The 72,089-nt window shown below is 40.9% G+C and overlaps 1 protein-coding gene across 2 annotated transcripts; it reads right to left on the bottom strand.

Annotated features, from left to right (window-relative positions):
* Positions 1-8,415: 8,415 nt before the first annotated feature.
* LOC148021548 (uncharacterized) lies at positions 8,416-52,812 on the bottom strand. 2 transcript variants are annotated; one of them, XM_087696957.1, is made up of 13 exons: positions 52,068-52,809; positions 51,351-51,525; positions 25,113-25,196; positions 24,521-24,762; positions 23,612-23,843; positions 21,369-21,448; positions 21,132-21,216; positions 20,915-21,046; positions 20,707-20,820; positions 20,420-20,467; positions 9,066-9,150; positions 8,934-8,987; positions 8,416-8,848 (listed from the first exon to the last, which is right to left on the bottom strand). In XM_087696957.1, the coding sequence occupies exons 1-13, from the start codon at positions 52,283-52,285 to the stop codon at positions 8,661-8,663; spliced, it is 1,737 nt and encodes a 578-aa protein (XP_087553083.1). In that variant the 5' UTR covers positions 52,286-52,809; the 3' UTR covers positions 8,416-8,660. The 2 variants fall into 2 exon arrangements, 1 of the variants encoding a protein (XP_087553083.1); XR_015694338.1 differs by lacking the exon at positions 8,416-8,848 and adding an exon at positions 20,276-20,319 and having other exon boundaries at positions 52,068-52,812.
* Positions 52,813-72,089: the final 19,277 nt, after the last annotated feature.

Here is a 72,089-nt window from a genome sequence, read left to right on the forward strand (position 1 = left end):
TGGCCTGGTCAACATGGACATATTTGATGCATCAACACCACAAGAGGATTGCAAGAATACCATCCCTTTGTGGATGAGGTGTATGCTTGAAAGTGATGAAAGTCAACATCCTTTTTTTCAAAACTATTTTTTGTGAATTATAATTCTTAATTATTTTACTCTAAGAATAAAACTTTGTAACAGGTCCTAGTTTACGATGTCAACTTCCTTAAGTGAGCAAGAGGCTTAATGACATCTAGTGCTGCCAACACCTCTAAGTCAACATGTCACAAAAAAGATGCGATTCTCTCTTAGTACATTGATCAATTGAATCATCGAAAGGAGATAAATAAACAAATTTCTTATATGTTGTTGATGCAAAACCTACACTCATATGAAAATGCAATTTTTGCGAGGAAAAGAAGGGAGAGTCCCTACAGAATCACTACCTCCAATATGCCATCATTAGTCATATATATTCTAATATAAGGAGACAAAGGTGATGAAGATGATGAAATGCCAAAAAAGAAGATGAAGCCACTTTTTTTTAGCACCGTATAGACAAGGAAAATAAATCTTTGATCCTAGAATAAATAATTCAACAATTCTTGACTTTCTATGAAGGATTCCCCTTGGCCAACAAAAAAGTTTTATTTTGTTTAATATAATTAGTTTTGGTCCATTTTTTGACTTGCCCCAAAGGCCAACCACCACTGTAAACATTTCCACTTGCTGCATCTAAATGGCTAGCCAGAAAGGCAAAAGTAAGGCCTATGAAGAGTTCCAGAGGGAGCTTATGGACTCCAAAACTTCAATGAATGATGAACCTAACTTGGCACAAGATTATCATGGTGATATGCATAAGGAAGTGTCCGATATGGATCCTTACAACTTGCTCAACCGCCCTTTATGTCGGTATGAGCTACGTCACATGGAGAGGCATAATGACATGGTTGCTAGCTATCACCAAATGATGTCAAATTTTGATGAATCAATCGAGAAAATGGCCCTCTCAAACTCTAAGACTCAACAAACCCTAAAGTAGCTCGCCACTCTTGTAGCTCGGTTAGCTACCACTCCGTCCCAAGAAAATGCAAATGAATCCAAGCGCAAGTCTCAATGGCCTCCACCACTGGAGCCACTACATGGTCTACATGTCATTCTTGGATCCAAGGATATTCCCCCTTCTACCTATGAAGTTAGTGAACCCTCTCATACTCATGATGAGCCTCTGTTGAGCTCCCCCATCACCCATGTAGCCAACCCTCCAATGATACCCTCACCTACCATTAGTAGAAGCTCCCCTACTCTCCCTCGAAGCCCTAATGGAACTCATATGGCTCAGCCTCATCATGGACAATATGGTATTAATGGCCAACATGCCAATCATAGGCAATATGGCTATAATGGGCAACATGGGATAAATGCACAACATGGTATGTATGGATAGCAAGGTATGTACGGCCATCATGGTATGTACGGACAACAAGGTTTCCATGGCCAGCAAGACCCTTATAAGCTCCATGACAAGATTATTCTCACTAAGTACAATGGGCAATCTCCCTCACCATTAGACTTGGAAAAATGGACATCCAAATTAGAGTCCTACTTCAATATCTACCCCCACACAGATGACCAAAAATTTATCTTTGCTTCTCTCCACTGGGAAGGATTTGTCCACACATGGTGATGCTATATCAATCAAAAGAATCATCAGTTCATTGATTGAGAAGACTTTAAAATGCATATGGCTCAAGTATTTGCATCCCCCATGAAAAAAGAGCGATTAGTTTATGAACTTGACCATGTATGTGGAGAGGATTAGTGATGATTCCAAATTGTATAAGTAGATCTATGGGTTGGAACCAAGTCTATCGGTGGATGCCATGGCTCAAAAGCTTACTACACTATTTAATACAATTGAATTAGCTAAAAGATATGCAAGAAAGTACCATAAGAATGAGAGTTTTCAGCAAAGTCATGGATAGCCCCACACCCCATTGAGGTTAGCCTCATATGGAGATGGTTTTAGAGGCAATTCTGTGCCTAATAGCAACCCCAAAATACCCACTTACCCCCCCCCCCCCCCCTTTCCATGCTGAAAGAAAATAGGGCACTTTTGGGACAACACTTGGCTCTAATGCTTAGAGTAAATATGTTGAAAATAGACACTCCATTGCGTCACCCTCCAATGGCTCAAGTGGACAAAGGTTCATTTCCCTGGATGTTGTGAAGGAACAGAAGGAAAAATGCCTATGTTTTAAATGTGGGGACAAGTACACTACTAACCATGCCTCCAAGTGCCCTTACAAGACAACCAAGGTCAAAGTTCATAGCATGTATGAAATTGTTGAAAATGAGAAGCATGCTAAGGATGTGAACCACGAGCAGTTCTATGACCCGGAGGATGGGTTCCCCTTTGACCCAGGCGATTGCCCATCCCATGCGCTTGATTTGACATCCCACCTGACTACCACCTCCCTTTGCTCCATCTCCTTGGATGCTTGGACGGGTTCTAGAAGCCCCAACACCCTACATATTCAAGGTAGTATTCATGGGAAGCATGTATTTATCCTTGTGGATAGTGGTAGTACTCATACTTTTGTCAATAAATTAGCCATTGACTAGTTGAAATGCACCCCTACTAAATTACAACACCCCCTGAAAGTTCAAGTAGCAAATGCTGAGAATCAGCACACATGTATGTTTCACGGTTCCCCTATTCTTGGCTAAGAATTATGTGGCATTGGTTGACCTAATTGCATTAGACATGGGCCACATTGATGTTGTCTTGGGTTATGATTGGCTGAAACAATTGGAAAAATTACTTCTCTTGGCTCTACATGGAGTTTATGATGCATGGACAGCTCCTTCGCTTAGAGGGAGTTCATAATAATGCTAGTTTTTAACTCATTACAGTTAACAACTCAAACGACAGTTTAAAAAATACTCATAGATCTTTGTCATGCACTTAAATGAGGAAAATTCAGATCAACCCTCTAGAGTATCTAAGGATTCAGCCTTGTAGGCCTTACTTGAGATATAGTGCTTTATTTCAAACACCTACAACCCTTCCCCCTAAGAGGCAAGTGGACCACCCACTTGATTTAGAGTCCCATTCCAAGCAAGTGAACAAGACACCTTATAGACTCTCCAAGTGCGAATGTGAAGAGGTTGCAAAGCAAGTTAAGGAGTTACTTAACATGGATTTCATTGAACCGAGTTCTTCCTCTTATGCATTCCTCATCCTGTTAGTCAACAAGAAAGATGGCTCTTTCCACATGTGCATCGACTACAAAGACTTGATCAAAATCACTGTAAAGAACCATTATCGCATCCCACAAATTAATGACTTGTTGGATGAGTTGAAAGAGGCACACTTTTTCACTAAGATTAATCTGGACTCTAGCATTGGGATTTTCCCTTTTGAGACATTATATGGGTATAAGGTTCCCCTTCCTATAGTCTTATTCAATGATAAGATCAACCCTCAAAGCAAAGCTGAGTTGGATTACATACGGGTCTTCAGTAATACAAGGTGAATCTTTAAATGGTAAAAACTTATAAAACTCTATGCTGATGAGAAAAGAAGGCATTTGAAATTCCAAGAGGGAAAGCTGGTCCTTTTGAAAGTGCCTAAGTCCCGTTATTCCAGTCTCAAAGAGGCGACAGTAACAAGTTGGCCCACCATGTCTATGGCCCCTACCCTGCCAAATCCTTAAGAGAGTTGGTGATTTGACCCACCAATTAGAGCTTTCCACTACCACCAAGATTCACAATGTGTTTCATGTCAACCAACTAAAGCTTTTCATTGGCACCTCAATGGTCTATGTAGAAGAACTCCCTCCCATAGACAAGAAGGTATCTTTCAGTACATCCCTAAGGCAATCATTGGGCAACGAGATAAACACTTAAGAGCTCGATCCATCAAGGAATACCTCATCAAATGGCAAGGCCTACCCCTGGAACAAGCCTCTTGGCGCCCAACCACAATTTTCAATGAATTTTCTCACCTTCAAGATGCCCAACATGCTGAAGACTAGCAAGCTATGTCTCCTTTTGACCACACCCTACCTGTAGAGACTGCACACTATTTTAGAATAGTTTTACACTTGCTCAAATCTCAACAATGTGCTTCCTACATGGCTAAAAGTACAAGTCATAAGCTCCATTCGGACATGTGACACGCCCCATTTGGAGTAGCCTATCAAAAGTTATGGCAATTTTACCTCAATAAGCCTGTAATGGACAACATGTTGCCCATAGTCTTTACCCGCCCATTTTCATCGTAATGTGACTTAGAATAGTACTCTGCACCCTACTCCTTAGCCCATATATCAATCCCCTCCAATTGTCTTTTGTTTTTTAGGACAAAAACTTTCACTGTGAGGATGGATTGTAATGAGCACGATACATGGAAACTAGGGGGTAGATGCCCAATCACACTGATCAAGGTATATAAGGTGTAAGAGTCCCAATTTAAAGCATCTAGTTATTAACAACATACTCTTTACCTTCATCTTTAACTTCCATGGCTTCCCCCCTCCTTTCTCCCCTCTTTCCTACCTTTCTCTCTCCTCTTCTAGTCCTTTCTCTTCTTCCTTCTCTCATTCTCCTCTCTCCTCTCAACTTCATTCATAACACTTTGATCTTGGGACCTTTGCGAAATGATGCAATCTCTTGTTTGGAAATTTTGAACATTTTTCCCCCAATGAACCGTGATGACATGCTAATTGTTTTTCATGTATGTATTGATCGAGAGTATTCTTATAGGCTAGCTTCTTGCACTAGAAATTTCTTGTGTTTGAGTTTTAGTACCATAATCTTTTTTTTTTGTTTTCATAGCCAACGTTAGAGTTTAATTCTTTAGGATATGCAAGAAAATGTACGTTATTTTGTTGGCATTGCCTATAAGGGCTCCCATGGACATGCCTAGCAATAAATAGATACATGCCCAGTTAGTTTATTTTCTTTCAAGCATTTGGTCAAAGAGTTTGTGCCTTTAGGGCCACTCACAAATGCCCAGTTAGTTTATTTTCTTTCAAGCATTTGGTCAAAGAGTATGTGCCTTTAGGGCCACTCGCAAATTTGTGTGCTAGATGGAGCACCCCACACTAGAGACAACCCTTGTAGAGAACATGACCACACAAAACATGAAAAGGCAAATTTAAATGTAGTGTACTTAAGCAAAACACCTTGCCCACTTAGCATACCATAGTATTCCAAAGGTATCTTTGCCGACTGTCGAGTTGCATACCATGCCCAATGAATCGGCAGACATGCAATTTTCTGATTGCATCAAGACCCTCAAGTGTATACACAATCAGTGTACCACTGGTCTCTCACCAAATCCTGTTGCATCTGCTGTACTGAACATTTATTTCCACACAGACACACACACAGAACTTGTCAGTACGTGGCGATCCCAAGACTCCCGCCATTAATGTAGCCGACAGGTCAATCATTCCTCCTATCGTGTCATTGGAAGCACACACTGCCTCGATCTACATGTCGGAGCGTAAATGTTTTGCGGCCATGCATTTTTAATCCACGGCAGGCTGGTAACGGGCCGACCTACTTTTAAAGGACGGTCCTTTGCACAATATGCTGAATTCTATTTCCCTCGTCAATGTGCAAGTTGTTAAATCTGCATGCGTAAAGACTTAGATTATGGAAGTCGCTAAATCAGGGAAGTGGAAGCTCCAATCCTAAGTCTCCTGGTAGCATGGTCATAACGAGTTATGACGGGCACAAGTCATGTGAGAAAGTCCAGCATGTGAAGGAGCAAAAATGCATGTAGGGTCCCCAGTATGCAAACTGTTGTAAGCATGATGAGAGATGTTGCTAATTATTTGCACGTATGTCTGCACAGACATGTTTGGCTAAAATGGCAGCTTTAGAAGCAGCTCAAATAGTTTGATTAAAGGAGGATAAAGTTAAACAATCCAAACCGAAGCTGTAGGCCAGTAAGAAGTTTTATCAGGAACAAGTGCAAGAAGGGAGATTGCACGTGTGGCTCAGCACCAACTCATAAAGGATAATTATGTTTGCTAAAATGTAGCAAGACTTGTAGGTTTCAGTGTCTACCTAAAATATCTTAAGGGAGAGTTGTTTGTGCAAGAGCAAGAGAATTTGAAGGACCATGAGGCAATTGAGGTACATGCTTCTCAGACTGTAGAGAGAAAAAGCTCAAGAAAATGATCATATGGCTTCTAGTGCTCAAAGTTATATGTAGGGAGGAGATGGCAGCTTTATGTTGCCGTTTTCCCTCCAAAAGCCGTTCAGTTTTCTCAGCAATCAGTTATTCACAGGAGTCTTTTGTATCGTCCCATTGCTTTTCAACTATTACCTCTTTCCTTATGCAAAGCATTGGTTGGACAACCATGCCAAAGGTTTTCTGGCATTATAGTACTACACTAGGCTCTACCCACAGCAGCTAAACGGGGCTCATTTCGAGGCTAAATGCTTGGTGGGGGTTCAATTAATAGCTCTTGTGTTCCTTCTGCATCACCAAAACATAAGGATGAGCAAATTCAGATCATGGCTAACCATCCACTAAGATGTGCCAAGTGTTATGGCTCAAAACACCATGCATTACCTTAGTCTGAGCATATACATGGACTAAGGTCTAAATATGTTCTTAAAAGTCATAAAACAAGTTCCTTGGTATTTCCTGAAATACGAATGTAACAAGCAGATGACTAGTAATAAGTATAATGTTTCGGCAAAGATTTCTGTATTCTTATCTTTCAATGATATTTTCAGTATGATGGTATTCGTGTGCTCCCTGCCTCATAAACATTTTGGGTTCAAGTTTATCTCCTGCTGAATGTGTCTAACACGAACAATTCCTTAGTGCTTGCTGGATTTAAGAACTGATTTGGACAAATGACAAGGTGTTTAGAAAGCCCCATATCCTAGAACACAAAAACAAGGAGATGCTTAAAAAGCTAACTATGCTTGCTTCTATCATACTCACGTCCATCTGCAGATCATAATCTAATCACCTTATCCTAGAACGCAAAACAACAAAGTGCTTAAAAAGCTAATTATGTTTGCTTCTACATGCTTGCATCCATCTCAAGATCATAAGTCCTTTGCCAAGGTAAAGCCTTTACTTGTAGGTTCTTAAAACCGGACTCCCTATTGGCAACATGCCATGATGTGATAAAAAAAAGTTCTGCTCATCTTCCATTTCATGTATAATGTCTACATAGGTATGGGGATCTATTTTACAAGTCTAAACTGTGACATTAATGCACAACCAAACTGTGTGGATTTAGGAAGAATGCCATTTGCTACAAATATGTAGTCGCAACATTCCCAGTCGTTTCAATTATGATTTGGGCCACGCGCTGGGCATTTCAAAAAACTACGAATGCGTTTACATCAGAATTATTTCAAGCATTAACAATCATATCAGTTGAGTTGGTGGAAAGAGAGATCAGATTTCTAATATTCACCAATGGCATCATTCAAGGGGTGGCTTTTCACTGATGACATTATTCGCTCAACTCCCTTAGCAATTGCATGACTTTTTATCATTTACCACGGTTACATCAATTCTACTATCTAGTGACTTGAAAGGCTTTCTCATCTAGTCCACAAGTTTTCTGTGCCTTAAAGTGGTTCGCACAATCATCTATAAACTTTTTTTAATATAGCATCCATTACAAGCACGCATGTACACATACAACATAGACATTAGAAATGTTGCATAAAATATCTACATTTAGACATTGAGACAATAGACAATAAACTAGTTAATGATATTGATGGGAGTATTCCTCAAAATTTGAGGTTTGCACTGGATCAGAAAGTCCAAATCTTCACAAATTTGTAGGTAATGGAACCATGGCAAATCAACAAGGCCAGCGTGCCAAAAATTACATACAAGACAATGCAAGTGCAATGGTGGGGTACAAGATACAATTTGCTTAATCTGTCAATGCCCTCATCCACTACTGGAAATCGTAATATATCACTATGTACGGGGCTGAACCAAGGTATTACTGGTTCTTCATATTTTGTTCAAAGGAACCCCTCTACTACCAAGTGAATCAAAGAGTGCATCCAAACAGAATTGCTTAAGTTTTCAATTCCTGTAGACAATCGATGAATTTCTGCACATACCCTAACCTGCTGATTACTATTTCTGTACATAGACAAACCTGCTGATCACGGAGTTACTATCATTTTTGGTTAGCATGCAGAGATTTTGTCTGCTTCAAATTATCATTTACATTAGCAAGTGGGACTTGTGCTAGTTTGGAGGCTTCAGTCTTCACACACTTTAATCAATTTACATGCACAATCCTACAAATAACAAAGTTGCATGTGCTCAGCACTCAGCCATCTGAGATCTCAAAAAGGCCAAACCGGTTTGCAACCAATGTAAAGACTAGAAGAGAGACTATAGGACGTGAAATACAAAAGAATGGAAATAATATGGCATTTCCCGAATGAGTGACAGAAATTTTTAGCAGAAGAGAGTTACATTATTGCATAATGCTCAAGAAATCTTGAGAAAAATGATTTTCAAGCAATATGACGTATACACATACCTATTGCACAAACTAGCACGAGGCTTTCCTTGCAGACCAGACCTAATGCAACAAATATTACACATATGGACACGGGGCATTGGTGTTTAACAGAAATTCAAGTAGCCAATATGATCATCATCTAGGATCAACTGTTTGCTGTTGAAAGAGACTGGGGCGAGAAGGTGATGAAATACTCCCGGGGCGAGAAGGTGATGATATACTGCCAGGTGGTGATGATTCTAGACTTTCTGATACTTCATATTGGGTAGGTAAGAGGTTCAAGAAGCTTCCCTGCACTCGTTGATGCCCATTGAGATTTGCATCTGCAAAGTTTTAAGAGGGTGAAAATGTCAAACTTATTTTTATATATCAATTAAGACAAAAAGCCTGCTTTTAGAAGTCACATACCAAAAATAGTCTTTATAGATGGCCTCCTGGGTTTTGCTTTCTTCCTCAGTTCAGCTAACAAAGAAAACCCACAAGTCTCAAAAGTTTGCTTTAAGGGAAGTGCCCAAAATCAAAAGATTGATGAAGACCTACCAATGCCAGGTATTTGGGCATCTTGTACAATCTCAAAGTTCTTGTATGTGTAGCCAACAAAGTTTACATCTTTGGATGGCAGCATCTGCATGGCAAAACAACTCTTTTAGGTCACCAATAGACCATCATCAGACTTTTTCTCAGGGTATACCATCAACTCACAAACCCATAGAATTTGTGATAGAAAGAAAAGCCCCCTAATTTACAAAGTTCTTTGGGAAGCCACTGTTCACTCCTCCCTGATAAACACTCATGTGTTTTGGAATCCCCTCAGATACAATGCATGGAGTACAGTGTGCAGGGGCGAGCACAAGGCAGCAGGCCACAGGCTGGAATGAAGAAATGACCTGCAGAGATGGGAGTCCTCCAAGGTGAATATCAGGAAGAGATACGGATAACCTGCCTGCTCTTCCAAGTAACTGGTTGGCAGCTGCAACATCATTACCAATGCTGCTAAACGGTTCCCCCATAAGTGAGCAGTCTAAATTGTGATAACTCCAGCACCCTCCATGCCTGAGTAGGAGCACCTTAGCTCTAAAAGGCTGCACCTGCACATCAGGTGATCAACGCCTCCCCCACCTAGCCTTCTTGTGAATTTAAGACCTCACAAAATCTCCATGACAAACTGGCACAGCATCAAATGGGATAACAATGAGCTGTACTGCCAGTCCACCTGTTCTGGAACCAAAACTACCTGAATACCATTCTCATCCACAAGCTTTTGCTCCTGATCCGGTGTCAACAATAGAATAGGTTCATAGTACTCGACCAAACTGTTGATGTTAAACATTGTGCGCACCTTCCATTTGGTCAAATTGTTGGTGACAGCTTTCAATGCTCTTGAATGTGTTTTTCTTCCCTCCTGATAACTATGAAAAGGACCCAAATGGCTTCAGCACTGCTGGATCTTGAGATAGTGCCAATGCCTACCCCTACAATTGCCCCCCTTTCATGCCTACCCCTTACCATTTAAGTCCAAAGACAATGTCAAAAAGCCTCCTCTCCAGTTTTTCATCAAAATATGGATCGCAGCTTGTATTTAATGCAGCAGGGGAATTGGAAGTACTTAATGGTACAAAGCAATACTAAAACTGGCCTCAATGAACCAAAGGGCAGTAAAATTTAACTTGCAAGCACTTAAAAACAAAAATTCAGCAACCGAAAAACAAATCAAAACAGTGAAGTTAGAATGCTCCTGCACCAGAACACACAGAAAGATTGGCTCCAAAGCCTCTAGAGGTGAACCAGTCCCATAGAGCAGCCTGATTGGCCACGGATCCAATGCGGGGATCCACAATGGGTCAGACTATAGGGATGGTGATGAATTCCCCTAGATCAAAGGTCTCAAGTATGCACTCTACCTTGCAAGACCACACGGAGTAGTTGGAGCCATCCAACTTTTCCTTCTCAAGAAGCAAAGGTAGGATGGGCACTTGAAAAAAGAGTGCCATAATAGCAATGTGTGGACCATTGATGAAATGCCAAGAGAAAGTGGGTGGGAGGGAGCCTGATCATTGTTCATATCATGATCCACTCTCTGTAACTCTTCAGTCTTCACAATGATCCTCTCGATCTTCATCATCAACCGATCTTTGGACGAATCCTCTCAATCTTGACGGTTGTAACATTGGTCTTCATAATTCCAATTGTTTCTATGTCAGCCAGCTTCCCTCTGCAAGGTTGTAGTTGGCAGCAATAGACCACATAACATTGCAAGTGACACAAATGAAGAGAAAGGACTTGGAGACCTGTGGAGCATCATAGTGTTGAGCTAAAATAGTGACTCCTCCTATTAGAAAGAGCGGACTCTGAATAAATCGCAAGCTCTTTCCAAGTCATTTAGTGGGTCCATTAGGGCGTCGAAATTTTAAAGTGCATCATTGCTCGAACCGTCCTAGCTAATCCACAACGAGCTTGTGAACAATTCCTACACGGGAAAATATATGAAATGTAAGAAATTCTCTAATATTTCCTAGGAATGTACAAATGCATTCCCTACATATACCTAGGGAATTATATTCCCCACATCTCATGGTAAGAAATACTAGATATGCCATATGAATTCCTCATATATAACTAGGAAAGTCCATTCCCTACGTCCAATATTAGAATACTACATGTCATATAGCTAGGGAATTCAATTCCCCACATATCATAGCAGGGAATTATATGCCACACAACTCAGGAATCGCATTCCTCACATCTCACAATATGAAATAACACATGGCCATATGAAGATATATTTTGTTTGTTTGTTTTTCTATTACTACCCATGGGAAATGATTAGCATACAAATTAAGCCTTAAAGTAAGTAGTATCTCAATGGCATGCTAGTGACATGGATCTCTTTTATTCATTTCGTGCACACCTGGTACAACATTGCTTCTCATCCTTTTGATTAATCTTTTGCAAAATTGTTCTCCTTACTCTTCTAAAGATTATTTTGGTGGTGCACCCAAACCTATGAATGTAGATTGTAATTTACCCATAATTCAATGTTGACTATATGCACCTTCTTCCTCATCTTTCTCGAGATGAAAATGATCCTCTTTTCCAACCTTGTGCAAAGGGCAATATCGTGAAAGAGGCATCAACTTACTAAGTCTATCTCTATGGGAAACTTAAACATAATTAGCCTCCAAAGAAACATACTAAACTTACCAAAATATTTTTTCTTCCATATTGTTAAAATTAGACTACTGTGTTCACTCACATTAAGTTAATGTGCTTACATCAAAATGCATGTGCCTTTGAGAAACCTATTTGCCTTGGGGCTTTGATTTTTATCACATTCTCTAATGGGGGCAATGGCGGCCTGCTTCCCACTGCAAGGTCATAATTGGCAGCGATGGAGTGCGTAACATTGCAAGTGGCATAGATGAAGAGAGAGAACTCACAAAATCTCCATGACAAACTGGCACAGCATCAAATTGGATAACAATGAACTGTACTGCCAGTCCACCTGTTCTGGAACCAAAACTACCTGAATACCATTCTCATCCACGAGCTTTTGCTCCTGATCCCATGTCAACAATAGAATAGGTCCATAGTAGTCAACCAAGCTGTTGATGTTAAACATTGTGTGCACCTTCCATTTGGTCAAATTTTTGGTGACACGCCAGCTTTCGATACTCTTGAATGTGCTTTTCTTCCCTCGTGACAACTATGAAAAAGACCCAAATTGCTCCAGCACTGCTGGATCTTGAGATAGTGCCAATGCCTACACCTACAATTGCTCCCCTTTCATGCCTACCCCTTCCAAGCCTTGAAGGTACCATTTAAGTCCAAAGACAATGTCAAAAAGCTTCTTCTCCAGTTTTTCATCAAAATACGGATGGCAGCTTGTATTTAATGCAGCAGGGGCGATGGAAGTACTTAGTGGTGCAAAGCAATACTAAAACTGGCCTTCAGTGAACCAAAGGGCAGTGAGATTTAACTTGCAAGCACTTAAAAACAAAAATTCAGCAACCGAAAAACAAATCAAAACAGTGAAGTTAGAATGCTCCTGCACCAGAACACACGGAAAGATTGGCTCCAAAGCCTCTAGAGGTGAACCAGTCCCATAGAGCAGCCTGATTGGCCATGGATCCAATGTGGGGGTTCACAATGGGTCAGAGTATAGGGATGGTGATGACTTCCCCTAGATCAAAGGTCTCAAGTACGCACTCTACCTTGCATGACCACAAGGAGTAGTTGGAGCCATCCAGCTTTTCCTTATCAAGAAGCAAAGGTAGGATGGGCACTTGAAAAAGGAGTTCCATAATAGCAATGTGTGGACCATTGATGCCAGGAAGGGTAGAAATGCCAAGAGAAAGTGGGTCGGAGGGAGCCTGATCATTGTTCATATCATGATCCAATCTCTGAACTCTTCCATCTTTGCGATGATCCTCTCGATCTTCATCCTCAACCGATCTTCGCATCAATCCTCTTGATCTCAACAGTTGTAACATGGGTCTTCATAATTCTAACCGTTTCTATGTTGGTCATTATGGTCATCAACAAACTGATGGTCCAACCCATCTTGCCAATTGTACCTATCAACCATTGTCCTTCAAGATACCTGCAAAAACACAAGGAAAACACCAAAGACTACTGCATGTCAACGGCTCTGAAAAGTGGATAGGCCTCGTACAAAGGCTGAGAATAAAGGGAGAAAAGAGAACAGCCTGCTGTATAATTTCATGCAGTTGACTGCATCCCTAGTCCAGAGTACCTGGTGAGCTGACAATACGGATGATTTCAGTTTTGGATTCAGCTCCAAAGGCTATGATTCATCCCAGCCAGATTCAAGTATATAACATGTGATGCCTCCATGCAGGCATCCAATTCATCAACATCCCTTCCCCTAGCATTGCTAGATGCTCAGAGATGAGGAGCATGGCATGCTTCTACGGCAAAACATCCCGTTTAACACTGTAGCACTACTTGAGGTCCAGAAATTCCAATGAAATGCACATGTATCTGCAACAACCTGCAGGCGTGTTTAAATTCGCAAAACTTGTGTTTTGATAGTCACCACCAATAGGAGGGCCATGCAGGGCAATAAATGCAGAAAATCTGGTGCAATTACAGCAACTCTGTAAAGTCACCTCTTCAGGGGCTGCTCCTATTCCTCTCGTTTGGTGATAAACCATGTGAGAGTGCACAACAAAAAAAAGCTCATGAAGACAAAAAGAGAAGGGAAGAAAGAGATGGAGTGAACATAGAGAAAGAAGGAACAAAACTGCACTGAGCAGAAAATGAAAGCTGAATGCAAGGCTACATCAAACAGTCTCTGCATTGATTTGCGTCAATGAGGGTGTCAGAAGGAGGCAAAGGATGGCTGAGAAGTAAGTGATGATGAAGAATAGTGAAGTGCAAGAAAACCAAATCACTCTCAGCAAACTTCACCTGCCAAATCACTCTCAGCAAACTTCACCTGTCTGATTTTTCATCATCCAGAGATTGTGGCCAGGCAGTACACTGCTGTGTTTACCTTCTCCAACCTCAAAGACCTATAGTGTTTTGGCCCTGCTGTTCACAGCCTTTTACATCAGTCCACTGCATTGACTGGCCCATGGTTGCTGTTTTCATCACCCTCAGCTCCAGTCTACTGCATCCTCATCATCTCCTACCTCAACATAGTGGTTGTTGCACTCCGTTTCTGTCATCAGAGGCTGACATCTTCTGAAACTTCTTTCTCAGCTTGCTCCCACTGGAGCCATCAGCTTCTCCCTTTGAGCATTGTGTACATACATTCATTCATTATTCAACATTCATCATTCATCATTCAACATTCATCATTCATTCAATTTCATGTTCATTCTTCAGTTTTGATTTTTGTTGCCGGTGTCTTTGTTTCCTATGTTCAATCACATCTGTACACACTATCTTTTTCTTTTGCAAACCATATTTACATATGAATAAGAGATTGCTAGCAAAAAATAGGCTGATCTGATCATCATGAGTCCGACAAGCAGATGTGACTGCCCAGATGCTAAAAATAGAGCACCCCTACCACGATGCAGAAGTAACAAATGCACCCACTAATCATAAGTCCGCAGTGCGAACAAACAAGTGAACCAGTGCAAATGCACACTTATATCCACCTAATGTGCCTCAAAAGAAGAGGACCGACACATGAGAATGACTACCAGATTTTGAGAATGAAAGAGCTCCCAAATTCCTCATCTAACTCAAAGAGGCTCACAAGCAAGAGATGTACTCTTTTCTCCCCAACCCACCCCTTGTGATCCTACAGTCTCCTTCCAAAATTAGCTTTGTAGGGCCAAAAATAACTTCTTTAATATTTTTCCCCACGTGACATTCAGGTATGCATGTTTCTTCTTCTCCAAGTCAAGTTTCATTCAACAATTAAGTATATTTCAATGAAGGTTAAGTCTTTGTCCATCCTTTTCCACGATTTCTTTTCACCACACTTACATCCACAAAGCATAATCCAAACCCTTTACATCCATTGGATCATGCATGAAGATTCAAAAGCATGTACTTATTAGTCGAACAATACCACCCATTTCATCATCAAAAGAATAGAACCCTTCGTGATTCTTTTGAACCCCTTGCCTAAGCTTCATGACATGCTCTTTTGGCATCTCTGAGCTCTTCTCCTTATGCAACAATTGCTTGAATCCCAAGGTTTTCGGGACCTAGTGGTTGGTCTAGAGGCTATGGCAGATTCTGGATTGGTCAATGGAAGGCTCGTAATGCCAACAAATGTCAAGTTATGCAAGGGTTGCTTCTTGAGTTTCACTCAAAACTGTAGTACTTTCCCTTGATATATCAATCTCAATCATGAGATCCAAGACTTCTCCATTGAGGAAGGGGATGATTTGAAAGTCAAGATGGCTGAATATAGGTGTTTACTCCCAAGCTCGCCACCATTGGCTCATTGAAGTTGGAGGACGACCAAGGCACAATATTTCTAAACAAGCTCCTATTAAAATTCTTTTACTTTATGTAGCAACTCGTCTTGTTGCTCTGATTGCTAACCTTGTGTGAGTTCAAATGTCATCTCTTGCATTACATTCTACTACATGACCTAGTCCAACAAAAGTCTTTCTCCCCATTGTCTATTTTAGAGGAGCCTATGGTCTCTTCTTCTTTGAGGGGGAAGTTTGAAGGTGGCAAGAACTCTCAAGACAAGAAAGCAAGTCCTGAAAAGTTTGACACCCCTTCTTCCAATGAAACAAAGACACAACACTTACTTACAATGAATAGAAATTTTACTCACTATGAGTGCCAAGGTCATGTGGATAAGGAGTGTTGTAACAACCCAAGGTCATCCACCAAATCTCCTCCTCACTAGAAGAATAGAACCTAATGTAGATGATACAAGTGTACACTACGCATTGAAGGAATAGAACTTAATGTATAGATTATGCAAGTGCATAGTGAAGATACACTTCTACCTTTAGAGTCTCCTCTATTAAAATTAACATAATAATGTCAGCCATGGTCTCCATGGTGAATACAACCAAATCCTACACAATAGAAGGAGAAATAGATAGGGTTTTGGTTCATACAAAGCAAAAGGTTTATACAAGCTTGACATGAGGCTTGGCTAAAATGAAGACAACCAATCACCTAGCATCATGAAAGTGGTATGTCCTTCGTGAGTAGACAAGTAGCCATCCTCACCAGTTGAATGCTCTAACTAATGTGGAGCTCGTGTCAAAGTATAGAGGGAAGATTGATTTGTGTAGTCAAACCACCTTCACCTCCATTGTGTGAATTCTACATCTGCATCTAGTAAAGTGAAGAAAGAGGAGGAGGAGCATGTGTTGTCCTCCTCATTAAAAGCATATTTCTACCTCAAGGCCTCCAATGAAGCAAAAGCTTCAAAAGACAGCCAAGGCTCCCAACAAAGAGGTGTCTCAAACATTACAAATTAGATACACGTCACTCGTGCAACTCATAAGATGAGGTTGTTCCTAACAATCAACTTGTGTCTACTACATTGAATGGTTTGCCCGAATCTTATCAAGGTTTTTCTATCACATTAAGGTTAGTGACCACAAGAAACCAAGTTCACTCATTCTTTTGACATGAGATTCACATTTGTAGATGAGTTTAAGGTACACAAGAATGCTAGAAAAGGAGAGCTCACAAATATGCTTAGAAAATGGAATCCATATATCAAACACAAGACAGTTGTGTACAACAATGGGTCATTGGCTACGTGGGCACTTGCACCGGCTCTCCCTCTCCAACAAGGCATGCACTGGATCTACAAGCGATGAATGACTAAATGTGGAGGAGCCTGAATAAATAGGACAAAATCATGCCAAGAAGGTCAGCCAACATTTGGTGGTCGGCCAACATAAAATGCTAAAATAATCACCACAATGACCACTAAAAAATACCTAAATACTCTAAAATATCCAATCCACTAGAACACGTGCCAAACTCACTTATGAGCTGACTATACTACTAATACCCTCTCTCAAATCATGGATGATTTGATACAATACAATGATACATCATACAATGATAATGGCAATCATAGTCATACAATAAAGACCACCAAAATAGGACCATGGATACCCAAGGAGAGGGTGATCAAGCCACCACCAAGGTACCTTAGAGAGAATATGATTGTCAATGTCGATCGTAACAAAACCTGAATATAGAGAAAAATCAAAAACCCTCTCTGTGTTTATCACATCAATGCCTCATAGTAGTATAAACGATCATCCTATCAAAAATGCCTCTAAGCGTACATGAACATGGATTCCCTGCCTTTGGCCAGAACTGCCAAAGTGTCTCCTCATGTGAGCTTGGACTAGGAGCTAATCCCGCAAATAAAGCACATCATGAACCCGGAAGTCAATCCCAACTTCAGGATTTCAAAAACTGCCAGAAATTAGTCAATGTATCAAGGAAGTCCCTCTCTAGAACCTGTGCACATGTATACTTGTATAGATGAGACTCACATGCTCCACCTCACCACCCTCTCATACTCTCTCTCTAACACTAGAGAATCATGAGGGATGACCGCATCACCTACACTACTAGAAAGCAGCAAAAGGAGGGGCAACCAAGCCCTTTCATCGATCTGAAGAAGATGACCCTTTTTGTGCCTTGGCTTGGCGGGCCTTGGCCGGAGAATACGAGTCAAAGTTGGAGGAGGCAAATGGCTAGGTGGAGAAATCCATATCCCACTGCTCCTTCTTCTTCCTCAAAGCCGCTAGCTCTTTGCAATCCTTGCACAAATATCCCTTTTTACCACAGTGACAACATTAGGTCTTCAACTTATGCTTCCTCTCATCCCCCTCTAAAGCGTTAAATGCCTCATTGGAGCCACCATACTAAGATGAAAGCCTCCCCTATAACCACAAAGGTGCCTCATGCTCAAGCAGCATCAAGAACATATGGATAAAGCTCACTAGTGTCCATGATATTTGGGCCCGCAAAGCATTGGCTACTCCATCAAACTCTGGAGGAAGACTGTAGAGCAAAATCGCTACAAGATGGGCCTCCAGAAGGATAGATTGCATGTGACAAAGTTAATCTTGCACCTATGGAACATGAAGCAATAATGACTTAATAGTATCCTTTAGCACAAATTTTATCTGCGGGAGCTGTCCATAAAAGGTAATTGCATGCATGGTCGAGAAAACCTCGAACAACATCTGAAGCTTCACCCATATCGTAGAAGAGGTCCCAGGAGGTGACCGCCAGAAAAACTTCTTTAGAGATACAACGAAGCAGAGCAAAGTATGAACAGGCATCATCAAAGTCCCATGTAAGTATAACTTCCTCGTAGTTGTCCTGGTCCCAATCAATAGGAAGAGAAGCGAGAGGCTCAAAACGCTCGAGAGCTCCAGAAACAATGTACCGTAACCGCTTCTACACAAACCATGCTTTCATAACAGCACTCCATTTTAGGCAATCAAGGCTATGAAGTTTGTCATTAGTAGAACAGCAAGGGGAAGCCATCTGGAGAGGATAGTAAGAGAAAATAATAGGAAATAAGAGGAGAGAGAGAGAGAGAGAGAGAGAGAAAATACAACCAAAGCACAGCACAGACTGTAGTAAACGAAGTTCACAAGCAATGTTGGACCACAAAATTTGCAAATGGAAAGAATCAACCAAGAGAAGAGGAACAAAGATTGGAAACCCTATCGCCTAGCCTTCAGGAATCCAAGACACTGAAAATGCAAATGCTGTAAATGAAAATCAATAAACACAAGAAGCAATAGCATTAAATATAGTCAACAATGGTTGAAGTATGTAGCAAATTTTAGTTCTTATGATGCATTGTCTACTCAAGGTTAATCTTAACTGGCAGGAACACGTGTACTACCCAATAAAGTATACCTTGGGGACGGTACAAACGTACCTAGAAGGATCTTAAAAGAGGCAAAGGGATCAAAAACATGAAGGGATTTAGTCAACTACAAGAGTCTAGTTAGCTACAAAGATAGCTAGAAGAGGCGATGGGATCAAAAACATAAGAAAGAAGAATGTTACAACCAATGATTCAAGAATTGAACATATGTTTGACTACCATAAACAAAGTGTAGCAATGCCATAAACAGAGAAAGGCTCTATGCATAGTAGGAACAAGCGGTAACCCACTATTTGAATTGCCAAATAGGCCAGTTTGCAAACAAGAAAAAGTGCTGGTGGGAAGGCACAAAGGCAAAAGCAGGCCAAATATTTTGCAAATACTATCTTAATTGGTAGGTACATGAGTAGTGCCCTATAAAGCATACCTAGGAAGGGCCTTGCTCTAATAAAGCACCACACCATAAGAAGTATTTACAATTTGGCCAACAACATGACTGACCTACATTTGCATAAGGTGCCCCACATCCTTACTTCTAGGGCATCTCACCCTGCATAAAGGTACCCTTAAGCACTTCTATATTTTCCATTCTGTTATGTAATCTTTTGGGCCCATGTCAAGGTGCGTTCCAACATCTCACCCTGCATAAAGGTACCCTTAAGCACTTCTATATTTTCCATTCTGTTATGTATTCTTTTGGGCCCATGTCAAGGTGCGTTCCAGCTTCGTGGCAATTACTTGATGGCTCCCTTTGGGCAGACCCTTGCATCTTCAGATTCATAGTAGAGTTACTTCATTGTTGTCCTCATTTGTATCATTTATGCTCTCCATTGTCTTGTTATTGACATTGTACGCATCTTTGGTGATACTTTGCCTTCCCTTCCCCAACCCCCCCTTCCTCTTTTTTCAAGAAAGAGTTGTACCTTAAAGATGCCTTGTACATGGATGCAAGTGTAGCAAGGGTTTTAAGGAGCTATATCTTAGTTTGGAGACTACAAATAGGTTGAAAAAAAGGTTGCTTTGGGTGTTTGTTATACCCGTCTCGTTTCTCAATAAGCAAGTCAAAGCATAGAAGAGTTCAATCAGTCGCCATATTATTTTTCTGATTATCGAAGTTTTTGTAAATCTTGCATCTTTTTTCCTAAATTAGGATAAATTTTGCTATTGATTATAACTGAAGAGACAAAAACAAGAGTAGTTGACTACTGGTATTGCTTTTCACAAGCTGCTGTTTACAAATGGGCAAAGCATATGGTTATTACCAAGATGAGAGACTCATGTATCCTAAAGAAATTTTCATTTAGTGGGATTAAACTACTCGAAAAAGATTATATGCTTAGGAAGCTACTCTTTGATTCGCACAAGAATCGTCACAGTAACACTTCGATACATGAGAGTTTGTACTTCGAATATGTCATACATTTATTGCTCCACTATACCAGCCTCATCAGAGGTGGTGTACATCTGTAACAAAAGCTAGGCACATGTTTAAAATCCATCATTGAATTCATTTTCTTTAATATTAATCCCAGAACAATCCTTTAAGAAAAGTAAAATGATCTACCTTTCTCCACGGTCCAGATTTTGGAGTTGATGGTGCCTGTGATATTGACTGCAAGGAAGACAAACCCAGCAAAGGGCATTGTGATATTTAAAACCTACAGATTTTTCTTTAAAGGCAAGCGGTAACCTAGACAATACATACAAAATGTCAAGTTATCTTCTTAATGGCAGTACTATCATTGTTAAAGAGATCTGCATAATCTCTCTATGACAATGATAGTACCTATTGCACGAAATGTGCAAATCACAGCGACAATCGCATTAAAAGGTTAAGGTTCAAGCAGATACCTCTTCAAATTTTTCAAAATTCTGTGTGTCAAGTTCACTTGTCACCTCTGGCTTATAAGCTGCCTCCATCTCATACAATTTATCCCATTTCACATCCTTGAACCAAGGGTGTGCCTATATACATAATTAATCAAGTTCATTGATTTATAAACTCATTTCCTGACAGGCTTCCAAGTATAGGCAAAATAAGTCCAGCTCAAGAAGCTACCTTGATTTCACGAGCCCCTTTAGTGCCCAATCTGTGCTCGACATCACAAAGAAGCCGACTTATCAAATCTTTGGCTTCTTCCGATAGCTTCACCTCATCAGGAAATTTCAACGTATTTTTCCAATTGACAATCTGTAAGGTGGTAGTAATAAGAAATTATGAGTGAATTAGCAAAAGGAAGTATATTATATATCAACTAGGATTACATTTCATTCACCTTCCTGCACGTAGCCATTGGCTCATCTGAATAGAATGGGGGATAACCTATAAGCATTTCATACATGATAGCTCCAAGTGACCACCTAGAAGGAAATGGAAGATAGACATTTAATATCATCACAGTTCCTCAGCTTATGCCACAGAAAGCAAGATCATACCATGCATCTACAGACTACCATAATTACCCTGCCAAATAAACATTTGAACAGAAATATAGAGTTTTATGAAATCTTACCAATCACACTCCATACTGTATCCTTTTTTCAGTAACACTTCAGGAGCAATGTAATCTGGTGTGCCAACAGTTGAATATGCCTACAGACCAAGGATACAAAGTTTACAACAGCACTAAAAATCCAATAAAATTGTAAGGTAAATTTCCAGCGCATTAAAGTGAAGGAGTAAATTTCTAGCACATCAAAGTGAAGAAATAAATGAAATCCCTTCCTCTCCCTCTTTAAATGCCAAGCCTTATCCCACTTACTGTTACAAACCATTTCAAAAGTTTGATGAAGATTGTAATAGAAGAAAACTCAATAACAGCCATGACATGTATAATTGCCAAGATTAAACTATTTCCAGAAAAAGAATAAGAATGCAGTGATCATGAACCTGTTTTGTGTCTTTCAGAAAAATGTTTTCCATTGATCACTAAAAGCATTATACAAACATGAGATAGAAGCAAAAAGGACTAGACCACCAACTTGGCAATGGATGTTAACCGGTGTCTCAATTGAATGGCAAACGAAGGGTCAGCAAGGCTCCAACACAACAACAGTGGGATCTAGTAAATGCAATGCAAAAGTACGCTACTTGAGCTAGCTAAAGATGCAATTAGAGCTCAAAAAAACCAGTAAAACTACAAATGTATACAGTAGGTAGAAATGACTGACCTGACACAATTTACTGCAAAGACCAAAGTTCCGGATAGGTGGATTAAGCAATTGGAACATATCATGTTTTTGCAAAGCAGGTGGCAAAGGAGGAGAAGCTGCTTGTGGTGGTGGTGGCAGGAATGGCAGAGGAGGAGGGCACACACAAAGACACCACAGAAAAGGACGATAACAATACAAAGCAATAATTGACACTTCAAGCAAGGCTAACATTTGAAATCATCAAAGGAGGGAAGTGATTTGATATTCATGGAAGGGACACATTTCTCCAAGCAACCTAAAAGACCACAAAGTAAGAAGAATCTACTAGTCCTCAAGCTGGCACATCTTTTGGTGCTCAGATTGGAATTTTGCCACCCTTGGACACGAAATTGTGAGGGTGGGGGAAGATAAGACTACTGATTTTCTTTTGCTTGTCGGGGATTTATAATGGTATCCATTCAAATGCCATGGCACATGCAATTACAGATACCACCAGAAGACCTTGTGTATGCTTGTTTTAAAGGAATACAAGCCTCCGGCCTTCCATGTAAAGAAACAGTCTGGCAAAACACACAGAAATGCAAATTGCACAAAAAACGCATCAAACACTATCTGTAAATTGCTGAATGAGAATGAGGAATGAGAATATGAATGATTGCAATCAAGGACGACAAGGGCAGAGGTGACTGAGAATGGTATCTGAGTGCCTCTACTCGCACTGGACCTCAAAACACACCCGCAGTTGTCCTCCCAAATCTAACACATGTCCAGCTAAAAGGTGGCAGCAAAATGCAGGTCTGGCTGCCCAAAAAGCAGATGTAGATGAGTTTGGACCTCAAAACACACCCGCAGTTGTCCTCCCAAGTCTAACACATGTCCAGCTAAAAGGTGGCAGCAAAATGCAGGTCTGGCTGCCCAAAAAGCAGATGTAGATGAGGTTGGCAATGTCAGCAGCAGGTCATACAGCACCAATGATGACATCAGCAGCCAGGCACCCGGCTAGAGGTCACCTAATGTCCTGATGGGCAGCAGTTTGCTGATGAAGTCCTCCACTGATCAACGATGTCCTCCAAAAGGGCGACCGGCTGAGATGGGCCATCAGCAGGCAGCTATCAGAGGGTAGAAGGCTGATGGCGGAGGCTGCAGTGAGATAATAACAAGGGGATCAACAGATGCCCACAATCGACTCTATTTATAGAGGATTCTGGTGCATTTCCTACTGTTCAAAAATAAAACCATTTATTTTTTGTACTAAGCAATAAATACTTTTAGGGGCTGCAGAAAGGACAATTAAATAGGGATTAATGCACTGTAATTTATAATTGGTGCAAAGCCTAGTTTTAAGTGGCTCAACATTCCAACCATTGGAGACTCATCATCTCAATTTAAGCAACCATTAGAGACTCGTGAACACAAATGAAGCAACCCCTGATAATGCACTTGATGGCAAAGCTGTCAGTTATCACATATGCAGCGAGCAGAACATAGTCAATTAGATAAACGAATACTAAAAACCCATCATTCTATGTGAAACCTCCTGACACCAAGGGGGTCTTATCTATTCCCAATTATAATGTTGCACATGCATCTGATGAAAAATTACCAGCATCCGTCTATTTCTTTGCCAGTGTTGTAATTGCTCCTGTTGGGTACGCTTAGGAGTAACAGACTGCTTAAATTGCTCTGGGTTTTTAGCAGCTTTCAGCCTCTCCTCTACTAGATCACTTTCTTGTAATGTTGGCAAGTGACTATAGTCTAGAGGTTTGCAGAGTCCAAAATCTGAAAGCTTCATATGCCCATTTCTATCAAGAAGTAGATTATCAGGCTTTATATCCCTGTCAACAGACATTTGAAGTCATATATGTCAGACTTCATGAAAAGTTTGAACTTTTTCCAATGGTAAAACAAGACAATGCTTCAGAAAGCATCAAACAAGAAAGCTAAACACAAACTATATCAACCATGCAAGCTGACTCAACCGAGCTTTATTAGGAATTGCATAGAACATATGGCTACATCTGGATCTATTGAAGTTTCAAAGTGAACACATTAAAAACATGGAGCAGCAGTCTGTCCAAACAGCAAGTCTTCAAACTGTCTTCAGACCACAATAATAAAATTCAACTATTTAGAAATTAAAGCACTCCACAGTTCAATGTAGATACATATGCATTAGATCATCTGATTCTTAAATGCCCATGTTCAGGGATCAGCAAAATTAGAAACAACTCGAAGCTCTTTAATTGACTGAACATATACTGTCCAACCTCTATTCAGTACTAATCCCGGGAAATAAAATAGTGGCAAGAAGATTTGAGAAAGGGATCAAAACAAAAATAGACGCGAAAATTAAAAACGGTGATACTAGATTAGAGTAAAAGCAACCAATTATTGCCACTCATATACACCCTTACCTACACTTAGACGTTTCTGTTCTACCAAATTGATACACTGACAGATCAAAAATTTGATCAATGGACCACTACCAAGAGACATCATTCTCTTATTTAACCTGTGGATATAGTTGTGCTTATGTATTGACTCGATAGCAAGCACTGCTTCTCCAACATAGAATCTGGCTTCATCTTCTGTAAGACTGTCCTTACGCATAAGTAATGTCATCATATCTCCTCCAGGTAAGTACTCCATTATGAGATATAGATACTCTTCATCTTGAAAGGAGCAAAAAAGCTTGACAATGCAATTACTCTCCACCTCAGCAAGAAGATTTCTTTCAGCTTTCACATGCTCCACCTGTTTATATTACCCAAAAAAAGGACCACTTTCTTCAGATCCAAGTGTTGACTATTAACATCATTTCCATGTTAGCATACAAGGATAATCCAAGCTCATTGAACGAATCATGTGTACTAAAGAACAGATGTCATAGCATCACACTACTGGTCATGCCAGAATAGTATTCTTGAAGGCAGCTTTGCCACACAGAGACTAGATAAGTATGATAAACCCCTCAGATGAAAGATTTACATGGTTCACAACTCACGACACTCATTTTTGAAAAAAGAAGGTCAATATTAGTGTTCCAAGATTAGAAAGTGCAATTTAGACATTTTCAGCCTTAAGCTGGACTGTAGACTTTGTACCTGTCCTCTTCTGAGCATCTCTGATTTCTTAAGCTTCTTCATAGCATAAACATGCCCGCTTGTCTTCTCTTTACACAGCCGCACCTGCATAAAAAGGATTGGTTATGGTTTCATTGTGAGTGAGATGATAAGTAGACTAGAATATCTTTCTGTTATCTAGCAAACACCTTCAACAACGTAGAAACTTTGCAGCTAGTAGGAGCACCAACTTTGCATAGAAACCCATTTCATACAATTTGAAGCATACATAACGTTTTTCACAAAAACGTTTTGTAGATGCAAAATACATCTCTAAAAATCCAATTGTCTGAGAAGGAAAAGAAACTTGACTTTTCAAAGACCAAAAACTTGAATGCCTAGAGAGGAGAAAAAACATGAGCTTTTTTTTTGTTCATGTTCTATGGTGGATTTCCTTAGTAGGTATTCTTGCCATTTTTTATTAACTTACATGAAACCACCCATACATATGAAACGTTGTGTTTCTGAAACTCCTAGCTTCACTGGAGCACCAACAAAAACCTGCTAACAATGATAAGACTAATAAACACAACAAAACATCATTTGAGCTGTTCTTCCACTTTTTCATGATCAGCGTATCGTAATTCTGGAGAGCCATCACAATAAGGTGTCAATGCAGTTGTAAAATAATGATCACTCAAAGATACACCATTCCACAAACATATCTAACAGGATGTATGATGGAGACACCTCCAAATAACTGCACAATAAAAGTATATTCGCATGTTGAACATACCAGTGTCTCACTGTGAAGAAACCTATCAGCTAGGGAAACCTATTATGCCTGATCTCTTTCCAGCGACAACAGGATGCATTGGACAAGGGACTTAGATGCCCATGTGATCACAAGCAGCCAGTAAAGGACTGGTTTAACCAAGCATTGAGCCACCTTTGCAGAAAAGGGGCAATTCATTTAAGAATGATTGATCCACCTGTTTTCATGAAAGTGTTTAGGGCGTAATGGTTGCCAGAATTTTCTTCCTCTTTTTTGGGTTTTTCTTTTTGGGGGGGGGCTTATTGCAGGAACTCATTTTTAGTTTCAACAATGACTTGCTAACTTGTTATGCAAAAGGTACGTTGAAAAGATAGGGGGTGCAGGGCGGTGTCAAAAATAACAAGTATACTCTGATACCATATCAAAATAAGCAACAATGCAAAGAGACAAAAGGGTTTGTGGGGAGTAACACAATGTACGGCAAACACTGAGAGAAGAGAAACTCAGAAACACAAGAAGAACACTATGATGATGCACTGAATCATGCTATGAGTTGATACAACGGAGCCAAAGCTCAAAAGATAACTGCACTATCCTGTTTGAATCAGGTTAACACCTATGGGAAATCTGCACAATGAAGGGAGCAAAACATAGTCCTCCGGGTAGTGGGCTATCGAAGTAATCATTGGAAAATCAAGGGCACCTGTCGAGGGAGCAAACTACAAAACTGCAGTCCTCTAATGCCGAGAAGTGACCTAGGCAACAAAATGCAAATCCCAAAGTGTTGGATGCATCCAATTCTCATGAGCTCAACTTATCTGGCAAAAACTAAATCATAGTATAGCATAAACCATGGCTGAAACATCAATGGCATCGTAACACATGCCGTTGTCCATAAAATTAGCTGAATACCACTGAAAAACTAATGACCATTTACTACACATCAATATAAGATAAACTATCTATAATGATCAAAAACCAATGATCCAATGTTGATCATAATTGATGCTACACTAAGCATAAAGTGACGCAAATGTATAGTTCCAAAGCTACAGATAATAAACCATACCATATGCATACCAAACATAGTGACCGGTACACTGAATAGTGATCCCTTAGCAAGTATAATCTCAACTACATTACCCTGAATGTATAATTAATACATTCGAGATCCACTACATGTAGAGCTGTCCATCACTGAGGAGAGGAGGTGCTAGCTCCCTCACGAGCATTAGGCAATACTTTGGACCCCTGCTCTACTCGACCTAACTAAGCCTCCAAAGTTGACTCTAACTAGAAAGCATCAAGGTAAAGCTACAACAACTGAGGATTGGTCTACAAGTCATCCTCCCCCATCCATTTAGCATCCATTGATAAATAGTTCTGAAACTTCACCAAATACCACTTGGAAACCTTACCCTTGATCTTTTGCTCTCTATGTGCCAATATTTGCTCAGATATCAATATCTCATTTAGCTCCTCAACCTCGAGCCGAACTTCAATAAATACATTCTTTGGCACATCACCATGAAAAGGCCTTAATAAGCTCACGTGAAAGGCATTGTGTATCTGCCTATGTGAAAGAAATTTCAGCTTAAAACATACATCACCGATCCTCTCCAACACTTTGAACAGCCCACAATATCTCATCTTGAGCTAAAAATGCATTAACTTCACTTAAATAGTCCAAAAACATGCTTAATTAAGGAAGAAACCTTGTTTATTTAAAAAGAAATGCATTCCTAGAGAGTGTCTGTATCCCATAAGCACAAACCCACTTGGGAGGGCCCAAACTTTCTATAAATAGATATGTTGCCCTCCATCCAGCCTTAATCTCATTTATGCAGATTTTAGGTATTTCAGCTTGCTGCCCACACCCCGAACACAAAAGGACATCGCAGTCCAAGCTGGCCATTGTTGTCTACAACAATCTGACGCCTGTTTCCAGCCTACCACACACTATTCGAAGCAGATTTCAGCATGCTGCTGCTGCTGCTGGTTTTTCCTGCGTTTTTAGTCTTTCTCTCTCCTACCGCCTGCGTTTGCTGTTTTCTCTCTCTTGCAGCCAACGTTTTTAGTATTTCTCTCCTCGCCTGCGTTTTTAGTCTTTTTCTCTCCTGCACTGCCGTCTACATTAGATCCAACCTTCCTTGGCTGCATCTGCTAGTGTTAGACATTCGAAGGCTACCTTGCTGCGATTCGGGATCCGCTCGGAGTACAACACACTCTCTAGCTCATTACCCCTGCCCTAATCCTTGAGATACACGAGTTCGAGGTACAATATTCATTCACTACATAGTGTGTTTGTTGCATAAGCATTGTATATTCAATAGTCATATCACTTCATTCATTCTCTATGTTCATTGTCTCTAAGTTACCCTAACCCTAACTATGTTCTATCAATCTATGCTTTGTCATATGGTGTTATTTGTGTTTCTATGCTAGGGTATTTCTTCACATCTCATACTCAACTTTGGGTACAATCTCTCTTTGCCCTTCATCTTTTTCAGCCTTGCCTTTTCAAAATGCGGCAATACATAATCGCCCTCTACAAACTGCAAAGCACATCAGTGACAATCAACTGCCCTTATCATAGTCTTTTGCCAGACCTATGGGAGTCAAATTGTCATAAATAAGCTACTGCAAAAAGGGTGCACTTGCTGCATTTCCATGATAACCAGCACTACCAAATGCATTTACATGACCAGCACTAAGTCCTTGTGATCCAACAGCCCCAAGGGGTGCAAATACATTTCTGTATGGCCCACTTTTCAAAATGCGGCAATACATAATCGCCCTCTGCAAACTGCAAAGCACATCAGTGACGATCAGCTACCCTTATCATAGTCTTTTGCCAAACCTATGGGAGTCAAATTGTCATAAATAAGCTACTGCAAAAAGGGTGCACTTGCTGCATTTCCATGATAACCAGCACTACCAAATGCATTTACATTACCAGCACTAAGTCCTTGTGATCCAACAGCCCCAAGGGGTGCAAATACATTTCTGTATGGCCCACTTTGTGCCCTAGGCATCATGCCTATGCTGCCATACATGGAATTGTGCATTCCATCTAACATACCCAAATACATTGGGTGTTGAGAACCATGCATTGGCTGTTGCATACCATAGGGATTCGTGCCAAACATTCCCGTATGCGGTCCTTGGCCAACCATTGCATGAAAAATGGTGCCACTACCTAAGTATCCTTGCTATCCCATGTTTGCATTTGCATGAATACCCTGCTATCTATATTCCCATGGATTACCGTGTTGGCCATGCATTTGCACTTGTTGTCCCATGGGTACCAACAATTTGTGCTCATCAATAACTTTGGGCTCTTCCAGCTTAGATATTTCCTTTTGTTCTTCTGGCTGTCCCGAAGCTCTAGAAAATGTCTTTTCTTTGCCTTTGTCATCTTGCTTTGGGGAATTCAAGAATCGAGTAAACTAAGAGATTTGTTGCTGTCCTCATCCAATCTTTGAACCTATCATCAAATTCTTCACCCTCATGCTGGTCATCAGCATCTTGAGGTATGGAAGTCCCTGCACTTAGGGTCATTTCCCACATGTTCAACTTGCTCTCCACGCCGAGAACCTTATCCAAGATCATGCATTGCATTTCCCCCTTCACCATGTGAATGACCAAATTGAGATGCATCATTACCACTTGATCCCATATCACCGTGTGAAGACATACTTGCTGTAATCAACATCTGAGCACAATTTCAGCAATAATGCAAACCTTCTGACTTATAATCAGGTGTCTCACGCCCACCCATTCAAAGGATTTGATGGTATCTAGACGATGGAACTATGGAACCAGCCTTTTGTTGGAGCTCAGCTGGAGGGGTGAGCAGCAGTTCGAGAAATGAGAGTGACGGAGAGAGAGGGAGAGAGAGTACAATTAGATTTGAATGTACCAACAATGTGTTGGTACACAAAGAATAAAATGTATTTATACTTAGGGCACATAAGGATACATTCACATGTACAACTGAATAATGTACATGTACTATACACGGAGGTGAAAAAGGGCCTTTATCCCAACAACCTCCCACTTAAAGGTCCGAAGCAAACCTTTAACCAACTCCCACTAGTCATATGCAATGCTCATACTGAGCTTTGCTTAGACTTTTAGTGAGAACATCTGTAGGGTTATCCTGTGTTTTGATTTTGATCAATGTGATTAGACCATCTTCCAAAATCTGTCTGATAAAGTGATATCACACATCTATATGCTTTTTGCGTGAATGATACGTGGCATTCTTAGCCAGATACACAACACTCTGGCTATCACATCCCAATACTGCAGTACCCACAAACATGCCGAGATCCTCTGCAAGTTTAGTCAACCATATTGCTTCCTTAGAAGCTTTAGTAGCTGATATGTATTCATCTTTAGTAGTACTCAGTGTTGCGATGTTCTGCAACCTAAACACCAAGAGACAGCCCCACCAGCGACATACCCGCTAGTGGACCTACGAGTGTCCAAGTCACCTACCATGTCTGCATCACAATAACCTTCAAACTAAGTGTACCCTGCCCATAGCAAATACACTTTCTTTGTGTACCCTTTAGGTATCAAAGAATACACTCGACAGCTTCCCGATGTGTTTTGCCAAGATTTGACATAAACTTGCTAACAACTCCCATTGCATGAGCAATGTCTGGACGAGTAGCAACCATAGCATACATAAGAGAGCCACAAGCTAATGCAGAAGGGACTCCCTTCATAGCATTGGCTTCCACGTCATCTTTTGGGCTGTTGGCTTTACCAAGCTTAAGATAAGGAGGTAAAGGTATCCCAAAAGGCTTAGCTTCAGCCATGTTAAATCTGTCCATTACCTTTTCAATGTACTTTTCTTGAGATAAAAACAGCAATTTCTGCATTTTATCTTTGCGAATCCTCATGTCCAAAATATGCTTTGCATTCCCAAAATCTTTCATGGAGAAGGCTAATTTCAGTTGATTTTTGAGAGCATCCAAGCTAGTCTTTCTTTTCCCAACTAGCAACATATCATCCACATACAAAACAAGTATGACGGGGCTGCCATCTGTATCCTTTTTCATGTACAAACAATGATCTGCATGGCTACGTGTAAACCTATGAGATAGCATAAAAGTGTCAAACGTTTTGTACCACTACCGTGGTGCTTGCTTCAGCCCATACAAGCTATGTTTTAGTTTACACACCATCTGCTCTTTTCCAAGAACTATAAGGCCCTCAGGCTGTTTCATGTAGATTTCCTCATCAAAGTCACCATGCAAAAAAGTTGTTTTCACATCCATTTGGTACAGCTCTAAGTCCAATACAACAGAGCAAAAACCACATGTAGAGTGGTCATCTTCACAACAGGTGAGAAGACCTCTTGGAAGTCAAACCCTTCCTTCTATGCATACCCTTTAGCAACCAGTCTTGCCTTGTACTTGGTTTTCCCATCAACTATCTTTACTTTGTAAACCCATTTGTTAAAAGAGGCTTCCTTTTTTTGGGCAACGACACAAGATCCCAAGTATCATTAGCATATAGAGATTTAATTTCTTATTGCATAGCTAGCTCCCACTTACTGCTGAATTGGTATGACTTGGCCTCTTTGTATGTAAGAGGCTCACCCTCATTTGTAAGTATCACATAATGCAAGGAGGGGTCAAACCTGTGTGGTTGCCTTCTTACGCGTGTAGACCTACGTACCCAATGATCTACATTTTCAAGAATTGGGTCTACATCTGGAGGTATATCATTTTCAGCGTTTATTGGCTGCTGTAAGCTAATTTCAGCATGTTGTTCATGCTGTACAACACCTTCATTTTCATTATCAGTGCATGCATTTTCATAATCAGTAAGTCTATCTTGTTGTCCATGACCTCCTTCTGCTTCTATCTGCTGTCCATCATCATCTGGCTCAAAAATAACCGGCTGATCATCAGTTTCAGCCTGTGGTACAGCACCATGAGGCTCATCATCTTAAGTAATAGGTGGCTGCAAATTCTGAAATTTGACATTTTTCATATCTTCATTAAAGACTAAAGTACCTTTCAACAATTTTGCCTCATTAAACACAACATTACGGCTACAAATAATTTTCGTGGACTAATGTAACCACACACTGGAAAAATTCACTATCATCACCATAGCCCATGAAAATGCCTTTGGTGGATTTTAGGTCAAGTTTGTTCCTAAGCTCATCTCGAACATGCACAAAAGCATCGCAGCCAAATATGCGTAAATGATCATATGAGGCCGATTTGCTAGACCAAACCTCCTCAAGGATACCATTATTTAAGGACTTGTTTGGAGAACGGTTGCAAATGTGAACCACGGTTGTGAGTGCCTCTCCCCAAAATTCATGAGGGAGATTAGCAATGGACAACATGCACCACACTCTTTCACATAAAGTCCTATTATATCTTTCAACCACCCCATTTGAAGAAGGGTTGTAATGAGTTGTAAGCTCCCTCTTAATTCCATGCAAGTCACAAAAGGACTTAAATTCAATAGAGGTGAACTCACCCCCATTATCAGTTCTCAAGCATTTCAACTTTCTACCCGTCTAAGTCTAAGTGGTCACAAATGCATGAAAAGTTTTAAAAACACCAAACACTTCACTTTTCTTTTTCAACAGGTAAACCCAAATCTTTCTGGAACAATCATCAATAAAGGAGACAAAATATGCAACACCACCCAACGATTTCACGAGCATACTACATACATTAGAATGCACTAAGTCCAAGACATTGAACTTACGAGAGACACCATAGTAAAGGAATTTTTTATTTGCTTTCCAAACTAACACTCATTACAAAAGTCAAGTTTAGAGCCTTTTCCATCAACCCTCTTCAAAGAGGTAAGGACATCAAGTCCTTTCTGGCTCATATGGCCCAATCTCTTATGCCATAACTCCAAATGACAGCCAATTTCAGCAACTGCAATAAACTTGCCATTCAAAGCTTTACAGTGCAAACAATACAAAGTGCCCTTCTTGGTTCCTTTTGCAATCAGCATGAAACCCTTTTTCACTTTCCACAAACCACCACCAAACAATGTAGTGTAACCATGCAAGTCAAGCTAACCAACAGATAGTAAACTTTTTTTTATGCCAAGCATATATCTAACATCTTTCAACACAAGCTCTTGCCCATTATCTAAAGACAAGCATACAGTGCCAATCCCATCAATGCTGCAAGCATGGTTATTTCCAAGATACACATTTCCATAGCTACCTGCATTGAACATAGCAAAACACTCCAAGCAAAGAGTTACATGGAAAGAGGCACTAGAGTCTACAATCCAAGTCTGAGTGACACCATCATCAACTAACAAAAGTGCATCAATCACATCAGCCTTGGTAATCTGCATATCCTGCATGTGACATACAAGGGCATCATAATCAACTGCACATAATACATCAACCTCTGTATCCGAAAGCTCCCCTATGACTACACTGGAGGCCACATTGGCCTTTTCCTTGCCTTTGGCTGCCTTAGATACATTTGTCTTATCCTATTTCTTCTTTTTGTCTCCTACGTTCTTCTTTCTCTCTTGTTCCTTCTTGTAATACCCGCAATCAGGCTTCTTATGGCCCTTCCAACCCGTAATGTCACTCTTTTCCTTTCCTTTGCTCTTGCTTTTGTTTCTCTGTCCACCAACATTTGCATTTTTCTTTTCAGTCTTGCCTCTTACATTATAAGTTGAGTTACTACCTTCTCCACTAGACATACGTTTAATTTCTTCATTCAAGATTAAACCCCTAACCCCATCATATGAGAGATCGAAGTTATTGTTGAGAGAAACCACCAAGGTCTCCCAAGAATCAGGTAGTATCATAATCAAAAAGATCGCCCTCAACTTATCATCAAAATCCAAATTTGCATCCTTGAGTTGATTTAAAATGCTAGTACATGAACTCAAGTGCTCAGCTGCAGGCTTTAACTCATCCAGTCGCATATTCACCAACTTGTGCAATAAATGCACCTGATTAACAAGTGTGGTGATCTCATAGTTAGTTTTCACCTTCTCCCATATTGCATGTCCTGTATCTAAACCCGTAATGCTTGTTAGAATATCATCAGTGACACCCATCTTAATGTAAACCACAGCCTTTTTGTTAACTCTAGCCCAATCTGCATCAAACATTTGTGCGGGTTTATCTTCCTGCAAAGCATCCTCACAATCCTTTAGGAACAATATGCCCTACATACGGTCTTTCCAAAGGTCAAAGCCAATGACCATCAAACTGTTGATGTCTAAACTGGAAGAAGTTGCAGCCATTTTATCACGAACACGAGTAAATGCCTTGGACTGCAAAAGCACAAGCTGAACCAACAAATACACTGCTATTCTTCCTCAAACAATAATAAATCTTTGTTGTTTGTACATGAACCAGTCACCACAGGCAAAAAACTGCAGAAATTTACCAAATTCTGCACAAAGCCCCAAAATTTCAGGTTCAATAGTGCATAAATGTCAATGGATCTGACCCAGCTGAGAAAAATTTTACCAATGCATGAAAAGCCCCAATTTTTTGGGGTCCAATGTGTGGAAATATTACTCAAAAGAGCGAAATTCTGACAAATTTGGCAAAATCTCCAATTTGATTGAGGTCAACACGCACAATGTCTGTAATTTCTGACCTGAATGTCACTGCCAAGCATAGATGGGATTAAATCTGGGAAAAGCCCCAAATTTTTGGGCTCAAATTTGCACAAAATTGACAACTGTGCTTTCACTCACAAACTCTTGTCAATGGAAGGGAAGGAGAGACTTTTAGAAATTTCAATCTTTTAAAAAAATGATTTCTATTAAAAAAAAGAAACAAGAAAGGGGTCTGTTCACCCGGCGTCTGAGCCCGTGACCTGTCAGGCATCACGTCGCCTGCCCGAACCATGCTGGTTGCGCTGGCGTAGGTCCGTGACCTATCAAGAATCACATCGTCTGCCCACCCCGTCCTGGTCGTATTGGCACCTGGTCGCTGGCATGTCGCGTCTGGTGCCCGCATGCCCTACAAGTCGCGACTGCTAGTCATGGACACACGTGCCTATCGCAGATCCAACACACATGTCACTACCCGTTGCCCGCTGTAGCCCAATCACGCCACACGACTCAGCTCCGTCACGCCTACTGTCGTACGTGTCTCGACTTGTTTGCAAGCTAATTGTCGCCTATCAGTCAGTGGTCTCAGGAAGCATACACAATCTGTGCTCTGATACTAGTTGTTGAAGCTCAGCTGGAGAGGTGAGTAGCGGTTCGAGGAGTAAGAATAACGGAGAGAGAGAGAGAGAGGGAGAGAGAGAGAGTATGATTAGATTTGAGTGTACCAACAATGTGTTGGTACACAAAGAATAAAATGTATTTATACTTAGGGCACATAAGTGTACATTCACATGTACAACTGAATAATATGCGTGTACTATACATGGAGGTGAAAAAATGCCTTTATTCCAACACCTTTCTTCCGTGGAACCTAGAGGGATAGTAACAACTTGACTATAACTTAATTACAGCAAGCAATAATTAATAAAATGCTAGAACACAAACATTTACCAATAAATCTTGAACATTGGACACCTTGTTGACGGAGCCCCTTTTAGCATTTATATATCCTTAGTTACAATTAAATTCAAATACAATGGGATTCCTTCAATCCCCTTCGCAATCCAAAAGCCGCTTACTATCAATAATGGCTAGCAATCAAATTAATTTGCCCCTTGATTTGCTCAAGCAATTGGCCTTTGCCAACTCCTTGGAAAATGAAATTTGCCCCAAATTTGAATGTTGGTTGGTCTCTCATTTGAATCTTGCTAAGAATTAATTCTCAGCCCTGAAAATTTAAGCCTTGAGGCTTCAATTTCCTAGCATACTTCCCAACGTGGTTATCAAACCATTGTTTACGGTAGAGAAAAATACAATTTCTTAACCTCCAAGGATTAGAATGTTGAGATCTTCAGAGCATGGCTGGAAAATGGCTGGAGAATGAGAGAGAATGCTGAATATAGAGAAAGTTCAGACTTCCATCATGAGCAAAAGAAATCAGCTGCTGCCCTATCTAGACAGCCATGAAAACTGTTTCCATTGATGGAACACACCGAATATGAGGTTTGTTCGGCTGAAACAGCCCTCAAACTGCTGTCGGCTACTACTCTAGTCCCTTCAAGGTATGTCATCAACTTCCAAAGGGTCTCTTGCTCACTAGAAATGGCATGTCAACTCTTGTAGCAACTATGGAAGCCTTCTCTCTGTCTCTCTCAGCTTACATAAGGCTGGAATGACCCCTTCTCTCTCTCCCCTGGCCTCAAAAACGTCTTTCCCACTTGCATAGGCAAGTTTTGCCAAGTGGCAACCTTTTAATCCCATTTTCCAACATTATTTGCATTACTAAATTTATTTTCAGCTTTAAATTTTTAAAATTTAATTTAATAATTATTTTAATGTCCAAAAATTTAGTTTGACCAGCCAACAATTAAATTGGCTAAACCTATTCATCTTCAAAGTGTTCTTGAGTCTTCTTTAGCCCCCGGATTGGCATTAGATACCATTAAATATAAAATGTCTTAGACTAATTTTTGGCACCAGATACTACCTAGTATGTGCCCAACATTACTTAAGACAACTTTTACCTTCGACATCCACCGATTTCCTCCAGTCCTTGGCTCATAAATATGAAACAATCTCAATTGCACTTCACATGTGCAACGCATACTTAAACATTTGATTAAAAATTAATCCAAATGTTAAGTAAAGCAAGCAAACATTCATGTCCTCATGATAGAATAATAACATTTTTCCATAGCCAACCACATCCAAGTACTAGGCCACATCAAATTTCAATAGTTTCGGAGATGAATGTTTGCTTGTTTGCCGTTGCTAAGAAAGGATAACACATTCAAATTACCTCTCATAAAATATCAACCCATAAGCTGTTTTATACTAATATTGTATTCTCAACAATCAAGGCTATAAAATATTTTGGCTCAAGTTAAACTTTATAACTAACCAAACACAACCACAATCACACAATATTTTCTATATAGGAACATAACTAAACAAGAAGTGTATTTGCAAAATTATCTTTAAAAGATGACCCAATGGCCAAAACTATGTATTAGAGTGTTACATTATCAAGTCCTTAGTTTAAGAAGTATAGCTCAAGGGAAAAACCAATCACAATAAAGTAGCCTATCATGAACTAAATTGAGGATGAAAAGAACTTAGAGAATATAGTTTCAAGACTTTTAACTTTGCAATGAGATGTAAGACTACAAAGTAATTGGAAATTTCCCTTTAGTTCATTCCAATTTAGTATAATAATGGAAGATTGAGCCCTTACGTCAAACTATCAAGAAAACGACTTGCCTTCAGGTTAGCCTTAGATAACCTCCACTTGAAATAAGGGTGTTGAGCCACCAAACTCAAGGCATGCATTAACACTATATTATTATGTATTAATGTCTAAGTTTACTCCTTAGAAACAGCCCAAAATACTTTATTTATGATAAAATACTTTATTTTGGACAATAGGACAAATGCCCAAAAATCCCTTATGTAAGGACATCCATCCATCAGTCCTCACTCCTTCCATCCATGCCCCAGGACTTCAAACGTGCAATTGCCATCATGGAGGACATCGACTATGTTTTGGAGTGCCACCCACCTGCTGCCCACCTCACTCCCATCATCACCCAGCCTAAAGGAGGTTCCCATCCTACACCCGTGAATCCCTACTAGAAACATCAAAGTTACTAATGAAACTTGTATTAATTTCTAAGACATCCCTCCCTAAATCATCGACTATGTTTTGGAGTGCCACCCACCTGCTGCCCACCTCACTCCCATCATCACCCAGCCTAAAGGAGGTTCCCATCCTACACCCGTGAATCCCTACTAGAAACATCAAAGTTACTAATGAAACTTGTATTAATTTCTAAGACATCCCTCCCTAAATTTTGAAGGCCATCACCTTTGATACCTAAGTTCTCTCTAAATAATGCGATGCGATTACAGTATTTTTATTTGAAGTCAGCACACTGCCGAAACCTTGAAAGGGGCTTTTCATCCTAAGGATCTTTCAAACCCAAATGATCACACATCACAGAGCTACATGATTGAGGGGATCACCATTGATCGTTCAGAACCTGCCGCCAACCATCTAGAGCTGCCACCCAGGTGATCTTCATCATCACCAACCTCATCAGAGTGTTGCCAACTGCTATCCCTGCTTTCCATCTCATTGTTGTCTGTGTTTTACACCAACAGCCTCTGTTTTCACTTACTGGCGAAAAGCCAGCTGAGGTCCTCATCTCCAACACATTCTGCTGTCTGTGGAGCTGCCATCAGCCAGCGTACCTTCTGTATTGCTTCCAGAGTTATCTAACAACATCCTGCTAGCCAAAGCACTGCATTTCGCTTGCTCCCTTGCTTCCCACATCATCATCAGCCCCAATGGAATAAAAATGTCTCCCTCTCCAAAGCGGGTGCTCTTCTAAAGAGCATCCTCCAGCTATAGTGGACGCTTTTTTCATGCAAGGTACACGAGTGACATAAACCAATTCACAACATCTAAGAATCTTTGCTCTTGGGATCCTACATTGTCTTTTCAAGTTTCTCCATCCCTAGAGGCCTCGAGGAGACTTTATGGCCTCAACTAGGAGGACAACACATCATCTCTTTATTCTTGGCCAAATTTAGGGCTCATGATGGAAGTAAGTTCAGTGAATTCTTGCATATCAAATATTCCCATTGCTCTTGAGAAACTCCTAAGGGCCTTGCTCATTAGTAAAGATCAATTGGAGAGACTAACCACCTCTCCACTCAAGGACATGCTACATCAATCTAACCTTATGCAACAAGTGCTTGAGTCTTGACTCTTAGGGTCTTTGGGATCTACTAGTTTGTTTAGAGCTTATGCCAACTGGCCCACCCTAACCATATCCATCGACAGAGAACTTGCAATGCTACAACAAGTGTTGAGTTAATGTTGAGGTTACTTCTTGAGTTTCACTTGTAGTTATAGCACTTTCCCCTAGCATCCAATCATTGGAGTCATCTCCTTGACCTATGCAACGAGAGATCGAACTTGATGTATCAATTTCAAGTATGAGTTGCAAGAGTTTTCTATTAAGGGTATGATCTAAAAATTAAGTTGGTTGAATATAAGCGGTTAGACGCCGAGTCGCTAGCTCCCCAAGGTCAAATGACAATCAAGTTACATTCTTCTTAAACAATCTACCTTCTAAATACTTCCACTTTACGCAACACCATTTTGTCATCCCGATTACCAACCTTCCATGAGTTCAAATGTCAATTCTTGCATTACATGAGACTGCATGATCAATAGTTCTTGTGTTATGCAAGATTGCATGACCAAGTCTACAAGATGTCCTCTTCCCCATTTTCATATTCAAAGGGACTCTGTAGCCACTTCTTTGAAGGGGATATCCGGAGGTGGCAAGAACTCTCAAGACGAGAAGCCTAAAGGCAACTCAAACCAAGGGTGACAACCCTTCCAGAGACAAGACCAAAGAAAACAAAGAATCCAAACCCACCTAGTGGCAACTTCCTGAAAAGACCACGTTGTGCACACACTACCAACATTCAAGCCCTGTAGACAAGAATTATCGTACTAAGGCCAAGGCTCTTCTAGCAAAGAAACCACTACAAGCCACAACTGCATCAACAAGCAATCCTCCTCCTAGAAAGTCAATGGATATGTGGCATATGGACAGCCCACTCTGCCTCAGTCTTACACAACTCTAGAACGTTTGGGTGCAATGATCTGAAGTTTAAGGTGCAAGTATAAAGTACAACCCTTAAACCTTAGGGTTGGAAGAGGGTGTTCACACCTGAAGAGTGTGAAATGCGATAAGTGCCTGAAACTATGTAATATAGGCACATAAAATAAAATAAATAAATCTAGGGGAAAAAACCTATCGTACGAAGAGTAAATAGTGCCCCAATGTCCTACTAAAGATCACTGACACTCCTTTGTGAGCGCAGGCATGAGTCGAACCCAAAAAACCCCCCTGGAGTGAAGAGTGTGTCAGAAGTGGTGCAACAATGGAAGCATAAACATAAGGTGTAATAAACTGCTGAAACACAAGACAAAAGAGAAAGGGGAAGAAAGAACACAATACAGATGAGAACTCAGATGTATGGTTGGGAAATGGAATCCATATATCAGACACGAGATTGTCGCATACAACAGTGAGTCACTAGCTGCGTGGGTATTGGCACCAGCTCCTCTCTCCACGAGACCTCCAAGTGGTGAACTGAACTCACTGAGGAGGAGGAGCCCAGAATATATATAGGCATGAATAATGCCATAAAATATGTCAAGTCGGCCAGCATTTAATGCTGGTCGATTGGTAGCAATAAATGTCACAATAGCATAAAATGTTACATAATAAAAATGCCTAAAATAACTACATAAAGTGCCCAGCCCTAATACATGCTCAGACTCACACATGAGTTGACATACTTTACTAACACCCTCTCTCAAATCATGGGTAATCTGATGCAATACAAGGGTACAATGAGAATGAATCAGAAACCATACAACATAGAACCACCAAGTAGAACCATGGATACCCAAGCACTGGGTGATCAAGCCACCACCAAGGTGCCTATGGAGAGAATCTGATGTCGATGTTGATCGTACCAGCTCCTGAAGATCATAGCAACTCTCAATATATGTCAACGATGCCTCTAATGTAGCACACGTGACCATCCTGTCACCAATGCCACAGCGCATAAATGACCATGGATTCCCCTTCTTTGGCCAAACCACCAAAGTGTCCCCTCATGTGAGCTCCAAACGAAAGCCACCCGCTCTCTGTCAAAGAACCATCCCATCATGAACATGGATGTCAATCCCAACTCCACGATTTGAACCTGCCAGACTTCATCAATGTGTCAAGGACGTCCCTCTCTGGATCTTGTGCATCTGTATAGAAATATAGATGAGGCGCGGCTGCCCCATCTCACCACCCTCTCACACTCCCTCTCTGGCAAGAGAGTCGTGAGGGATAACCTCATCACCACCACTAGAAAGCAGCTGAGGAAGGGGCCACCAAGCCCTTCCCACGATCTGAAGAAGAGGATCCCTTCTATACCCGTGGACTTTGCCTTGGCCTGAGAATCTGAGTCAAAATCTGAGGCAAATGATAACTCATCGAAAAAGTCTGCATCCTGCTTCATCTTCTACATCTGTTTCTTCCTGGAGATCGCTTACTCTTTGCAATCCTTCCGTAAATGGCCCTTCTTGCCACAGTGGTAACACTAGGCCTTCGACTTCTTCGTCTTCAAACCCCTCTCTGGAGCTGTAGGAGCCTCACTTGAACCTCCATAATGTGACGGAAGCCACCCTTGTAGTCACAAAGTCACATCATGCTCAAGTAGCATCGAGGACATAAGAAGAAAACTGACAGGAGTCATAGATGTCTGCGCCCGTAAAGCATTCGCCACTCCATCAAACTCTTAAGGAAGCTTGTAGAGTACTATACCAACAAGATGTGCCTCTAATAGGGCAGACTGTATAGTTTAAGCTGGTCCTGAATTTGGGTAACTTGAAGTAGAAATGATTGGATCGTATCTTTGGTTTCAAACTTCAGTTGCTGGAGCTCGCCATAGAGAGTAATGGCCCTCATGGTGGAAGGAGCCTCGTACATCAATTGCAACTTCAACCATACATCTAAAGCTATCCTACACGAGGTGACCACCGGTAGGACTTCTTTGGAAATACACCAAAGTAAGGCCGAATAAGCACGAGCATCATCCGAATCCCATGTAAGCACTGCTTTCTCATGGTTATCTTCATCAAAATCAGCTGGAACAAGAGAAGGCGGTTGAGGATGTGCAATAGCTCCACCAACCACGTACCATAATCGCTTCTGGATAAACCAGGCCTTCATCACCGCACTCCACGTGTAATAATCAGGTCCATGGAGCTTGTCATCGATGGATGTGCATGGAGGAGCCATCTGTAGAGGATTTAGAAGAGAAGTAGAGAAGAGAAAGTATTTGGAGAGGGAACATAGCCAAAACACAAGCACAGACTGCAAAAAACAAGAGTTCGCATATAGTATAACCCAAAATCAGACCAAAAGAAGGCAAAGACTACTACAAAAAATCAACAAATCAATCAAAAACTACCAAAACCAGTAAAAACGGCCTAAAAGTACAGTCACCCACCATCCAGGAAGGAGTTAGGTTCACCAAAACGCAGGCTAAGCACTGCCACAAATAGGCTGAAAAACTGTCGCAGCAACATGAAAACTGAAAACGCAAGCAACAGAGGGGCTATAGACAGTAGGCGATGGCAAATCTGCAAAAAACGCAAGTAAAATAGGTCGCCTATATGGAACAGCAATCGCCTAATCAGCAAGGGTGAAAACAGTCCTGAAATCGGCAAGAAAACATAGCAGAAGCACAAATCCTGAAATTTGATACCATGTCAGAAGTGATGCAGCAATGCAAGCGTAAACATAAGCTATAATAAATTGTTGAAACACAAGACAAAAGAGAAAGGGAAATAAAGAACACAACACAGATGAGAACTCAGATGTATGCTCAGGAAATGGAATCCATATATCAGACATGAGACTGTCGCATACAACAGTGAGTCATTGGCTGCATAGGCACTAGCACCGGCTCCTCTCTCCACGAGACCTCCAAGTGGTGAACTAAACTCACTAAGGAGGAGGAGCCCAAAATATATATAGGCATGAATAATGCCATAAAATATGTCAGGTCAGCCAGCATTTAATGCTGACTGACTGGCAACAATAAATGCCACAATAGCATAAAATGCTACATAATAAAAATGCCTAAAATAACTACATAAAGTGCCCAACCATAATGCATGCTCAAACTCACACATGAGCTAATATACTTTGCTAACAAAGTGATCAAAATACAAGGGTCGTCCACCAAAGGAGATCAAATTTAAAGCATTGTGAAATGCTTCAAGTTTGTCACGAGGAAGAGCTTTGGTGAAGATGTCTACCACATTACTAGTGGTAGGACAGTAGACAAGGCTAATATCACCTGCATGTAGCCTCCCTCTGACAAAGTGATAATGTGCATGAAACATTGGGTTCCATGCCATTGCAATGGCACTCTGACTGTCAATGAACAAAGGAGTAGACTCCGTGACAGATACATCCAAATCAGCTAACAAGCATCTAAGCCATACGCATTGTCAGTGAACAAAGGAGTAGACTCCGTGACAGATACATCCAAATCAGCTAACAAGCGTCTAAGCCATACGCATTCAAATGTGGTAGTGAAAGCTCCCTTGTATTTAGCTTCACATGATGATGTGGCAACGGTGGATTGTTTCTTACTAAGCCAAGAGATGCAAGATGAGCCAAGAAAGAAACAATTGCCACTAGTGGAGTGACGAGAATCATAATCACCAGCCCAATCAAAATCACTATAAGCATAGTGCAGTGGTCCCCCCTTGGCATAAAGCAATCCAAGAGTCCTAGTAACCTGCAAGTAATGGAAAACATGCTTGACAACTTGCCAATATGACATGCATGGCTAATACATATATCTGCTCAAGGCTAAAGCTGCAACCTGTATATCCTACCTTGTGTTGCATAGGTAGATAAGACATCCAACTGCAGGAGCATATGTATGGATATCAAACAAGTCATTGTCATCATGCAATGACAACTTCAGTCCAGGTTCCATTGGTGTACAAACTGGCTTGCAATCCTATAAGCTGAACCTCTCAAGAAGTTTAACAATGTATCTCAACTATGACAGTCCAATGCCTCTAGCATCATGAATGAACTAAATGCCCAAGTAATAGTGCAAAGGCCCTATAAATTTGACATCTCAAAAGTTTGCTGCAAATTTTGTTTGAATGCTGAAATCTGATCAACATGTGTCCCAATAAGCAAAAGATCATCAACATATAGACATGACCAGCAAGGATCCCCCCTCTTTACATACGTAAAGGGTAGACTCTGATAAGCTGCTTATGAACCCTTGGTTGAGTAAAAAAGCATCAATCTTTGCATACCAAGCTCGAGGAGCTTGCTTCAAACCATGTAAAACCTTTTTCAGCTTGCAGACCAAGTGTTCAGATCCCTTAATTGCAAAACCAATGGGCTACTGTACATACACTTCTTCTTGAAGTTTCCCATGTAAAAGTGCAGTCTTTATATCAAGTTGATGCACAGTCCATCCTTAATGGGCAGCCAAAGCAACCATAGAACTAATTGTAGTCATGCAGGAGGTAGGAGCAAATGTCTCCTCATAGTCAATGTCTTTCTTTTCTACGAAGCCCTTGGCCACAAGCCTAGCCTTATATTTGTCAATGGATCCATCTGCATTCCTTTTTAGCTTATAGACCCACTTTGTACCAATGGCTTTCTTCCCAACAGGCAAAGACACTAAGTCCCATGTTTGATTCTTTAATGGAATCAAACTCCACTTGCATTGCTGCCATCCAATGCACACTATGTTGTGCATCCTCAAAACATTCACACTCCTCATCATCAAGTGTATTTGCTGCCAAAATAAACTCCATGGTATGTGCACCATCTGTCAAAAGATAACGTACCAGCGAGGCAGTAGGATTTGCGGGGAGAAACACGGAGTGAACTCGGTAAACATGGAGAGGAGAGGAGAAGAGAGACGAAACTCTAATGAATGGAATGATGAAGATTTGAATCATGGAGTGAGTGTGATACAAGGGAACAAGGGTGCCGTAGCACAAGGAAGATGAAGACAACCACGAACCACGAACCGCAATGTCCTCCCGAAGGGGTGTGAGGGTAGTGGAGAGGCTGGAGAGAAGAGGTGACGGACTGAATGAATCAGCCGTGAGGAATGAATGAAAGAGTGGCCTATAAATAGCCACATTCAGTCTAGGATGGAGCCCCTTTTTGGGGCTGTAAACGCTAAACACAAAACGCAAAAACGTAAGAGCGCAAATTGCGGGTGAAGGGTTTCTCAACACCCCCTCCCAGGCCCAAAAAGGGGAACAAGAGGAGTGAGGTGGAGATCCAATGCTACATGCTGAAGAATGCTCATGCAGTAGGTGCCACTTAGACAATGTCCCTCGTGGGGAAATTGTTCACTTGCCCAAGCGCCCTAGTACAAAGATGATGAAAATATGCAATGTATAGAAGGAATGTCGGACTTTGTGTGGTGACGAGAACCATAAGGATATGCCCGTACTCAATCTCGAGAGGTGGCTCCATGCTAACCAAGGGAGGAAGGCAAGAAGAAGAGGAGGAAGAAGATGTAGAGGATCCCTAAGATCCAAGATTTCCACTGGAAAGGGAACCTGTAGTAAAGAACAATAGACAGAGTGAATTGGAGAACCCAAAACTCAACCTCAGGAGAGAAGCCACTAGCTTCGTGCATCCATGCTGGAAGGAATACGAAAGCCTCGTCACCAAGTCGCGGCTAAACCTCGGAGGTCCTGATCTAGGTGGTACTTGAAAATCCTGGGTATTAGTAGAAGAGATGACTAGTCGAAGACAGCCACCCCAAGAAAGTAGAGGATGGGTGAAGAACTTCATGCGAAGTAGGTTCCCCCTCTGAGGTGGGAGGTGGAAGGTCCCCCCGCCGAAGTCAAAGAAGAAGTAGATGCCCCCTCTGAGGGCAAAGAAATAACATCCCCCTCTGAAGTAGACAGGGAATCCAAAAACTCATGGATCACGAACTCGAAAATGTCTGATGATGAAGAAAGTGCCACCGGTCGTGTTGAAGAAGGTATCTGGGGTGCTGAAGAGCTCCCACAGGTAGCCTCTCGAACCTAAGTAGTCGAGGGTGGGGAAGGGTGGGGCTTAGAATTAGCAAGAGATGGGCAACAATCGCTCTCTCTTAGTGGAGCAAACTGGATAGCCGAAGAAGAGGAAGGAGTCGAGCAGCCACTATCTCTCGAAGGAGCTGACTACCGAGGAGACGGTATTAAACAATCACTCTCTCTCGATGGAGCGGACTGCAAATCCGCAGGTCGTGGAAGCCACTGTACCTGAAAATAAGTGGGAGAAGACTACTGCTAGCATTGCAACGATCTCCAGGAGGTCGTAGCACCAATCGATACTCCATGTGCTCGAAAGGGCTTAGTACGCATCGGATGCGTCTTATTGCCTTGAGCATAGTACTCTAATAGCCGATACAGAACATCTCTGTGGCCCAGAAAGGAGAGGTGGCACAAGGAGTGCTTGGTGAAAGATGCATATACTCCGAGGGGGTGGGGAGCAAGAGTCAAAGTCGGCAAGCATCGGGGGTGTGTCCGGTGATGCCACAGAAGGAGCACCCAGTAGTTTAGTCATCTATTGGTAAAGAAGCCATGGATACCAGTGTGCCTTGTTGAAGAAGGAAGAGGTCAGCCACCATGAACCACGAACCACAATGTCCACCTCAAGGGGTGTAAGGACAGTGTGAAGCACGCACCGCAATGTCCGCCTCAAGGGGTGGGAGGGTAGTGGAAGGGCTGGAAGTGAGCTGCCAGTGGGAGGAGAATGCGACTAGCAGTAAGAGATTGCAACCAGTAGAAAAACACAGGTGAGGAGAGAGAAATACTAAAAACGCAAGCAACAGGTGAGAGAGACTAAAAACGCAGGTAGCAAGATTATGATGACGTGGCAAGCTGTTCGGCAGCAGGTCTGCATAGCAACAAGAGTCACGTAGCTGGAATCAGCTCCAAACTACGTGAAGAGGGTCGGAAATTAGGCGCCAACTGATGGAGACAGCAATGGACAGCTTTAGCTAAGATATCCTCTGCGAATGGGGTGCGGGTAGCAAACTGGAACACCTGAAATCTGCAAAAACGAGATTTTGATGCAGCGGAAAAAGAAAAGAAGTGGATGTTGAACCCGCCACCAGTCTTTGCCTTCACTGGAGTGGAGGATCTTTGCCGCTGTTTGAGCAGATCCAACTCTGATACGAGCTTGCCTGGTATGTGCACGGAGTGGAGGATCTTTGCCGTTGTTTGAGCAGATCCAACTCTAATACCATGAAGTTCTGAATCATGGAGTGAATGTGATACAAGGAAACAAGGGTATCATAGCACAAGGAAGATGAAGACAACCACGAACCGCAATGTCATGCTGAAGGGGTGTGAGGGTAGTGGAGAGGCTGGAGAGAAGAGGTGACAGACTGAATGAATCAGCCATGAGCAATGAATGAAAGAGTGGCCATAGGCACAATCAATCTAGGATAGCACCCCTTTTTAGGGCTACAAACCCTAAACGCAAAACGCAAAAACGCAAAAATGCAAACTGCGGGTGAAGGATGAAGGGTTTCTCAACACCATCATGCACATATCAGGCAAGCTCGTATGCACCTACGATGCTTGCCTGCCCCACAAAAATGCATTCAACAGCCTTGTTATCCAACTTCTTCTTGAGTACCTTGGCAATGTGTGTAGATACAAGACAACCATCTACTCTAAGGTCAGCCATACTTCTCGTGAAGAAGCTGCAAACCGAATATGAGGGATGATAGACTGCTAAACTGCCAATGCAATCAGCGACAAAGCTTGTGCATCCAATGTATCCCATGCCTTCTGTGCTGCTGATCTATGGGGGAAGTGACTAAGTTGGAGTGGCCTGCACAGGCTGAGTTGTCCATTGTCATTGTCCTCCTGAAGGAGGAGTAGCAGGAGCCACAAGTCTAGGCCTAACTTCTTCACCACTGACATAATCCCAATGATTCTTCGCAATCAGCACATTCTTCATTATGAAGGACCAGAGGGAATAGTTGTTACCATCCAACCTATCCTCCTTGGATACGTATGTAAATACATCACTTCCCTGATTCGCCATGATAAATGTTGTTGATCAAAGAGCAAAAGAGTAATATCTCAAGCTAAACCAACCTCGAAATCTCAGAATTTCCAGAAATCACAACAAGTACTTTGAAATTAGCAAATCTAATCACACTATCAAAATTGTCTAGCCCAAAATGCACAAAATCTTTGCTCTAATTGTGTCCCAGACACATGCCAGAACTGAGATTACCTGCCCGAGCAACAAGCCCCTTCCAAAGAAATAAATTTGAATAAAATTTAATGAAAAAAAGATTTTAACCTCTACAACTAAATCTGACGAGCAAACTTGGAAAACCTGTCAGAGCAAGTGGCGTCTTGGCGACAGAGTTGACTGAGCGTGCGGCTTAGTTGGTGGCACAAGCGGGCAGACTGGACAAGTCAGGCGGGTGGCAACTGCTCAAATGCGCTGGCAATTGGCGGACAGCATCTAGAGCAAGCGGGCGGACTAGATCAAGTGGGCGTGACGTAGGCAACTAGTCAGAACAAGGCGCAGCACAGAAGTACTACCTAGGGCGCAAGGAGCTAGCGGTGCCTCCAGGAGGGAATGCTGAGAACTGGAGCTACAAGCGGAGCTGTAGCAACACTGGAGGCAGACCTACCTAGTGGTAGCGCAGACGACCAGGTGCTGGCGGCATATAGCTGGAGTAGACTGCTCAGCTGGCACACTCTGCAGTCGTCGCACACGAACAGGGCAAACGAGACACTGCAGCTGGCGGCCTACTAGTGATGGTGGAGCTACTGACAATAGCAAAGGAATCAGAGACAATGGCCAAGAGGTCAGCTGAGTTGAGGCTCAAGTCTAATACCAAATATGAGGAGGGACGGATCGAAGCTCAACTAAGAGTACAGTCGGCAATGTAAAGTGTAAGAGCACGACACCCAATGCAATAATCTGAAGTGTAAGGTGCAAGTACAAAGTACAACCCTTAAACCTTAGAGTTGTGAGAGGGTGTTCACACCCAAAGAGTGTGAAACACGATAAGTGCCTAAAATTGTGTAATATAGACACATAAAATAAAAGAAATAAATCTAGGGGAAAAAACCTCTCATACGGAGAGTAAAAAGTACCCCCCTATCCTACTAAAGATCACCAACACTCCTCTGTGAGCGTAGGCATGAGTCAAACCCAATACACCTTGCCATGAGTTTCATTGGTAGAGACTTGTTGATGGATGTGCGTGATGGTGGCCAGTTCAAAGTGGTTCCATCACCTTTGCAAGTCTTGGTAAGCCATTGGCACCCTTTGTCCAAAGCCTTGGCCTCTCTAGGATGGCCCTTCAGACTCCTAAGGTAAGATAAATATTGCCTCTATAGCCTTGGTAAGTCCTTGGGTAGTCGCCATACACCCTTGGCCCAATGTTGTGGCTGCTTTGGGATAGGACACCTAGGGGTATTTCAAGCTACGCTATACTTACATTCCCTTTCTGGTTCCAATTTTGGGCCTAAGAGGGGGTGCTAAGCTTTAAAACATGCATTACAAGTTTGAATCTTCGTGAGCTCATTAAAACAGCCCCAAAACTCAAACTTTAACAAAGTTTCTGTGTCCCATAAGCAAACACCCAAACTTTGGGAGGATCCACGTCAATAAATAGGAGGCTGCCTTTTCATCCCATTCTTGCAAATTCCAACCATCAATCCATGCCTTCCAATGGCTGTCGAGCCTTCGCAACTGCTGCCACATCATCGTCACCACCCCTGACGTCCTATCTACAACTATGTTTTCAGTCCTATTACTGACATCAGCTGCTGCACTGCCTCTTCCACCTGTTCAGCCTGTGTTTACACCTCTTGCTGCCAAGCAAGCCGCTTCTGCACATCCCCATTGACTTGAACAGACTTCACTAGGATTTGGCCTTTCTAGCTACCACCCTGAACAGATTTGAGGCTGATACTGCTGTGTTTTGATTCAGATCAGTTTCTTCTGGTGCCACCCAGTTCTTGAAGGCCTCCGTCAACCCATCTCAGCACCAACTGGTGGTTATAACCCTCGAGATCCATCTCTCATGGACATCACTCTTCAACAACTCCTTCAGCCTGCTCCCACATGAGTCATCAACTATTGGAAAGCTCTACCTTTGAGCATCTTATACACTATTTCTTTCATTTACAGCATTCATTCATTCACTTCAGAGTTATCTTTCTTCTCTGTTTGTATTTTTGCGTTTTTTGTTGAGTTATTGTGTTTTAGTTGTGTTCGCAAAGTCTGTGTTTTCTCTGTGCAAACCCTAGCATACCTTCACATTCCCTATCCCATGATCTTGCTCTAAATTAGTACCAATGCCCAAGTCATCAAGACAACCCACATACACCAGGAGTGTGCCACTTTGTGCCTAACATATGGACATGCCATGATTGATGTCATCCCTAGTAGGCAATTGTTTCAAGTAGTTTGTGACTGCAGCATTGCATGGAACCATGAGGCTCACACTCAATGTCACTAGCATTGACCGTTGGATCTCTCAGAATAGAACCTATGTAGGGCATCAATGCAACATTCAAACATTTTGCTAGGTAGAAGATGCAATATCATAAACTTGTCATGTACTGGCATGTAGTGATCTACATCAAAAACCTCATGTGTTTTGTGAAAGTACTTACAGCATCATCTATATTTGCCTTAATCTATCTCAATGTATTAGACATTTAACTTTCATCCTGGACAGCCTGCCTAGAATTGACGCAACCAAAATTACAAAGATTGGTCAGGCTTCAACTTTCCAAACTATAGCCGAGGTATCTTAGTGTTAACTTTTCTAGAGTGCTCACACCTAGCTTGATGCTCTGGCTAGGACTTCCCTTTCAAAGGCTAGAGTTCGCAATTGACTGCTTAAGAACAGCCAAAATGACAGAAGCAGGGACTAGCTGCCTGCACAAACTAATGAGGAGTTCCAAGGCACAACATAGAAAAAGATGAACTTCTCCTTCACAGAAAGCAAGGAACTTGCATCAAAACCTTGCTTCTTGTTGAAACCAGTGTGCTTTCAGATTTTGAGATTAAGTTTTAATCGTAATTGTTTGAAGCATAGCACACGCATAACAAGTCACGTACAAATAACTTCAGCGGAGCCTTACATACTGGTCTTGGATGCTGTAACCCAACTAGAAGATATGCTCCGTGAGATATAGACCACTGATTCAAGCCCAACACTATTCTCCCAGTAACTGACCAGCTTCCATACACTCAATGCCAGCTGCTGTTATTGCCAGATTAGAAAAAATGCCTGAACCAAACAACTAGCCTGTATCCTGTGTTGGAACAAACCTTCATGGATTTTTTTTCTGCTCTGTTGCATGTCTGATAGCATGCAAATATACCAGGACACTTACAGGTATTCTCAATACAAAATGGCAAACCTAACGCTATCTCTGACCATTATGCAAGTTAGTTAAGCCAGTTGTCCATTGAAAGGATCTCCAAAACACTCTATATTTTACACAAACTTGAAGAATAGGTTACAGGTTGAGCCCAAATTTTGAAAACAACATTGCAAACTCTTCAGTGGGAAATGACTGCTAGATAGAGACATATGTCATCATTAGAAAACATTCACAACCCCATTCAAACATCCATGAAAATAATGAAAGCTATATAGATGCACTAGAAAAGCAAATAACATAACTCATTCGGCTGGACTAGAAGGGCATGCTATGAGTTGTGAAACTGCTTTATAAATTTCTGAAAAATCTTCTAAATGATGTTGAAATACAGCACCTCTCCAAAAGCTCCTCTTCCAATGATAGTTAGAAGGTCAAAATCATCAACACCCATTTTATGTCTTTGCAAACGCATGTACTCAGTCTCTTTCCGCTCCAAATCCTTTAGGAGATTGTTTTGCTCCTCCACAGGCACATCAGCATCTGCTAGTTTCTGCTCTAGCAAATTCCGCCTAACAAAGTGATAAACAAGATTGTCTCAGGCCTTATCCAGTTTCACTTGAACAATCAAAATTCAGGGCAACAGTTCGAATATCAACAAATTGTAGCTATTGGAGGCACTAAACAGGCACGTTTAGAACTCATGTGATATACCGCAATATTAATGATATACATAAAATAGCCAGCCATATTGTCAAAAGTCATCAAGTAGCCACAATAACCGTTTGAAACCAGCAGATACAATTGCATTGGCAAATGGAAGAAAAGCCCACAGGCAGCAAACACTCAAAAAAACCCTCTGTTCCTCGTAGCTGAGATAGTTGCACTTTAGGACAGGTTTATTAGCAAGAACTTAAAACATGTAAAGCTGTCCATTAAATCCCACACCTCAAATCCTCCGTGATAATGTGCAAGCTTAAGTTAAGGAACTGGAGTCCGTACATTGCGTCAGTTTAGTGGAATCCGAAATGCTAACTAAAATGGCGTACTATAGCAGCCGTTGGGGATGTCACACGTAATCATGATCAAACAGAGGTGTCCAAGCAGTGCACACCTTTCTCGTCGTTCCTGTAAGCTTTTCATCTGCGACTTATAATGGTTTTCGATGTACTGCTTGGCTGCCGCAACTTTCTGCTGTGTGATATTGGACGGCACCTCTTCGACAAGTGCCTTGGGGCCATCATTCGCAGCATCAGAAGACCGGTGAGAACGCCCCTTCCTGATCCCTAGCGAAGCTTTGAACCTGTCGAACCAGGTCTTGTTGGACTCCATGGCTCCTCTCGCCAGAAAACGGAGGCTCAGTCAAAAGGACAGCAGAGCTAGCCGGGAGAGAGAGAGAGAGAGAGAGAGAGAGGAGAGCAAGGCTAGGCAATGGCAATAGCAACCGCCAAAAATGCACTTTCAGTTGCTGTTGTTGTTGTAGGTGACGGTCAAGAAGCACCGCAGAAAAGACGGCGGGGACGGAGAAGCCGATGGGGAAGAAGAAAAAGGAGAGAGGAAGCTCCAGCCATATCCGACTGTGCGGACATGGCGGAGGAGCTAGGTTAGCGGGCCATGGAGAAGGGTCTGGGGTTTATCAGGCTGATGAAAGGATGACTGAATGGCGCGATCAAGCGACTGGGATTGCAAACGCAGACGATGGAGAGCAAGGAGAGGGAGCAGGATGAAGACTGATTGTTGATGACGACCGGCTTTCCCCGGTCGACGGCCTGTCCCCAGCCGATCGCTGGGTCTTCGGTCGCCGGCTACTCGTCTCCACGAGCGGCTTGGTCACGCGGTATACCTTGTCGTCGGGCATCGACGTGAGCTTAGAAAAACGAGTATCGTGTTGGATAAATTTCGTATTCGAAGTTTTAACTCAGAATTCAGCTTGAGCTTCTAATTGTGGGAGAAGTCATATCTCAACTTGCAAGGGAATACTAATCGGTGGGAGAGGACGCTGCAGCTAAAGTTCTTTAGAGTGCAAACATGGTCATAATTGCCTTTAAGTTGCTTGAAATGCAATTGCCATGATTTGCATGCATGCAAGCTTCTGGGGCAAGCAAACAAGTTGGGGAGGAGGGATCTTCTGACACACACAATGGGAAGAAGCAAGCCTTAACGAATTGATCAGCTATGGAACAAGAATTCACAGCTTTTGCTCATCTTAGCGTGGTGTTGATATGGTGGACATGGAGATTAGGGTCCACCAAAAGGAGCAAGCGGCCCTTGACAACAAAAGGAGGGTTGAAGCTACAGTAGCAAGAAAGAGATGTCCCTGAGTCCTAGTGGTGTTATCATTGGATAGGATTCAACAGAGGTTTGGTGACTATACTTCGTTAGTTGTCTTCTTCTATTTTATCGGATGGCCACCATTGAATAAAGATTTCAATAGATGGTTTACACGTAGCTCAAAGGTAAGGAAAATGAAAATATCAATCCTAGGTTGGAAGATTAAAATTTTAAACAAGTCAAATGACATGGTAAAATATCACACGAGAAGCAAGCCCATCAGCCCCACTAGTGGACCGCAATTGCTATGTTGTTATCGAGCTTTGCGATGTCCCTTGCTATTGAAATGAACTCTTCCAAATGAATTACTACTATCATGTGAAACATGAGAGAATTATGGTCTAAGAAGAGTAAATCAATTGTGTGTGGGGTCATTAGGAAGAGGAAACTTGAGATAGTGGCTTTACAATAAGTAAAGATAGAGGAGGTAGAAACACTAAATCTTCATGTAGCCGACTATGTACCCCTTGCCAAGGGATGTACCATAGGTAAAGGTGGCTCAAAGTTACTGATTAAGGACACACTCTCCCCAACGTTAAAGTGGTTAGATCATGAAGGTAATGAGATCTCTATTGATGGAAAAATTTGATATGCATTTTAGCATATGCTTCTAATTGCTCATCTAAGAGAGTAAAGAATGGGCTCTATTGATGTTAGGAAACTGCAAACATGGTCTCCACTCATCAACTAATTGGCATGGCCTTAGTTTTTTACAAGTATAAGCCAATATACATGTGGCACAATCATTAGAAGGAGAGCTGCTAGAAAGTTTCATGCTTGGATCGTGTGCATGCATATGACAGTCTTTGGTGGATGTCCTTGGATTGTAGAATTGCAATCTTGTTGAATGTGATAGCATTGGATCATTGCCTAGTTCTTTATGCTACAAGCTAGCGAGGTACTATAGAAGGACCTCCCCCTTTAGGCTTAATATGTCCTTCATGGATGGCCATGAGTACTTGGAAGAACATTAAGTATGTGTGGCAAACTACAAGAGTTGGATGCATGGACTTGGTTGTTGTGTGCATCAAGTGAAACTCTACAACTATTGAATTCTCAAAAGAACATGGCAAAATCGTTGCTCATAAAATGAGAAACGTTATGGATCACACTTCCAAAGTTAGGAGCACTCTTCTTGTTGCCATTAGTATTTTTGCTAACGATTATGTTTGACTAGTCCATCGTAGGAGACTAAGATTTTCATTAAAATTTGGGAAGCCTTTACAATTCAAGCTATAAAAGTTTAATTGAAAGCAAGGTGGTAAGTATATGGAGATGCTCCAACTCTATTTTGAGGCACTCAAAACGAGGAGTTCATTGGGTGCATAGGAAATTTGAATAGTGTTAAGTTTACAAACACTGAAGAAATGAAGGGAGCTTTTCATGGGCACCTCCTAGCCATTAGGGTCACCTTCTTTGAAGAATAAGAGCTCACACTCATTGATGTCAACAGGGGGCATTTGTCTAAGCCCTTTTTTGAGGTGGAGGTGGAGTATGCCTTGAAAAGCAAAAGAATAGCACGGCCTCGAGCTTTGATGGAATGCTTGTCAAATTCTGCAAAACCATTCTTGTGGTAGGGCTTTCACAACTTTCATCGATTTATGCATGAAAGATGGTATCATTCTTATTAAGGTTGCTTGATCAAATTGATTCCCATATCAACTATCTAACAGGATGAAGATGGGCCAATGGATGCCCCTCACAATGTTGAATTTATCATACAAGATAAGAAGGCTATGGCACTGAGGTTCACATGTATTTTGTCTAGAGTGATTGGCCCTAGACAATATGGTTTCATCTTTAAGAAAAAGATCTAAGATGCTGTTTGGAATTTGGCAACCACAATAGATAGGACTATAGTTAGTGGGCAAAGGTCTCTCCTTCTCAATATGGATTTTTACAAGGCTTACAACCATATCAACTCTGGTAGTTTATCTTACAAACATGGAAGCTTTGGGCTTTACATGTACTCGAATGGTCAAAACATTGTTCTCTAATGCTTCTACTTAGATTTGTGTTAATGGCTCACTCACTAAAGCCTTTAGCCTCAAAAGGTCAATCCAACAAGGTGCCCCTTGGCACCCCCTACTCTGCGCAATTGTTACTGATCCATTGTTAAAAAGATTTGGATTGGCTAGTGCAAAGGGGATCTGTAAACCCTTTGTAACTCCTCAAGAATGGCCATTTTGTGTCCCAATTTTACATATTCAGATCTAGGTGTTGAAACGAGCTTGAGAAAGCTCTTAACACCAATGGCACTCAATCCCTTAGGACCTAGTTACAAGTAAGAGAGCTAAGGAGGGCCTTGGTATTGAACCATTAAAACAAAAAGCTAGGCAAATACTCTTCAAAGTTTTAAAGGGATTAGACTCAACCCCAATCATAATTAGATGTTGGTTGGCTAACAAACAAAATTCTAGGTGGAAGGTGGGATGGACTTCTTTGGTGTCTTATATCCTATTTTGTAGAGGCCTAGCCGGCCAAGGATTGTTGATTGGGAAGTGGTGCAAAAGATGGTGAATGAATGGAAGTATATCCTGAACAATGCCACTTGGGTATGCAATCAAGATGGGATGGGTATCTTGAGCATATCAAGGGTGATTTGACTGACCCCTAAAGCCTTTGAAGATGACTCTCTACTAGTCAACAGCAAGCCTAGACTAGCCAAGGCTATGTACATGAAAGGGCTAAAATTTGGGTTGACCTTTGGGAAGGAAATACCTTGACATGGTGGCTCCTTGATGAGGTGAGCCAGCAGTTTGGAGGACTGAATGACTCTAACAGTGGATAGCTTCAAAGAGCTTGATGAAGCACATGGAGGTTAAGTTGTTGGAATGTTATCGTGAAGACAAAGGCAAGATAGTAGAGGATGCAAATAAAAGAGGAGACTCTAGGAAGATATATCAAAGGGTTTTCCTTCAAGGTGCATGAAATGTGGAAGAGAATGTACCCTAGGACCAAGCTAAGAATTTGGAAGAGGAGAATAAGAAGAGTGCGAAGAAGCACCCCTTCACACAAACTAAATTTAGTTCTCTAGAAGATGATTATGAACTAGGTGAGGTTAGCTAAATCATGAAAGTCTTTCCCACTTTGTGGCTTGTGTAAATGGCACGTAGAATCACTCAACACTTATTTTCAGAATGTTAGGAGAGAAGGAGCCTTTGGTGTATGCTTATGAAATGGCTAGAGAATGCTAGCTTTTATCATAGGAAAGGAGCACTTTTTGGATATTATGGCAATCTCAATGAATTTGTGGCTGAATTGTGGGATGCTCTTAGAGTTGTTGCAATTTGTAATATTTATAAGTTTAGGAATGATAGACTTTTTAGAGAAAATGGTAGGAGGGGCTCTGATATATTGGCTATGAAGTGTTATTGGTCCTTAGGGAACTTGGCAAAAAGGGAGCTAGTTTTTGGGTTTACCATAGGTTCTTAAAGGACTGTAAGTGACTATCTATCAGTTGACTTGTCAATAATACTTGATAGATGTGTTTATTTTCTTTGTGAGTAATAATATACCAATTGCATTTTAAAAAAACTCTAATTCGGATCCCTTGAGCCTTAAAGGCATGGAAAGAAGATCCAAAGACATGGAGAGTCTCAATGCAACCTTCAATTCAATAATAACAATGTAGTTGAGTAACACCCTAGCCATGACCAAGGAAGAACGGTAGACTTTGGCAACTATAAGCAGAAATTGTGGAAATATTCAAATGGAAATTATTTAAGAAACTTGAATATGAGTATTTTATTAAGTCAATGAGAGGTGGAGGACAAGGTACCCCCTAACAAAATTGTCCTCTATCATAGGACATTATGAAGTGTATGGTGGACTACACCCTTCGCAAGGTTGAACTTTGCCCTATGGAAGGTGCTCTTAGTAAAAAGCTTTCCAATTAGAGATAAACTCCACAAGAGTCTTAAAAGTCTCTTTGATGTGTTTTTTATCTGGTAGAAGTGAAGAAACAATTGAACATGTGTTTTAGACAGCCAAAAGTGAGAGCTTTTTGGGAAGAACTACAATGGTTAAAGAAACATCGAGAGTTTGGCATGCAATTCTATCAATCAACATTAGACACATTTGGCTATACTGATACTCCAAGATGTTTGGGAAATCACCTCCTTCACTTTCACTCAATGATTGTACTAGCAAGCTCAAGATAGATAAAGTTAACAAGTTTCAAGAAGCCAACATGTTAGGGTTTGTCTATAAGGCAGTTTTAGCACTTTTAAGCAATTAAAGATGTAAATCTTTGTCTTAATGATGTTGTAATTACACTTGCCTTTTTCTTAACATGGTACATTGTGCATTACAAAAATTTGAAAGTTATGATCCCTCCCTCTTTTGTTATGAATGTGCTAGTAGCTTTACAATCCCAAACACAAGACACAAGAGGGGCTGGTAATGGAATTTAAAATAGGAATACATTAGGAGTTTTAATTGAATGTCAATCAATGATTTGTTAAAAAGTACCTTGAAAAGCCCTCCTAGAATACACATTTAGATTATACACAATATTTACAAACTAAACATTTGAATAGTAGACACATTTAATTTCTCTATGATCTACTTATAACATGTAATCTTCTAAAAAATTCAAAATGTGAAGTCCCCTCCAAAATGACATCTTGTTCATAGTTGTGGCCCATTTATTGTGTATGAGAGGTACATTATTTTTGGTTAAGCAAGGCTAGATATCTCATCCTTTTAATCAAAGGACAAGTCCATTTTGTATGCCAATAATAGTGCTTAGTTTTTTTAATAGTAGTAAGGGTATTGTTATGGCCCATTTGATCACATCACCTTACTTTTCTCTAAACATGAAAACAAAAAAAAGTCATATGCAAAATGTATGCTTTCCACTTATCTTTGAAAGGTATTAAGGCCTCTACCCCAAGTCATTGGTTAGATTGGTGATTGTTCTTTTCCAGTACAGTGTGATATGACTTAAATTGCATTTTCATGATATGTCATATCTCTTGAATGATGTTTTAGAGATTTTTAAGGAAAAAGAGTGAGTGGAGGTGTTGTTGCAATGAACCTAGTTAAAATAGCAAGTTATTTTCAATGTATGCTTGCAGAGGTAGTATTCGAGATATGACAATTTCCCAAAGGTATGCTATACTCGTAAAGCTTGGAACATCATTGTCAATACTTGCCACCAATTTGACTTTGTCATTAGGATTAAGATAAGCACATCACAATTAATTGTGGTGCACCAATAAGCCCTCTCTAATGAAAATTGAAAGTCTCAATCATTTAGAGATAAATAAGCCCTTGAGTTGAATGCTTCCTATAGAGATGTTTGTCTGGAACATTGTTAAATTGGTTAGTGAAAATGCCATAGCTCCCTCTAATTATAAAAGGTACTCACACCATAGAGAAGTGGTTTGCCATCTCTTTTGGTATTGTCCTTTAACTTAGTTTTTCTTGTTTGCATGGCTAGTCTACCAACTTATGTTTCACTACATGATTCTACTGTTGGGAGCTTACATTCTCTATTAACAAATTTCTCCCTATTCTCGTAATGGACATATATATGGGGCATTTTTTGGACAATTTACTTTAGTTGTAAACACCTTCTCTTCTATAATGCTAGCTTCTCCTATCACACCTATCTTTGAAGTGTCTTCTAGATGGAAGACCAAGCCAATGTCATGCTTAATGGGATAATGGTTCAACAAACTCATGTGTTGTATCTATCTCTCCTTTGTGCTTTGGTTTGTGAAAAACAATCTAAGCTTCTTCTCAAATCAAACTCTAATAATAGATAATACAAACCTACAAATGAATTGGATATGGATTTGTCAAAGCATGGTATGAGCATTAGCTACTACGAAGCTTCCCTTGAAGTATTCGCAATTGATGAGAAGAATATGATCAACTAAGAGGTGGTCAACATCTTCCCCCTCCCCTCCTCCCCCTCCTCCCCCTCCTCTCCTCTACTTTACAATTTTAGAGCTTGTGGCTTTTTGATTTTGAGCATTGATCATTTTATTTTAGAGTAATAGGAACTAAGGTATCTTTGGATTTTGGGAAATGTCATACTTGAACCACATAAACAAGACTCTACTAGTGATTATCACCATTCCTTTTGGAGAAGTAAATCAAACCAGGTTAATTTGTCTTTTGAAACCTTCTTAGATATCTTTCACTCATAGTCAGTATACTTATCATTGAAAGCTATGGATTGTATTTCCTCTGTGATTCTTTCCATTTACTATGTTAATCTATCCTTTGGAACCTTTCAAGACATCTTTCACTCATAACTATTATACTTATCATTGAAAGTTCTAGATTTTTATTGCCTTTGTGATGCTTCCATTTTGCAATTTAGTATGCATAGAATATGAAAATATCTTATATGTGTCCTGATAAATATTGTGCATGCTTAAGTGATGTGTGATTTGGATGTTGATAATCCTATTGTGATGTTTCCATAAGTTTATTTATTATGCATAGAGTATGACACTACCTTACATGTGTCTTGATAAATGTATGCATGTTGTGCATGCTTATGTAATGTGTGATTTGGATGTTGATAACCCCTACACATCCTTCACTCATAGCTAGTATACTTATAGTTAAAAATGATGGATTGTATTCCCTTTGTGATGCTTCCATTTCTCTATTTCTCCTACATAGACTACGACACTACTTTACATGTGTCTTGATAAATGTGCATATATTCTGAATGCTTGAGTGATGTGTATTTAGATGTTGATAGCCATGAAGGACCCAAATAACCCACTTATCAAGAGGCTTATTTTAAATGCTATACAAAACTAAAGAACATAGGTTAAAATTTATATTAGTTATGTGCTTGGTTGTTTAGAACCTAATATTTCACTTGAATTATTTGCCTTCTCATGAATTAACATGTCATTTAATATGTAATACAACTATACACAATTGACATGTATGTGTACACACAAACATGACCAAAAGGTGGGCAAGATAGCTATTATGTTTCAAGGTGGTTTGTGGACGCAATATGAATTGTAAAGGTTATGCAAGAGTTTGGTTTGGGGGAATTTTAAATGTTCGAACAATTACTAGCACTAATATATTATACGTGTTTTTAAAAAAAAATTGGGGCAATGAATTTTAATAACTAAAATGTTGAGATGTTGAGCAAATCACCACCTAGAGAGACATTAAGAGAGATAAAGGGAGAGGGGGAGGTGGGGGTGGAAGAGAGGTGCTAGAGTGAGATAGATGAGTATGGATAGAGTGGAGAGGGGTGGAAGAGGTAGATGAGGTGGAAGGGGATAGAGGGAGGTAGATGAGTATGGATGGCTAGATGAGTACGAACAATGTGGAGGGGGATAGAGGGAAATAGATGAGTATGGATGGAGTGGAGAGGGGTAGAGGGAGGAGGGTATATTGAGATAGAAGGAGGTAGAGGTTGGTGGACTTTGGTAAAGAGAGTTAGCTATGCAGAGATAGAGGAGTGGATGCATGTGAAGAGGATTAGAGAGATATATATAATGTTAGAAACTACAAAATGTATCTAATTGCATATATATTGTATTCTTTGTGTATCAACATACTATCCTAAATTAAATTATATTGATATGATTAAATATTCTAAATTATATTGATATGATTAAATATTCTAAATGCATTAGCAAATTATATAGTTGGATTTCTCTCATTTTTTTCCTCTTGTCCTCTCTATGTTCCTCTAGACTATACACTTTGTGCATATATTATGTACTAAAGTTCCTTGCTACAAGCAACACACATACGTGCGCATGCACACACACACAAAAATACTTTTTTGACCTTATGAGGTGTTGCCACATCTTAGATGGACCAACATACACACTCTCCCACAACATTGCTCACTCACCAATGTACACATACACACACACACACACATGCCATTTACCCTTATGTGATGCACATATTGATCTTAGTTGATTTCATCACACGCACCCACACACACACATTTGTGCATGTGTTAAGAGTGGCAGCAGTTAGTAGTGTTAAAGCAAGGTGACTAGTAGTGCATTGATGAGCAAATGGGTGAAGTAGCAATTATGACCATCGGCATGGCACATGGGCAAAGAGAATATTGCAATTAGGAGTAGGCTATATAAGGGGGGAGGCCCGCCCAAGCAAGGGGCTCGACTATTCATTCATCCTTTGGGTTTGTTTGTGTGTTTGTCGTCTGCCTATTGGATCTTTTGTCTAGTTCTTTGACTAGCATCATGAGTGCTACTATAGTAGCAAAGTTGTTCCCTTGTGTATGTTTTGAGATATGAGTATTGTCATCTCCTTTTATAGTATTATTTTCCCCTAAGTCTATGAGATGATGTTGTTCCTCTAGCAGTTGTCTCTATGTATCTAATTACTATCATTTTCATCATTGTTAAGACTATTGTATTGATTTTATATATCAATATACACTTAGGAGTTTTGTTTGAGTACTTCGTCTTGTCTTCATTGTTTTGATGTTATTAGTCTTGATACCCTGCACATTGACTATAGAGTAGGATGTCAATGTCCACCTATGTGTCGGCTTTGAGTATGACCGCACTCTACCCTATGGTGGTGATTCTCGGACCCAATTACACATGGCAACCATGTTCAATGTTCCTCCGCATGCTAGGTTGAATGTGTAAGCATTTGCAAGGTCCACCTTCATGAAGTTCCCCAGGCATGGTGGTCCATGGCTGATGAGAAGCACTGAATGGCACCATCTCCTAAGGCTCCTCCTTCCTTAGCAATGATGCATCTTGTGTGCTGCAGTACCCTCCTTTGCTTTGAAAGTGTTGTTCGCACTCCACTCTTAGGAATGTAAATGAATTTGCACTCCCGCCGATCGCTTCTACTACTCCATTGACGCTAGTGGGTTGTTTCTTTACTTTTGTTCATCTGGTGGTTATCCCACTTATATTCCCTCCCCAAATTTCAATTCTTAATAGAATGGCCCACCAAACCAACATCCCATTCCCAAAGTTCTTTGGATCTTCTCATGAGGATCTAGATGCTTTCATCAACTAGTTTGATGTCACTTACACTGTCAACTTTCCAAGTCAAGTCAATGAGCCTCACAAAATTGCTATATTCAGCTCTTCGAATGAGAAGAAGGGCCACAACTTGGCTAGTGGTAGAACATGGATGACCCACCTAGAATGCCACACTTTTTGACATAGGTTTCAATTTGACTCTATTGAATAGATGCATAGAAGCTTGGATGGCTTTGTAGCCTCAAGCAAGGAGATAAATCAATTCAGGTTTACATGGCCAAGTTAACAATTCTAAAAAGTGGAATTGACCCAACATCCAACCTCGGGATGAAATGTTAAATACCATGTATGTCCAAGGCTTCGTCCAAGGCTTCAATAAGCCAATCTAGGAAGCTTTTGCCTCTAATGAGTTGTTTGGTAATAGCATAGATCCCTTTTACAAGAAAGCTCTTTGATTATAACAAATTTTTGCCAAAGAAAAATCCAAAATTTAAAAAAAAATCCACAAAGTTGGTTCAAAATAACCAAGATGATGACACTAGTTATTGTAACTCTAATTTAGATATGGAGGTAAAAACTAGCAGTGAGGAAGTTGACTCCAATGATGAGGAGGAGAAAAAGGCTTGCAAGTCAAAGAGGAGAAAAAGGGCAAGAAACCCTCATAGCACACTTGAAAAAATGAGGTCAAGTATCTATGGTGCACACACTACAATAATTTGGGCGATGTACAAGCTAAATACAACTTGAATTAGTGGTGTAGTATTTGTAATATGGCCACTCGTAACATAGACTATTGTCGATATAATGGCAAATATTAGATGGCCCGCACAAGAGGGTGGCAAGGTATTGAAGCATCCCGTTTGACCAATGGAACACCATTTCAGTTAATCAAGATCAAACGCCCACAGTAACTTGCACAAATTAGGAGTACTAGCAACTCAACCATGGTTGTGGCGTGTGTGGTGGGGGAGGAAGAGATGGAGGAAAATTTTGGCCATTTTCTAAACATTGTTTCTACTATATGTAGGAAGGACACTCAACATTGGAGTGTCCTGAAGCTCAGGCATATGATGCCCAAAAATGGGAAGGGCAAGGTTCAACAGCCATGCTCAAAACCAACATAGGGGAAATCAAGGAGCTACGGGAGTTGGATGTTAATGTAGTAACCCGGTTTGCAAGAAGTGATAAGGAAGAAGCATTAAAACCCACATGTTCTTTGTGGTCAGAACAAGCAAGAGTTTGCTACCAAGTGACCGAATGGATAGCAAGAAAACTACTTGTGATGAAATATATGCCACGAAGTTCTAGTCTGAGTTCTAGTCCAGATGTTCAACCTAAAAGATGGTCAGAAAGTTTAAGGGCGGGAGAGAATCCTCCACCGTAAAATGATGGTCAAGATGATAAAGCCCCAAAAGGAATGCATGGAAGCTACACCCTCACTAGTATATCTAGTAGCGGAAGGCACAAACCCTACTAGTTCACAACTTACAACTAGGTGTGAAGATAAATTCACACTTGAGTTCGAGATGGAATCAACAAAACTAGATAAGCCCGACAGAAAACTGCAAAGTCAAAGCTATAGTAGAGAATGGATAGGAAGTATCAACCCCAAAGCAAGCGAACAACAAGCAAGTTATGAAGGAGATCTGTAACCTAGTGGAGTTAAGCATCCAGATGCCCATCCTAGAATTGACAAAGGTAAACATTCATGGATTTATATTGGTAAATGGAAGAGTCATGTACCAAAAGTTCATCCCGATAAGAAGCAGGAAAAGAATCCGAAAGACAACCCCATGCAGAAACATGGTTAGATCTCAAAAGCTAATCCTAGAGGTAATAGGAGCCAAAAATTAGATTCTGATCTTGTAGAAGCAAAAGGGAACATGGTAGGAGTTTTGTCTATCCCAAACTCATCCGAAGAACCAACCAAATGGGGGCCATTTAATATCATTGTTCCATTAGGAGATCTCTTAAGTCTTGTACCAGCTTTCAAGGACCATCTATTGAAGATTATCTAGCCAAATCGACCAATGTTACTAGAGCCACAAGTAGTGACTATGACTACAAAGGCTTTGAAGGTCATAGTTTAGAGAATCAAGTAGGAACCAATATCACCAGGCCCATTTTCTAATCGAATAATTTCGATAATCCATGCTCAATGCAATGACAAAATTATCCAAAATGTCTTGCTTGACAACCGATCCGATATCAACATATTCACATTGGCAACTTGTAAAAAATTGGGATCAATGGATTAGGAACCAACCCCATTCTTAGTAAGAATGGCAAATCAACAATGGTGAGATTGCTTTGCATTATACACTCTCTACTTTTTGAAATTGCCACAATTCAATTCTTAGTTTCTTTAGTCATTGTGAATATGGAGCATGCATGTGAAGATAGCTTATTGTTGGGAAGGCCTTAGCTTTGCCAAGCAAGAGTAATGCATAATTGGAATAAAGAAAAACTCACTATTCATTGAAATCAACACAAAGTTACTTTGTTCTTAAAAAATATTGCCCCTCTCTCACTACAATGCAGACTAGTTGTGGCAGAAAACGGTCAACATAGTGGAAGGATTGAGTGATTATAAGAAAGAGGAAATTCTAAAGGCCAATGCAAATTTATAGCCATGGTGCTTGATTAATGTTTTGCAAATCAGAACAATCTGTGTAGCCGTAGAATCTACTAGATAACCCCCTAGAGAAGGAGGAGGAGGGCTACAATCCAATTGAGTTCTGAAACCTAGAACCTAAACTCTATGAAAAATGATGATGACGTTGAAGAGATTGCCAAAGCTAAGATAATAGAACTATTGAGATAAGAGAGAATTTGAAGCTCATATGTAGGTGACAAGAGTGAATGAGGATGAATTAGCTACGATGTTTTTGGGTTTGAAGGAGATCAAATTGGTGAAAATCAGTGCTCAACTAGAAGCAGGATTCTAGGAGTAACCCATCAGTTTACTAAATGAGTTCAAAGATGTGTTTGCATCGGATTACTCAAAAATGAAATAACCGAATCCAATGACTGAATTTGAGATTCTACTAGTGCCAGATTCCCTTGAAACTAGATGCTATTCTAGTCTGAATGCAGAGCTACTAGATGAATCCACACATGGCCAAATAAGTCAAAGAAGAATTGGATCGACTACTATGAGTTGGCTTCATAGCCCCAATAGATTGAGCTGACTGGATCTTACCAATTGTCATTGTCCCCAAAAAAAAAAACAAGAAGTTGTGGATTTGTGTTGACTACAGTAAGCTCAATGCAGCCACCCTTCCGAATTCATTCCCTGTTCCCTACTTAGATAGTATCTAGATGAGGTGGCTGGTCATGAGACGTATTCTTTTTTGGATGGATTCAGTGGGCTACAACCAAGTCCAACTTGCCCCAAAATATCATTCCAAAATAGCTTTCATTATCACATGGGATATTTATGTGTGTTGATGTGGTTTGGTTTATAGAATCCTCCCCTTCTTTTCAAAGGACATATAGGAGTTATTTGAGCCCTATCTAACCAATTTCATGAGAGTTTCTTTTAATGACGTTAGTGTGTTTGGAAAAGTAATGCTCCACCTGATGCAGCTCTAGCTATGTTTGACAAGATATCGAGAGGTAAGTTTGAGTTTGAACCCTTTAAAGTGTGTATTTGTTGTTCAAGGAAGTGTTTTACTCAGCCACGTTATTTCCAAACATGGCATTGTTGTCAACCCACGAAGGTTGTAGCTATCATGCAGGCAGTTGTCCCGGATTCACCATCCATAGCTCTCTAATTCTTGGGGCAAATCAGGATGTAACTTGAGAATTTGGTGCATTTAGTCGTCCCCTTGAATCAGTTGGCACATGTGGCAAAATCTATAGTTCAGTGGAATGAAGAGGTAGACCTAGCATTTCAACACCTTAGGCTGTTATTATCTCAAGCCCCCATAGTGATTTCACTAGATTGAAAAAAACCGTTTCATATCTTTGTTGATTATTTTGTGTTGAGAAACATGGATCTAGAGCATGGCAAAGGCGGAAGCTATGGAGGATGGAAGATAAAGACACAACTCATGTTGACATGACAATGTAGACAACTATTACACAAGTGAATTAGGTTTCAAGATTGAGACTTGAACTCATAAACACAATCTTGTGTGTGGACAATGACACAGACACTTTACTAGAAAGAAAAGAGTACTATAATTGCATTAAGAAAAGGAAGCAAGTACAATGCTTTATAGGAAAGTAGGAAACTGCAGTAGGCACCACTGTGCATATGGGATAGGTAAGCCTGCATGTCCTTGGCCCTGAAGCTCCATACAAAGAGGCTGTTAGTGAGTGTGATTGTTGAATCTCAATACCCCTCCTCAATCACAACTAGAAAGGCACAAAGTGTGTAGAGGCTGTAATGAGAACCACCTGCAAAGTGTGGGCACACCACAAACATGGTATACACCAGAGGCTGTTGCAGAAAAGGCTAAGTGTGGGCACCAAAACATGATGGACATCCAGAGGCTGTAACAGGGGCCTCACAAAGTGTACAGGGATTGTAGTGCCAGGTTATATGAGGAGTTTACAAAGCTTATGACAAGAAGCATTAGGGCAAGGAAATACAAGGCTTTTAAAACAGTCTATCAGAGTAATGAGAGTAGAAGGACTGATGAGTCTTGTCCTTCCGATCCTGGTGGTCTTCATCTTCATCTTCATCTTCATCTTTTGGTCCATGGTGTTCTTATTCTTTCACAGCTACAAGATAGGCCTTTTGGGACCTCTTCCTAGCTTGACAAAACTTCTCAGTGTGTCCTGTCCTTTTGCAGAAGTCACAAAAGAGCGGTTCCTTTTTACCTTTGTATCTGTTGTTTACATATAACATTTGTTCATCCTTTGAAGTGCTAGGCTCTTCTTTGCTTTTAAGTTTCTTTTCTTCCTCTAGCAGAGAGGCTTTAATATCAACAAGTTGAGGATCAGGCATATTGGTTAGAGTGGTTGATACATTATCATAGGCAGGAGGCAGACTTTTTAACAAGACACCAATACAAACATCTTCATCCATTTTAAGCTTTATCCCTGCAAGTTGAGTAAGCAAGCTTTCCATGTAGTTCAGATGGGATGCCAAGGATGTATGAGGCTTCATATCAAGTCGAAAAAATTCAATCAATAGACCATACTTAGACGACTTTGACTGTGCACCAAATAAGGTATCCAATTTGTCCCAAGTGTCATGGGACGTGTCACAGGCATCCACATGATGGATGTAACTGTCATCCAATTCCAACTTAACGATGGCTTGTGCCTTGTCATCATTCTTCTGCCAAGTAACTGCAAGGTCCGCATCTCGAGGTTTCTTTTCTTTGCCATTTGTGATGGCATAGAGACCCTTCTTCATTAGGATGAGCTTGATGCGGGTTTGCCAGGTTCGAAACCCGACTCCTTTGGATCAAGCATTTGGAGAGTCTTTTCCCATGTTGAGGTTGCAAGATCAGCAGCAAATCAGCTCCAAAATTCTCAGATTGCAGCAGCAGAAGAGTTGGTTGTGTCACAAGACAGAAGTGCTAAGAGCACTAGATGAGTGTCAATGGACACTATGTTTGTATCTTCTTCCTTGAGTCTTCCAAATCTGTAAAATTCTTCAAGATCTTCCAAATCCAAATCTTCCCCTCCTTGATTTGATGCTGGAAGCTTCAGATAAATAGCCTGACAGGAGTGAAAATTTCAAGTGGTTTATGAGCTTGAACTTGACATTGCTATGGTGGAGCTTTAGGGTTTCTGCACGACTGGTTTTTCTGAGATTCCAGCTCGTAGCCTAAACCATATGCCTCAAGATTCAAGCTAGAGATAGCCTAAGTAATAGGCTTCAAAAGCCCTAATGACTCGGGATGAATCGCGCTACGCAGATGGACGTCGGGCTGTACGAACAGAAGGCACTGTTTTTTGGACTGCGACTGACGAATTACGCAATGCTAGAGCTATAAGTCACCAATGTTAGGGATTAAGGTGTTGAGATGAAGCGCCTTGAAGTGGGGGACAATTTCTCAGAAGGAGGCAAGTGAAGATATGCCCTGTAAGTGGAGATCCAGCTCCTCCAATAGAGGTAGGTTGCAGGTTGGCTATGGCTGCCAAGGGGTAGAGAGTGAAAATGAAGTTGGAGATGAAGTCAAACACTTGAGCTGAGATGGATAGAGATTGTGAGAAGCTGAGAGAGTAGAGAGAGGACCTGAAACATGCTAAGCCATGCTCAGCTACGCTCTGATACCATGTTGAGAAACATAGGTCTAGAGTATGGCAAAGGTAGAAGCTATGGAGGATGGAAGATAAAGACACAACTCATATTGACATGATAATGTAGACAACTATTACACAAGTGAATTAGGTTTCAAGATTGAGACTTGAACTCATAAACACAATCTTGTGTGTGGACAATGACACATGCACTTTACTAGAAAGAAAAGAGTATTATCATTGCATTAAGAAAAGGAAGCAAGTACAATGCTTTATAGGAAAGTAGGAAACTGCAATAGGCACCACTGTGCATATGGGATAGGTAAGCCTGCATGTCTTTGGCCCTGAAGCTCCATACAGCCTGCATGTCCTTGGCCCTGAAGCTCCATACAAAGAGGCTGTTAGTGAGTGTGATTGCTGAATCTCAACATTTTGATGTGGCTATTAGGAGTGTTCTCATTTAGGAAGATTCCAATGGGTGGTTCCACCTATTCTTCTATGCCAACCACCAAAGATTATCCAATGCAAAGAAGAATTACTCCATCACTGAAAGAGAATGCATGGGCATGATCTATTCCATCAAGAAATTTTGGCATTATTTTCTAGGGTATGCTTTTATTTTCCATGTTGATCACTTAGCCTTGGTTTATCAAGTTAAGCAACAAAACGTGACATGAAGATTAGCAAGATAGATTTTGATGTTACAAGAGTTTGAATACAAAGTGATACATGATTAGAATTTACCAATTTTATGGCCAGTGCCCAATGTTGGGGGTAAAGGAGCCTCGACCTAGCCGCCCGTGTATTACTACATTGATAGTACTTGCCACTGCACATTGTAGGTGGTGGGCGCCCGTCACCGTCACTTTATTCTTTATTCTTTTAGTGATAGTTTGAATAAAGAAAGCCCTGGTCACACATTGTGACTGTTGGAGTTCCCATTTGGTCTCTCTCTCTCTTTCTTGCTCTTGCTCTCCCACCATAGCTCTTCCAAGCAAGCTTCGATCCTTCTCACCTTTCAATTGGTATCATAGCATGGTTGCTTGAGTATTTTGACTTGGTTCGTGACTCCTTCAGCTTCATATTGATTACTTGCACTCATTGGGTCTCCTTCTTGGCAGCCATAGCCGACTCTCCTGAGCTCCCGTCACTCCCCAACTTCCCAAGAACCTACCCGGTCCATTTGGGCACCCTCAAGGCATTCCTTCAAAGGTATTGGAGCTCTCTTTTATTATTTTACTTTAGTCCATAGGTTTTGTGAAGTAGGGCAACCATGTCCTCTTGCTTCTTGTGATGCCTACTCTCTACCGGTGACTTTGCCCTTCAAGAGGGAGCTCCTGGGGGTCCTTGACTACTCCCCCAACCTTGCCTTGACATTGTCTAGCCCTTCCACAGGCCCCAAATTAGTTTGGGTCAACTTGAAGACCTGCAAAAAAAAAAAAAAAAAAAAAAACTTCGACCCTCCCTTGGCACTCATTGGCATCTTGAAAACACTTTATTTAGCACTTGGGAACACCCCCTTGATGCTCGACATTGGTGGTTATCATTGGCATTGATTTGTGGACCAATTTACCTTAGTCTAGGACTATTCTCCACAGTCCACAGGTAGCCACAAACAGTGTTACATTAGCACTTTATCTTTATGCTTGGTTGGCATTGACATTGGTTACTCCGTTGGTCCCGAATGTTAGGGGAATGTATGCCTATGATGTGAGATGGTTTTGGGGCTGAATTTTCTCAGGAATTGAATATTTTACATAGTTCATATGCAGTCCAAAATAGGGCATCCCCCTATCATTACACTTTATGCTCATGGTACATAGTCATTTGATGCCCAATTATGCCTGGTTGGTGCCTATACATTTGGGAAAGTATGCCTATGGTTTGTCTATGGTTTTGAGCTTGGATTGAGCCATTGTTTGCTCAAATTTGTGCATTTATTTGTTGTTTGAATATTCAAGGTTGAAGCTCTTTTGCTTATGTTTGGATATGCCTATTGCATTCGAGCTATGTCTTGGATGTATACATTGATGTAGTGACTCTCGGAGATTGACATAGAGCTTGGATCTACTCTCAAATCATTGGTTGAGCTTGAGCTCACTTTGCATAGCATTGGGATCTTCATATCTGATGTACTTATGGCATGTACTTTGCTTATGTTTGACTAGTCTTGACATGCTTGGCCTATGCCACTACTACATGCTCGTTACATTGTTTGGAGTTGGATGCTATTGAGCCTTGCTTTGGCTTGACATTTGATTGCTCAAAGCTTACTTTGGCTATTTCTCGGCTTGCTAGAGTTACAGTTTGGATGTACTTGATGTCTATAGATGCTATGTACGGATGCTACATGGCCTATATGCTCACGAGGTCTTATTGATGCTTGATCTTGGATCTTCTGGCACTGGTGCTATCATATGCCCTTGTTGAGCTTCTTTGCTTGATATTTATGACTTTTATGCTAGTGGGAGCATCTTGATATGCTTGACAGACATTGAGTAGGCACTTTATGCTACTTGAGCTTTCGGATACTTGAGACTAGGATCTTCACTTAGATGTTGCATGGTTGATATGCGGTGGTCCTCACATATGTACTTGGGTTGATTTGGGATTTGCACTCCCTAAGCATACACTTGTTTGTGTCAGGACTTGCCAGTGTTGTGTACACTTTTGCCCTATCACACAAGGGGTGTGCTGGCTTACTAAATGGATTCTTTTAACATGCTTGGGTGTTTGCTTGATGTCAGTATGATTGTCACTTTTTGATTTATGTGCCCGCTTGATGCCGGTTATGCTTTGATAGTCAATGGTTGACTTGGTGCATTCATTTTGCCTACAGTTTGCTCTCATTGTACCTGACTGTAGTTTATTATAGCAAGTAGTTATGCATAGACTGATGTGGAATTTTAATGCTAAATCATCCTAATTTTATGTATTTTTTATGATACTTAATGTGCAGCATCATTAGCTATCGGTTCATGGTCATTTCCCCTTGGTTTTGGTGGTATTTTGGCTGTTTACAATAGAAAATAACAAGCCGTTTTGAACTGTTTGCACCATTTTGGACTGCAGTATGGCATCTTTTTCTACTGAAAGTGCTATCTTCAACATCACTAAGCTTGATGGTACGAATTATGCCTATTGAAAGAGCCAAGTTTGGCAGGTATTGTGCAGAAATCGCAGATAAAGCAACTAAGGATGCATGGTGAGCATATGATGAAATTATGACTGATGACGAATGGGACGAGCTTGATGAGTTATACAAGTCCACCCTCACCTTGTCTCTCACTAAACAAGTGCATTACAATGTGGTTGAGGAAGCACATAGTGCTTGGCAGCTTTGGGATAAAATTAAGAACCTCTATGACAACAAAAATCTTGTAAGTCAAATGTATTGGTTGAAGCAACTTATGGATCTTGACCTCCTTATACCTTTCATTATCATTATTTCAGTTTAGTAAGTACACTCTACTCTTTTGCTTTTGCACACTCTCATTGTCTCTCTTTTCTCTCCTCCATAGCTAGTTGTCATTTTCCAACATTTGGTATCAAAATAAGTTCAACGCGAGGATTCAATTCAGCCACTATCAGCTTGGTGCCACTTCGCCTAAGGTCCCATTTGT

This window comes from Lygodium microphyllum, chromosome 17 (assembly GCF_053477565.2).
Source record: "Lygodium microphyllum isolate KBCC chromosome 17, Lygodium_microphyllum_v1.1.10, whole genome shotgun sequence".
Lineage (NCBI taxonomy): Eukaryota > Viridiplantae > Streptophyta > Polypodiopsida > Schizaeales > Lygodiaceae > Lygodium > Lygodium microphyllum.

Bases quoted from the DNA above. Each gene is read 5' to 3' on its own strand.
- LOC148021548 (XM_087696957.1), bottom strand. From the start codon at position 52,285: ATGGAGTCCAACAAGACCTGGTTCGACAGGTTCAAAGCTTCGCTAGGG. The intron at 25,197-51,350 runs GTGCTGTATTTC...CTTTTTATGCAG, and splicing joins GAAGAGGAGCTTTTGGAGAG to GTGCGGCTGTGTAAAGAGAA. The intron at 20,468-20,706 runs GTATCTGCTTGA...TCTTCCTTGCAG, and splicing joins ATTTTGAAAAATTTGAAGAG to TCAATATCACAGGCACCATC.